We start from the raw sequence: 72,089 nt of genomic DNA on the forward strand, positions 1-72,089 counted from the left end.
TGGCGGGTTTGAGTGGTGTTTTTGCAGTGTGTTGGTGGTTGGCATGATTAAACGGAAGGAAAGAAGAAAAAAAATATAGAGAGTGAGAGAGAGAGAGTGAAGTTGGCATTTAAGTGTCGATCATGGTTTTGTTTTGAAAGTTTGTAACTACAGCAACAACATAATCACAATTGTTGTACTTCAAGCGGTTGTGGTTGAGATAACGATTCGTTAAGTTTTGGTTTCGTGTTTGTATCAAACAAGAAGCAAGTTGTAGTTGATGATGGTTTATTCACGAGTGAAAACAAGAATATGGTTATGTTTTTTGATGGTGATTATGTTGTGTTGGTGTTGTCGTGAATCAGAATAAGCAAGAGATATATACCCATAGTGGGTTATGTAAAGGCAAGTGATGTTATTCTTGTCATAAGGCTCGATTAGTTTGTTTTATAGTTAGATTGGCTCGACAAATTTTATTCTGTCAGAAGAAAATAAAGAAAAGTGAAATCGACATTCAACAGAATTTGTTTGATTCTCATGGTCGTATTTTGATTTGTACGATTTTAGAGACAAAGAACACAATATGATCGTGATTTAAAGCAGATTCCAATTATCTAATTCGTTGTTTTGCTAAAAAGTGACACGCACAGAGATATCAAGCTTATGTATATTTTTCAGTTTGATTTTCTTTTTCCTTTCCTGACTTGCAGCGGGGTTACTTATAGAATGTAAATATATGAATGATGCAGTAACGAGAATTGATAGATGTTGTAATATAGTGATCAACTGGTCGACAATTAGAATTAATCAGGAATAGAAGAAATAAAGAAAGTTAAGGAGTTTGGATGACGATTGTTAACAGAAATTGTTTGTATTAGCTGTATGAAGTTGACTGGAATCTAATTCAGAGACATGAATCAAGATTTAAAATAGTAAGATTGTGATAGGAAACAGAATACATAATTATATGTATTTATATATGTATATAGTGTATTTATATATTTATATGTATTTATCTGTATATTTGTAATCTGTATATACGTGTATAGTATATCTGTATATTTATTTATATTTGTATATTAAGAAAACATAATATTATTAAACATTAACATTAATATTAATATTAATATTAATAATAGCAAAACTAGTAGTAATAATAATAATAATAATAATAATAATAATAATAATAATAATAATAATAATAATAATAATAATAATAATAATAATAATAATAATAGAGATAATAATAATAATGTTAATGATATTAATATCATAATAATACTAATAAGAATAATAACAATTTTTAAATTCGACATATACTAGATCACATACAAGAATGAAATTTTTGATGGTGATGTATAACAAAATTGGATCCTTTAACTGATTTTATTGTATAAATAATATTAATTGATAATTAGTAAATATAATTATATTGATAATAATAATACTCTTAATATTATTTAAAAAATAATAATATTAATACTAATATCAAATGTGTTGATAATAATATTCGTAATGTTATTAATAATAATAATATTAAAAATATTAATGTTAATAATAATAAGTCGTATTATAATAGCAATAATTATAATAATTTAATGATTTTAGTAATATTGATTATACTAATAATATCAATAATGATAATAATAATATTAGTACATTTAATAATATATTACATGTATCAAATTTCATATTATATAAGATAATATTAATATTACTAATATAGATGTTAATATAGAGAGTGATGCCAATATTACTATAACAATTATAATTTAATTTATAATAAAACTTTTTGTATTAGATATTAATATTACATATTAGTAATTATGTAATATATATAATAACTTACATTAAATATTTAATATTCAAACATTACAATATATAGAATTCATATATACATTTATTTCAATAACAACTTGATTATTCTATATATTATTTTACATTTTAATTCAAATTATTAAAGTATATATTTTATTAATTCAAAATGTTATATATAAATATATATATACTACATATTAATTACACACAATTGTTCGTGAATCGTCGGGTATTGCCAAAGGTTAACTAAATCCATGTAAATAGTTCAAAAATTTTGAGACTCAGTTTAATAGACTTTGCTTATCATGTCGAATTCCTATAGAGATTAAGTTTAAATTTGGTCGGAAATTTCCGGGTCGTCACAGTACTTACCCGTTAAAGAAATTTTATCCCGAAATTTGAGTGTGGTCGTCATGGTTAACAATAGAAATGTTTTCATGAAGAATATGAGTTGATAAATAGAGTTTTTATCATTATTGATTAATATAGACAAAACAATTTGATTATGTGAAGATTACGAGTGAAGCTGTCACAAAATTTGAGATAGAGATTTAACTTTTGACGTAGTCACGGTGGATTTCCGGAATTCAAGGAATTAAAGAAAATCTTCGAAATCTATATAAGATTTGATTCTCTGGTAATTAAGGAATTTAGAATCCTCTTTGGTTAAATGCGATAATCTGTTTTGATTGCTCTGTCGGATATTTCACTATAAATTAGTCTCTTCCGTTCCGTTATTTTCACCACTCCTATACCCCATTTCTCAATTTCAAAAGATTGTGAAAATGCTTAATCCAGTTCTGATCCTTGTCCTTATCCTGACTATCGCAACAATCATTCTCCTTTTCTAACTTCCACCGGAGGAATCTGTTTACTTCTACTTCGCCCTTGGGGTTATAGTGTTTTTAATTCTCCCGTGTCTTTATGTTGCGATAAACATTAATATACATGGTTTGTAATTTATGTGTGGTTATTGGGCTTTATATTCTACCTTATATTTCGGAGCTCCATGCTTTTGTTTTCTCTTCCCGACTTTAAGTCAAGCGAATAATGGTCCAGAATTTGTAGGTATGAAGTTTCGAATGAACATGACTAACGTTCTAAGAGAGAAATTGAAATGGCACGATCTTGATTGGTTAAATTACCAGAATTCAGGAGAAAAGATAGAACTATTAGGAAGATATGTTCTCGATATGTTTATATACTAGGTAGAGTGTAAGAGTCGTGTAACATGGCACATGATGACGTTATGATCTGTGAATCATCACGTTCCATTAGAAACTTAGCATGACTTACTGTAATATAATCACATTGATCAAATGTCATTATATTATACTAACTCATGCTTCAGTTCCCAACATTACTTCAAAAACATTCATAAATTTAAATTCGAATTTTTTTCAGAATTTAGAAAACTAAAGCAGTTTCCTTTCTGATGTAACACTGATATCGCGAAGATATAAATAATTTCAGATAAGAATAGTTTTGAAAATATCTTCAGAAATATCGAGGATATTTATAATGAAAGATAAGATAATATCTTAGAATTTCTATTATCAATGGATGATGATGAAGACTTGTTCGTAAAATGTAGAGTCATGATCAAGGTATTAATAACTTCAATAGATAAATATAGAGATTTGTTGGAGAGATTTAAGCCAAAGAGCAACGAGGTTGCTGGTACGTCTACTGGTAATATGGTGGAATATAAAAGGTTCCCCGGTAACAATAAAAGAACACGGATAAATATCAAGGTTATAATAAGGTTGTTTCGAATGAAAGTCGAAGTTGACTTGATGGAGCTGTGACAAAATTGGTTAATTTGGAGAGGGATTGTAAAGGAATTTTTAGTAATAACAACTCTAAAGGATCTGGCGCAGTTTTGAATTCAAAGTATGGCTTTGAAAGATGTAGGAATCTAAAAGTGATGTCTTCTGTTAAATCTTGACTTGGATTTTGATTTGTCAAAATCAGAATATGTAGTCTAATTTGGATGCGAATGGTTGTTTTGATTTCTATGAAAGAATGTATATTTTTGTGAAAGTAATGAGTATAGTTGATGATTTGTTGAATCGGGATCAAAGAATGTAACATATTAATTGTGAATTTATATATTTCTCGGGTATTACCTACCGTTAAAAATTTTTTTCACAATTAATATTTTATACGAAAGAATTTTATTACAGTCTTTATGAAAATATATATGTATATTTTTTCTTCAGACGTAACATAGATTTAGTGAGTTAATATACTATTAAACTCATTTGGTTCACGGTTGGAACTAGAAATGAATAATCTCTAAAACTTTAGAAATTGCATAATTACCATTGAATGTTTCTCCAATGAAGTTATGAATCAATACTTCATCGTTTGTTGTTGTTGGTATTCCTCAATATCTACAAGGCATATGCTCGTGGAACAGTTTATGATGTTGAAGAACGGAATGTGGATGTTGTTGGTGGTGGTAATGGTTCTGTTGGCGTTGCTGATGGTGGTACTGTTGATGTCAGGGATGCTGCTGATGCTTGTAACCTTTGTACCATATTCTCCAAAGCCACTACCCGAGCACGAAGCTCGTTGACTTCTTCTATCACACCGGGGCGATTGTTGGTTCGGATGAGCGAATGAATAAGATCTAAAATTCGAGATAGTATATAATCATGACGGGATACTCTGAAAATGAGAGAGAAAATGGTATTACGAACAGGTTCTCCGGTAAGTGCTTCAGGTTCATCACCAAAAGGGCAATGTGGTGGATGGAAGGGATCGCCTTCTTCTTGTATCCAATGATTAAGTAGACTGCGAACCCATCCCCAATTCATCCAGAATTGATGATGGCTGATTGGTTGATTTATTCCGGTGACGCTGCTTTCAGAGTTTAGATGAACATCCATGTCAGAATCTGAGGGACTTGAACTGGCGGAGAGTTCCATTTCGTACGATTGAGTAAAGGATTTTTCGATATGAAATAATTTTCTGGGCATCGGATGGTATTCTAATTACTTAGAATATCTATATATATAGAACAAAAGATTTCATGGATTACGGGGGAATTCACGGAATATGTCAGGCAAAGTTTACAGTAACAGATACGCTAAGATATGAATTAGCAGATACGCTAAGATATGAATTTTGTCTATACACTATTCATGCAATTAATGCAGTAACATGTGTCTAGACTAAGAATGATAAGCAGTTAATTTCCTAAGGATGATAAGCAGGTAATTTTTGACACGAAATGATAAGCAAAACTTTTGACATGCAGACACGGTCGAAGTCCAGACTCACTAATGCATCTAAACAACTATCAGTTAGACACACTAATGCAAGACCTGGTTCGCTAAGACCACCGCTCTGATACCACATGTAAAGACCCGTCCTAATCCATAAGGACGAATACAATAACATATGATTACATCGCGAGGTATTTGACCTCTATATGATACATTTTACAAACATTGCATTCATTTTTAAAAGGAAAACTTTCTTTACATCGAAAATTGATGGCATGCATACCATTTCATAATACATCCAACTATAATTGACCTAATAATAATCTTGATGAACTCAATGACTTGAATGCAACGTCTTTAGAAATATACCATGAATAACTCTAAGTAATATCCTTAAAATGAGCTAATGCACAGAGGAAGATTTCCTTAATACCTGAGAATAAACATGCTTTAAAGTATCAACCAAAAGGTTGATGAGTTCATTATTTTATCATAAATAATCATTTTCGATAGTATAATAGACCACAAGATGCTCATATTTAGAAAACAATCTGTGCAGGTCTACTGCTGCTGTAAAATCATTCATATGAAGAACACCGGAACCTTTCAAACAACTCACCAACGGTAGCTAATGCGTAGTGCAATGACAAAATCATCTCACCGTGGTAGTTAATACAATATAATTTTACAACGGTAGCTAGTGAATAGTGCAATGCAAAATCATCTCACCGACGGTAGTCAAAACGGTAGCTAGTGCGTAGTGCAATGAAAAATCATCTCATCCGTTACTAACTACAAAATCGAACACAATATAATACAACGGTAGCTAAGGCGTAGTGCAATGCGAAATCATCTCACCGAGGGTAGCTAAAACGGTAGCTAGTGCGTAGTGCAATGCAAAATCATCTCATCCGTTACTAACTACAAAATCGAACCATATCGGTAGCTAACGCGTAGTGCAATGATGAAATCATCTCACCGATCGTCGATAATACAATCTTTATAGAAATAGAACCTCTGAATCCATATAATTCTATCATAGAATGTAGTTTTGAATATTTGTGTCTATTTCGTCAAACGTTTATAGAAGCAATTCATGTATTCTCAGTTCAAAAATATGTATCTCAAAAGCATTTAGTAAAACAGTTATAAAACAGCGCATGTATTCTCAATCCCAAAAATGTAAAGAGTAAAAGGGAGCAAATGAACTCACAATACGATATTTTGTAGTAAAAATATGCATACGACGGAACTGAACAATGCAGGGTTGGCCTTGGATTCACGAACCTATATCATTTGTATATATATTAAGACATATACTTGTAGTAGAACAAATATATATAAATTTATTAGTTATATCGTTTTTAATGTATGTATATGTTTCATATATTCAATTTTATATAGTTTAAATAAATAAAAATATAAATTTTGTTATGTTATAAGTATTAATATATTTTTATTTATATATATCATTTGTTTATAAAAATAGTAATTCTAATTATACTAAATTGATATAAGAAATGATATAATAATGATAATAATATTTATAATATGCTTATGTTAATAATAATAGTTCTAATATTTATAAAATACTAATAATACTAATAATTATGAAAATAATAATAAATTGTATTGTTTTCATAATAATAATCATAATACTAATCATAATAATGATAATAATACTAATACTAATAATAATAATAATAATAATAATAATAATAATAATAATAATAATAATAATAATAATAATAATAATAATAATAATAATAATAATAATAATAATAATAATAATAATAATAATAATAATAATAATAATAATGAAGATAGACTACCTCTCATAGAGTTTAAAAAAAATACAGCCTATGCCCGGGCTCGAACCCACGACCTCTCGATTAAACCCAAACATATATAATCCGATATATTTCTGTTTTCCCTTTTTATATTCTTCTTCACAACAAAACCCACGTATTCATCATCAACTTCATTAACTTCTTATTATTATATCGTGATCATAATCATTATCAAATACCATAATATCAACATCGGCTAGTTATCATCATGATTCATTATCATCACCAAATCTCATCATGATTCATTAATCATCATTCAAGTAGCTGTGACCAGAACAAAAGGAAGGGAATAAAGCGGCTGTCCAATTTTATTTCGGTCCAGTTTCACAAATAATATATAGCCCATTTATCCGTTGGCCCAACAGCAACCTAAACGATACAAGGCCCAACAATTAATTTACCTAGCCCAAATTATAGATTATGCATATAATCGGCTGGTTTCAAGAAGTTAATTTAATCCCGAATGCAATAACAGGGATAGGGTTTTGGCACGTAAGATTGACTGAATTTGGTCCACCACTACCAACTATCCAACAAAGAGTGCGGTAATTATCAATCACCATATAAATTTATACGCGTTTCTTTTCTTTTTATTATAAACAAAAATCAAGTGGGATGTGAGTGTCGGCCATGAAGTGCTGTTTGTTCCCCTTGTATGTGATAAAGTGCCATATAATTTCAATATTATATATCACTTCTGCGTTTATCATCATGAGTGATATACCCACTATCCTAAAGCAATCATCATCATGTTAACATGTATTATCTCCTCTTATTCTCCTACAATCCATTGTTCACATCTTCTTTACATAAAACCGTATAGAGACAGAATAGTTCATCTGCAATAGCAGCTATTTAGCTTTGAAAGAAAAAGAAATAAATGAATAACTAGTGGCGGGTTTGAGTGGTGGTTTTGCAGTGTGTTGGTGGTTGGCATGATTAAACAGAAGGAAAGGAGAAAAAAAATATAGAGAGGGAAAGAGAGAGTGAAGATGGCATTTAAGTGTCGATCATGGGTTTGTTTCGAAAGGTTGTAACTACAGCAACAACATAATCACAATTATGGTACTTCAAGCGGTTGTGGTTGAGATGACGATTCGTTAAGTTTTGATTTCATGTTTGTATCAAACAAGAAGCAAGTTGCAGTTGATGATGGTTTATTCACGAGTGAAAACAAGAATATGGTTATGTTTTTCGATGGTGATTATGTTGTGTTGGTGTTGTCGTGAATCAGAATAAGCAAGAGATATATACCCGTAGTGGGTTATGTAAAGGCAAGTGATGTTATTCTCGTCATAAGGCTCGATTAGTTTGTTTTATAGTTAGATTGGCTTGACAAATTTTATTCTATCAGAAGAAAATAAAGAAAAGTGAGATCGACATTCAACAGAATTTGTTTGATTCTCATGGTCGTATTTTGATTTGTACGATTTTAGAGACAAAGAACACAGTATGATCGTGATTTAAAGCAGATTCCAATTATCTAATTCGTTATTTTGCTAAAAAAGTGACACGTACAGAGATATCAAGCTTATGTATATTTTTCAGTTTGATTTTCTTTTTCCTTTCCTGACTTGCAACAGGGTTACTTATAGAATGTAAATATATGAATGATGCAGTAATGAGAATTGATAGATGTTGTAATATAGTGATCAACTGGTCGACAATTAGAATCAATCAGGAATAGAAGAAATAAAGAAAGTTAAGGAGTTTGGATGATGATTGTTAACAGAAATTGTTTGTATTAGCTGTATGAAGTTGACTGGAATCTAATTCAGAGACAAGAATCAAGATTTAAAATAGTAAGATTGTGATAGGAAACAGAATACATAATTATATGTATTTATATATGTATATAGTGTATTTATATATTTATATGTATTTATCTGTATATTTGTAATATGTATATACCTGTATAGTATATTTGTATATTTATTTATATCTGTATATTAAGAAAACATAATATTATTAAACATTAACATTAATATTAATGTTAATATTAATAATAGCAAAACTAGTAATAATAATAATAATAGAGATAATAATAATAATGTTAATGATATTAATATCATAATAATACTAATAAGAATAATAACAATTTTTAAATTCGACATGTACTAGATCACATACAAGAATGAAATTTTTGATAGTGATGTATAACAAAATTGGATCCTTTAACTGATTTTATTGTATAAATAATGTTAATTAATAATTAGTAAATATAATTATATTGATAATAATAATAATACTCTTAATATTATTTAAAAATAATAATAATACTAATACTAATATCAAATGTGTTGATAATAATATTCGTAATGTTATTAATAATAATAATATTAATAATATTAATGTTAATAATAATAAGTCGTATTATAATAACAATAATTATAATAATTTAATGATTTTAGTAATATTGATTATACTAATAATATCAATAATGATAACAATAATATTAGTACATTTAATAATATATTACATGTATCAAATTTCATATTATATGTGATAATATTAATATTACTAATATAGATGTTAATATAGAGAGTGATACCAATATTACTATAACAATTATAATTTAATTTATAATAAAACTTTTTGTATTAGATATTAATATTACATATTAGTAATTATGTAATATATATAATAACTTACATTAAATATTTAATATTCAAACATTACAATATATAGAATTCATATATACATTTATTTCAATAACAACTTGATTATTCTATATATTATTTTACATTTTAATTCAAATTATTAAAGTATATATTTTATTAATTCAAAATGTTATATATAAATATATATACTACATATTAATTACACACAATTGTTCGTGAATCGTCGAGTATTGCCAAAGGTTAGCTAAATCCATGTAAATAGTTCAAAATTTTTGAGACTCGGTTTAATAGACTTTGCTTATCACGTCGAATTCCAATAGAGATTAAGTTTAAATTTGGTCGGAAATTTTCGGGTCGTCACATAACGACAACTAGAAACGAACCACACTTAGCGTACTAGCAAGCCAAAGCATAATGTAATTTAATTTTAATAATAATATTATATAAATATTATGTTTTAAAAGTACTTTCAATTTATTAGAATTTATATAGATTAAAAACGCGAGAAATTAACGTTTATCGATCTGATTTGCGTTTTCGGATCACGAAAGTTAACGGTACCTAAACGGACTGCACACTTAATGAGCTAATGATCAAAATTATCCCATGGAACACCGATATGGGTCTATTGTTTGAAATTTATAAGGGAGAGACCTCCCTTGCTTTAATTTGGACCTTATTGTTAATTAAACCTTTCTTTGGGCCCAAGTTTTAGCCCTTAAACACCTAATCTATTAAAAACACGTTCATAATCAATCCCATACCCTAAACCACAACTTGTAGCTGCTCTCCCTCTCCTTTTTCATGTCAACATACAACACACACATAACAGCATCAAAAGCTTGCTTGATCGTTCAATTGGATGTGAATCCGTGCTCGTCTCGTTCTCCTCTACGCGATACTACCAGCAATTGATTGATCTAGGGTATAAATCTTAGAACCCTAATTTGATTATTCATGTTTACATCGGTATTTATGCAATTACATAGTGTAATCATGTCTAGTGCTCAATTGAATGCGATTAGAGTTGTCGTTAGTCGTTAATTTGCTCGATTGTTGTCGTTGCTATGAATCATGAATTTTTATGTTATGAATCTGATCAAATTAGTTTATGAACTGATCTTGTATTATATTTAGATGAATAGATCTCTAAAAATTAATAGGTTTGGACTTTGATTTCGCATGATTTCGTTATCGTATGCTCAAGATATGCTAGATTGAAGTTTTGATTAGGTTTTGCTTGTATTACGAATTTTTTGAGTTGTGTGCTTTGTGATTTAGCTATTGTAATAGTAACCATTTCAATCCTTGTCGAAAATCATGCATTTTGGACTTAAGATTTGCGTCAAAAGCTTTTGTAATACTCTCGGTGCGTCAAAACGAAGATTTGCGTTTTATAGTGAGCTGAAACTATTTTCGAATGCAAACAAAATGACCTAGAGTGAACTAGAAATTAATTGATACTTTGACCTTCTGGAATATGATATTTTATATGTTCCTAAGTATATCTCATTTGCATGCTAACTTCTGAAATGTGATTTTCCATGAATTATATGCTTGATCAAATGATATGTCTGATTGTTGACTAAAACTGAATGGTCTGTAGAGCTAGGATAATCTGTACAAATTGGCTAAATAAATGTCTTTGATTATTTTACCACGGAGTGTTTTGAGTGATCTCCAATTAGCCGTTCGTCAAAAGCTATTTTCAATATTAAATGAGAAATGTTTTAAAAACTGTTACGCATGCTGAAACTGATTTGGTAAACTGTAACTAGACCCTTTCTGAAACCTGACTTGTAGACATCGTATGAGGCCCAGGTTAGACTTTTTGGAATTGATTTTGAGTATAGTTGTGATCTGGAGTTTTCCATGTTTTCATGATTTATGTGCTAAGAGTTGTACTCGTTGTTTTCTATGATGCGTGTATTCTAAGGACATGCGATAAACTGCGAATGTGCAAATTGTTGAACTATGAGCTATAACATGTTACTTGACTTAGGTTTGACATGTTGACCATGATTGCATGACCTAATGAGATGTTTGAATTTAGTTGACCACTTTGACCGAGTTGACTTTTGGTTTGACTTTTGTTGACTTGTTTGGACTAGTTGACTTTTACTTGCATGTTGAGTCAGTCTGAGCACTAGGACTATGCGTACACTATGGATTGACATAGTGTGACCTATGTATTTACTTAAGATGACCTATTTGACTAGGTTGCATTGTTCGGTCGTGATTGTTCGACTATCGTACGGTTTTACTAAGACATTTTTCCGTGCTTTTGCTAAGGTGAGTCTACAGTCCCATTTTCATTAACATTTTTGGGATGAGATACATGCTGCTTTCAAAATTGTTTCTTAAACTATTTTTCAAATTTTTTACATATTAGGCACGAGTAACTAAACAATATACATATGAGTTCAGATCAAAAATCTCTTAGCTTGATTATATTAATTACTTTTTAGTAAGCTCGACTTATAGAAACGGTACCGTTAGGTTTGACAAACCTCGCCTCAACGTACGGGGTGCTTATTCTGTTGTAATTTGTACACCTGATCAGTGTATGCTTAGAAAGGCTAAAAGGAAGACGCGTAGCACTTTAGCTATCCGCAGGGTTAAAGCTTTATAATCAAGTGCTCATGATAATGTATACTTTTTACGATGCTTTTATTTCAGAAATCTCATGGCCTAACTTCAGATGAATGATACTTAAACTTGATGTTTACAAACTAGGAACTAGACATGGTAATGTTTACAAGCAGTTGAAACGAAAGGAGCTTTTTGATGTCCTACTCAGTTGAAACTTGACATCTTACAAACAGTTTAATATTTAGCATTTGCTATGCAAACTTTTGACACTAAACCTTAGTGGTTTAAACTGATAAACGTTTACTGATTTCTGAATACTGATTTTCGGATACCGATTACTGATAAATGATTTTGAGAACTGATTTTCGATAAATGATTTATGGAAACTGTTTTATGAAACATACGATGAACTATTACTTAAACCTGTAGATTCACTCAACTTTATGTTGACCCGTTTTGCATATTTTATCTCAGGTATTAGTTGCTTCTGCTGTAGAATATTGCTGTTACGTAAAAGTCAAGCCGAGCACTGGGACCAGAGTTAACATTCCGTTAATGGATTTTGACGGGGTGTATAACAACCCGGAAATTTCTGGCAAAAATTTAAACAAAATCTCTACATGATTACATTTAACTTCAAACAAACTCCGACGATTCACGAACAATTATTTATAAATAATTACACATTTATTTAATATATTAATATTATTATTATTAATATCCTTTTTAAACAATATATCAATAATTAATATCATTATTATCAGTATTGTTATTGTTATTATGATTAAAAACAATATTATATTATTATTATTATTACTATTCATCATTTATTATTATTATGATTACTATGATTATTAATATCATTAACATAATTTATATTATTATTACTATTATTAAGAGTACTATCATTACTAATATTATTATTAGTATTATTATTGTTGTTACATTAATACAAATTATTTATAATAATATTTATCATTATTAATATTATTATTATTATTAATGATATTAAAAGTATTATTATTAATATTATCAATATATTTTTACTCTTATCATTATACTTAATAATATTAAGAATTATTATTATCAATATTATTATAATCATTAATATTATTAGTATTAGTATTTTTATTAAAAAATATTAATAGTATTATTATTATTAATATATTTATTATTAATATTAATAAAAAAAATGCAGATAACAAAATTAGGTTTAGGAATCTGCTTTTATTTTTTTTTATTTTCCTTTCCAGATCACGATCTATTTTCTTTTTATTTTTTTTTTCTTCTTGATCTGCTTTTGATTTTTTTTAATCACGATCCAGAATTTTTATTTATTTATTCCCTGTCGCCATTTTTTTTATCAAATCATGTTATATTTTTTATTTCTCCTACTGGTTTTGCTTTTGATCTCTAGTGATCGAGCTGTTAAATTTTTATGTATAAAACCAGTTGATTCCATTGACAATACATATACAAAAAAATGAATCCATACAGAAATTCATATATATATATATATATATATATATATATATATATATATATATATATATATATATATATATATATATATATATATATTCTTTCGATACCTCTGTTATATCACTTTTAATCAAAAGCTCGATTTCGATTTTAATTTCAAAATCTATAAACGTAGTCTTGTTAGGAATATCATACTCAAACTGGCTGCAAAGATTGAGCTCTCAATTCCTCAAAACAACTTCTAATTTTTGAGTCAAAGTTGGTTTTTCAAAAGTCAAACTGTTTTGTTCATCACGAAATTCGAATTTAATTTGATGTTTCAGATTAAATTGATGCTTTAGAGAGTTTATAGGATCAATTTAGAACCTTTTTCATGTATTAATCGATGCCTAAAACGTTCTCTAAATCAAAATTGGAGTTTGAGTTATTTTTTTTCGTGTTCAACAGCTACTGCTGTTGTGTAAATAATTTTTTTTCTGGTCTGTTGATCACAAGCAAACAATACAGGTCGATTTCATTTCAAATTCAAATCCAGAACAAACCATAATATGCTGTTAGAGTTTTTGGTAATTGGTCGATTAAATATGTGAAGAAAAAGAAGGTTTTAAATTATGGTTTAAATAAATATACAATGGACAATCTAACAGAAAAACGAAGCAACTTGGATGGTTTGGGTGTTAGCGGGTGAGCGAGAGGTCACGGGTTCAAGTCCCGTCTTGGGCAATCTTTTTGGAAAAAAAGCTTTCTAAGGTAGTTATTTATTTATTCATTTATTATCATTATTATTATTATTGTTATTATTATATTATTATTATTGATTATTAGTTATTGTTAATATTACAAAGTATTATAATTATTATTATTGAAAAAGTATTAGTTATCATATATCATAATTACAAGTAATGTTATTATTATTACTAAATATTATTATCATTACTAGTATTATTATCAAAATTGACATAAGTATAATTATTGGTATTATTATTAAAACTATCATTATTATTATCATTTTAAATATTATTATCATTATCATTATTATGATTAGAATTATTATTATTATTATTATTATTTTAAAAACAATACAAACTATTATGATTATCATTGTTATTAGTATTAGTATTATTCTTAATAAAACTATTATTATCATTTTTAACATAAGCATAATTATTTTTATTAGTATTGTTATTATTAAAATTATTATCATTATTATCATTTTTTACAAAAATTAACATTTTTGCTATCATCAAAACTATAATATTATTATTATTATTATTATTATTATTATTATTATTATTAAAACTTTATTATGATTATTATCATTATTATTATTATTATTATTACAAAATAATACAACTCTTTATTCCTTATCATTATTAAAATCATTTTATCAAACAAATACTTATATATATATATATATATATATATATATATATATATATATATATATATATATATATATATATATATATATATATATATATATATATATATATATATAAGTAATATATATAGAAATATATAACAAGTGAAATAATATATATAAACGTATTCAATTACAAGTATATGTGTTAATATATATACTTAATATAGGTTCGTGAATTCGAGGACAACTCCGCACTTGTTCAGTGCCATCATACACATATTTACTACAAACTATTGTATCGTATCGTGAGTTTTCATAGCTCCCTTTTTATCTAAATTTTTGGGCTGAGAATACATGCGCAACTTTTATAACTATTTTACGTTTAGACACAAGTACTCAAACTTTTATGCTATATACGTGCTTTGGCATGCTAAATCCCCACCGTAATATCATTAATTACTGATGTATAAGATGCAAACTTAGTTATTGTGAGTAGCGCTACTGAGAGTGACGTCTCTAGTCAGTTGACCGTTGGTCTTTGACTACATAATAATGATTCAACGACACGAATAAGAAGTGTCACGGGGTAACTTTTTGTTTAGTCGCAATATTACAAACTCAGCATTACTTTTAGATTGGTATTTCTATATCAATCAACACTTTATATGGATATTTCTATATCAACTTTATTAAATCTTGTGGTCTAACACTATTATTGAAATCATATTTATGATAAACCTATGAACTCACCAACCTTTTGGTTCACACTTTTTAGCATGTTTATTCTCAGGTCCTACATAATGCTTCCGCTGTGTATTTGCTAATTGAAAGCAAAATTTCAACGAGTCATTCATGGATAATTTGAAGGACTTGCATTTGCTAATTTGATGATGATTGATTGCCATATTTGGAGTCTTCATTACATATTATGTCAATTAAAGACATTTAATGCGTTGTTCATTAAATACAATGTAATCTATTTATCTTCCGCTGCAAAACTCAATAAAACGTCTCATATAGAGTCGTTCTCGTTTATACAACTGTGATTTGATATAATTAGTCACAAATACCCCAGGCCCTATTTGGAGGTGTGATAGGGTGTTATATGTTCAAATCTGAGTCAAACGGCTATAGAACAGATACATATTTTGGACTGGGGTACGCACGGTTGAACCACGGTCGACCGTGCCTGTGACCGTGTGACAACGGCTAGTTTTTGAATCTCACTATAAATAGCAAGCATTGAAGAGCATTTGAAGCTGACCCTCTTGCATATTTCAAAGGCTTATTTCCAGAGATCACAAGGGCTTTAATTACTACTCAAATATAATCGAGCAAGAGAAGATTCTATGATCTTATAGAAATAGAATTTGGTTGTTATAAACTTACTAATCAAAATTGTTTATCTTTTGAGTTTACTTAGTGTGATGTATGTCCTAGTATTGTCTGAGGATCATCATTGAAAATTGTATGAGTCTTGTAACTTCAATTAGTAGAAGCATAGGCTAGTTTAGTGATCCACTTCCTTAAAGGGATTTAGGAAGTTGATTAATCTTATTTGAAGATTAATACTTGTCCAAGTTGAAGACAAGTTGAGCTAGGTTGGAGTTGGTCTTTCAAAGGGATGGAAAGATTAGGTTTGTTGTCTACCAAAGAAGTTGAAGACTTGTAAATTGGATCTCCACCGGTTTGGAGAAAAGTGCTTAGTGAAGCAAGAAATCCCAATTAGTGTAATCGGGGAGTGGATTAAGGTGGATTACTTAACATCCACCCGAACCACTATAAATCCTTGTGTCTATGTTCTTTACATTACTTTCCTTATCATTTTGAACATATACACCACACACATCAAGTTTGAGTTGAATTAATTTATCATAGTTAATCAAATTTGGTGATCAATCGAAAAAGTGTTAAAAACGTATTAAGTAACTATTCACCCTCCCTCTAGTTACTTACATACTTCTATTTATAGTTGTCCTATTATCCATGTAATTGATCTATTGTCCACTAGTACATAGGATGTCTGTACTTGTGGAGACAACTGTATCAGAGAGCGTGCTCTCTTCTTTCCGCTTTGGTAGCTATTTGCAGGAACACCCCAATTTGGTTTGGCACCACTATTTGAATAAACAAATAGAATGTTGGGTTCCTTAGGCGTTGACAAAGTATTATACATGTCTGTACATGCATTAAACTTCAGTATTTCCACGTGGTCTTGTAAGGTCACTTGTCAGCCGCCGACACGTGTCCTTTTCTGTTCAACTTTATCTTCGACTTTTGTTGAATAGTACAATTGATATAGACCACTCCGGAAACTACTATGCTTGTAATGGAGCATAGTTATCTAAGTGTTGTATGCTGCTACCAGCTATGCTGGTTCTTCTAATGGTTTACTTGATCTTCATGATTTGCTGGACACACATTTTGTGCTGGTTGAAGAATACTATCTACTTTGTGCTGGTAGACCAGGCAGCATACAATAACACTCGACACAGCAACAAATGTTGTCTATACATAATTAAACCTATGTTGGCTGCACATAACATTTTAGTGTACATAATTGCTGTTTTGTCATAATTAAATCCTTAATTATTTTGGGGACTCAACAGTAGTTTTTTGGGTTTTAGAGCCATGTATTTATAGGTTAGCAATTAGGTTTTGAATAGGATTCTATCCCCATATAATTGTAATCTATTCCATAACTAACTTGCGTTATTTAAGAAAACCGAATATAGGTTGATCTTATCGTTTAACCTAGCGTGTATGGTAAACAGTTTAACCAAGTCAATAACGACCGCATCCAATGGTACATGCACATAGAGAGCGCGACTATATCATTGGCTTTATTCATAGCATACGTAGATGGTGGCATCTAGTACCCAGGTTAGGACTTATATGCGTATACCACATAGACATGCGGTGTGATGCGGGTGTTTCAATGGCGGTGTTAAAAGGAGTTATAATAAGCTGGTTAGATTTTAGTGTGGGTTATGATCGAAAGCAAGGTTAGAAGGTTGGGTTTTGTTTAATATGATAAACTGAGAGATTGTTGAGTTGAAGAAGTTAAAACAAAAACTCAAAGAAACAATGTTCAAGGGTACACTCGCGGTCGCGAGGGTTACCACCCGGATCGCGAGATCCATGGTTCGAGTTGCGAGATATAAAATCAAAACGGTAAAATGTGTGTCAAGACCTTGGGCATAAATTTTTGGGGATTACGAGGGTAAGGTTGCGACACCTTCAATAATTTAGTCGCCAAGTTTAGCCATCTTTCTCTTTCGTATTCATCATTCTTAGTGTTGGGCTCATTCTAAAGAAGGAAGATATTCAATGAAGGAAACCGGGCATCAAATTAATACCATCATATTACCTTCGTTATCTCCTAGCACTGAGTGGTTGAATTTTATTCCGAGAAAAATTAACGTTTTCTTATGGCGACTCTTTTTATATAGACTCCCCAATCATTTGATCATATCTTCTAGAGGCCTTGGGATTAACTCAATAGCATGTCCGACTTGTGATGGTTTGGTCAAGTCTAATGATCATATCTATCCATAGTTAATATTAAAATTCTATAATGATAATGTCATTATTATACTAATTTCTTTGTTAAGAAAAAATTAAAAAGAAAAAAAAAATCTAAGCAAGCATGGTGGGTGATGTCACTAATCTAAATAATTTGAATTAAAATTAAATCTTATTAATTAATTTTTATTATTATTAAATTTTTTAAATAATTATTTTAATTATTAAAATTAAATAATTTTGAATTATTTTAATTAATTATTTTGAATTGAGTACGTAAAGTTATAAAAGCTAGGCATAAGGAAATCAATTCTAAATTTATATTTTAATTTACACTTTTAAAATAAAATGACAACCAATATTATCTCTTATGATTGAATGTGAATTGTTTAATATGCATTTTAGGTGTTTGATGAAATGTTCAGCTGACGAGTTTCTTAGTCGGACTTTGTGGTTCCACAAGTCATTAAACTAAATAACTTTAGCATTTACGTTCATTTAATAACTAAACCATATCATTAAACTGTTTTGTTTAAACAAACCCATAATTCCACGAATCATTTCACTATTTCTCTTTTTTTGCAAGATTATACTCTTATTGTCGGCTTTTAAACTTTTTAACTCCTTAAGGCCCGATACACCCAAGTCAAATGGGTCTAGAGTATCCAAATTTTCAGGGCTGTTTCGATCGGGTTCGCGTTGGCTCCGGATTCATCAGTATCCATCCCCGTTTCCTTCGTATCACCGCCGAACCATCATCTTCTCAATCGAGCAATTTTCATGGAGTTAAAATAAACTCAAAATTCATTCACAATCTAACCTCAACAATGGCAGATTCTACTACCACACAGCCGCCGCCGCTGTACGCTTTATCCTTCACTGAAAACAAATCCGGCCGCTACTCCCACCCGGACGAGAATCCTTTTGACGGAAAATGCTCTTGTTTAACGGTAGCTCTTTGCCCCTGTCTCGTATGTTTCATTCTAATTCTAATTATAATTATAGTGTCAATAATACTTGCAATCAAATTCCACTTATTTTGCCACACTCCTATTGGATCTCACATAAAAAAATGTTAGTACTTTCAAACCCTCGGATCAAAATTATGGGTTTTTGTGTAGCTGAAGATAAAAATGTTAATAGTGAAGATAATGATAACGCCAAGGAAGTAGAAAGGGTTTGTAAAGTAGTTGAGGAGTTATTCGTGTTGGATCGAAATATGGGAGTGGTTTTAGATGAGTGTCGAGTTAGGTTGACTCATGATCTTGTTGTGGATGTGTTAGAAAGGTTTAAACACGCTAGACGACTCGCTTGAGGTTTGAAGTTAAGCTTGAGGTTTCTGATGTATTTTTGAGCTATGCTGAGACGATGAAGAAAACGGGTAAAGGTTTTAGGTTTGTTAGAAGCTGAGTTTTTTGCGTTGCAACTATTGTGCATTTTTGTTATTGTATTTGTATCTGATAGAAGTTTAACCATCAAGGATTTTGTTTAGTTGATGTGCACTTTAGTTACTTTCTATGTGACATCCCAGTCCAGTAGTGCTCTCGCTTGAGCACGCTTAACTGCAGAGTTCTCATGAGATCTGCTGCGTTTGTGGTCCCAAAACGCGTCATGCTAGGAAAGGTCTCCACACCCTTATAAGGCATGCTTCGTTTCCCTCTTCAACCGATGTGGGACGAATATTACATTCTATGTGCATTTCATATTGTTAGTATTCAATTGTCACATATAAAGTTCTTGCAGTGTGCACTTATTGAATGGTTATTGAGTAGAATGTCCTGATTTATGAAGGTTTTGGCAGAAAAAAATATGAAGGGTTTGGGAGAAAAAAATACACCGGGGGAAAAATCAAAAAAATTTTGCAATAAAAATTGCAAATCCACTGGAGGCGGGCCCCACCTTGCCCCTTCATAAGTTCGCCCCTGTCTATATATAAAACAATTGGGCCCCTGAAAACCCTGAGTCCCAAACTGTTGAGCACCTTGTTCCCTCTCTGGGCCTCCCCTGAATCAATTTGTATACGCGTCAACTCCCATACATATATTTAATTACACATTAATATACTTACATTTTCAATGTAAATCTATAATTATGCGCGGGCATACCCAAATGTCGTGGTATCCATGAGTGTGGAACATGGGCAATAGCGAAAACTAATCTGTTGATGGGTAGGCGAGCCCCGACTTAGGAAAAACTATAATGGGAGGGTTGCATATGTAAGAGGTCCGTGCCTTCCCCCTTTGAGTGTCATTTCTAAATATGATCCGTGATTAGGCCATAAAGCCCAAAAAAATGTGAACAAGACTACAAAGATAGTAATCTGGATTATGAATGTCAAATGGATGAATGTCAAATGGATGAACCTTGGCATTTTATTAACATAACACATCATTTTGAAAATAATTTTCTATAAAGCGTTTTGTCATTAACATTACATAATAATAGATGGTTGTAATTTGCCATAATCATCATACTAAAGCGACATTTTTACTTTTTTTTTTTTTTTTTTTTTTTTTTCTTTTAAACTCAACACGGTTAGTTAACACGGTATGATCACTAGTAATGGGTAAGAATACATCTAACTTGATACAAATCTGGAATCAAGCTATAATTTTGGCCTTTTTAGCTTCTCGGACTTGATTATCATAATCTCCTTCATCCCCTTCGATCCCATCTATAATTTCATCTTCTTCCACCTTCTTACGTTTTAAAAAGTTCACGAGCCCATCTAATACAACTTCCACATCATCAGACTTCATGAGTTCCTCTGCCACCTCAGCCGGCGTGACCTTCTTACATTTGATCAATTCTTCGATTTCCCTAAATCGCCAATGGTGGTCATGAATGTTTAGGTAGTTAGCCGCTAGTATATTGAATCCATCAATGGTCAAATATGACATGTGAATGTGTACGTCCATTCGTCCTGGTCGAAGCAATGCTGGATCAAGTCTTTCTTTATGGTTTGTCGTAAATATTATAATGCGTTCATCCCCACAACATGACCATAACCCGTCTATGAAGTTCAAAAGCCCCGATAAAGAGAACTACAAAGAACAATTAAGTGAATCAAATACATCATGATAATGATTATTTATGAAGTCATACGCAATTTTTTAATATTTAATACTCTATCCGTCTCATGTTAATTGTTCGATATTTTGATAAAGTGTCTTAAATTAATTGTTCAAGTCTATTAATCTATTTTGTACATTTAGTTTTTGTGTGTAAGACATAAATATAGAAAAAATAGGAGGCAAGACTATAAGGTAAATAGAAAATGCAATATAATGATAATAATTTTAAAAGTTTATTGTGCATATGTATATACAAAGGTACACATCATAACTCATAATCATAATTAATGATACGCATAATGATCCGTCTCAAAATAGGCAAGCATCTCGGCAAAAACCATACCCGGCACTATGCGTCCTGGTTTACCAATTCCTTCTCTCATCATCCGTCTGGCGTCTTCCCGGACATTCTACCATGACGGACAAATGGCAAAGCTAAGAACCTGGATGACATACACGCAACCGGTATCGCACAACCGGTCAAGATAATCATAGTCAGGCACCGCAAAACCAGTCATCATAATCATGACCGTGAAGAAACACTTGGCAAGTGTTTAGGCGAGACCCACCCGGCTAAACTGAGAGCACCGTGATGCCTTAACCGGAATTAGCTCACCGACACCACCGTTTCGGTCTTCCAAACCGACATGAAGGCACTCCCGGGACAAGCACGTTGTCCCGGAACAGAACGCATTGTCACGAAGTAGGCATCTTGTCCCGGAATGACCACTTGGTCACGGAACGAGCATGCAAGCAAGCCGCATGCCACGTCAGCCCGCAAATCTAGGGAAGTTCGTTAGGATCCGTTATTCCCCACGAAAGGGACAGGTGCCACATAACCCCTCGGGATTGACAAAGTTTGTTACAACCATGAAAGGGACATGTGCCACGTCATCATTCCCTCCATAACATCTATAAATACACAAGTGAAATCCTTCATTTGGAGAACACTGGATGCATAAACGTTACTCTGCCAAAATCAATGGCGACAACGTCACTCCAGTCGTTAATTTAATTCCGATCGGTGCTCCGATCACCATCCGAGTTAATCCACGCTAAGATATTAACTTATTCGATTCCGACCGAATAAGGTTAATTCAATTGGTTGTTTTACGCCCTTGGAATCCAGATTCCAAATCGGAGTTTGCACAATTATTGGAGTTAAAACAATCAACCTACTCTTTTTTCCAAATTAAGCACTCAAACCCGAAATCTAATTACACTTAACGATTTTGGTTTGATCAAATGGCGCCACCTAAAGGTACGAACAACACACTGAAACCAAGTAGTGAAACGGCAAGCAAGAAAGGTACGAACGACGATGTTCAGCCACCTTTGAACAAGGGAAGCACACCACTGGTGGAACCACCTCAACCTCAAAAGCAGTCAATCGCTCACATTCATTCCGACGACGCGTCGGGAGACGAGATGAATGTCTCGGATGACGATGAGGATACACACGAGGGGTCACCGTTCGGTGGAGATAGGATGAAACTCGGCACGATTGGTCTCAAAACTGGTGGATCAAGTGGCATCGGAACGTCCCAAAACGACACCGACATGATCACCAAAATGATCTCCATCGACGTTGAAAAGCAAGTAATCGAAAAGCTGAAGTCCATGCTGAACGATAACAGTCTAGCAGAGAGGCAACAATCCCAAACTTTAGACGTTCTGAAAACTGGTCCGATGTTAAGCATTGGTACGGGAAGTGGGGGTGTTAACAAGGATGCCGTAAACGCATGGTTGACCGAGCTTCTCGTGCAAGCTGCGCCGCCGGCATACAAACATTCCCTGTCACAACCCGCCGTCCAGGGAACAGCACTTGAAAATCTCTTCGCATTGATCACCGGTAACAAAGCAAAGCGACGGGTTGAGACGTCGGCTACTAGTCAGAAGTTGTGCCAACGAAATGCCAGCTGCACACTTCCCGCCAACATCGTCATACCGGTCACTTTGGGGGTGTATAACGGCACTACATACCCGGATGATTTCCTGCAAATCTTCGAGGGCGCCATGAAAACTCAGCACTGGAATGACGAGGTAGCATGCCATCTCTTTCCGACGGTGCTACAGTCGGCTACCAGGGAGTGGTTTGCAAAGTTACCACCTAATGGAATCACTTGCTTCGCGGACTTGCGAGAAAAGTTCCTCATGCAATATCAGAACCTTCGCCGACACACGTATACGCACTTGTATGTTCACGAAATCTCAATGTATCGGGGAGAGAAAATCGAAAGCTTCATCACAAGGTACATGCTGGAATGTCAGAAAATACCAGGACTCCCGGAAACATAACAGATTTCCGGATTTATCACATGCCTGGACAAAGACACACACCCGTCACTTGTCTCGGAACTCCGTTGGAACATCCCAGGTACATTTGCAGATGTTGTAACGGTAGCTAGGCAATACCAACACTCGGGAAGGGAGAGACAGGCCGGGTATCATCGAGAAGAGAGGAAAAGAGAAGAAGCGACAGCAGGCACCGCCACGACAGTAGTAGGCGCAGCGAAAGCCACAACAAATATCACAACAGTCACGACAAAAGTCATGACAGCCATCGGCATGACAAAGGCAGCTGGAAGCCGTACGATAAAGGGTCCCTAATCGACAGCCTCTCCAAAACTCCAAGGGAGATACTGTTAACAGAGCCCGTGAAGGCAAAGTTTACTCCGCTGGCACCGCTGGAAAAACGTGACGGTCAAAAGTCAGATAAGTATTGCGAGTTCAACGAAGGCAATGGCCATGACACCGATGAGTGTAAGGCGCTGATACGTGAAATCATCGCAAAGATTAAAGCAGGTGAACTCAACCACTTGCTGTCGGGAAGGAAATTTAAAAAGGCTGACCCCATCAAAACATTCAGTTGGCAGAAGGAAGACGGGAAGAAGCGAGAGAAAGTGAAAGATAAAGTTGTTATCAACATGATCAATGTTCAGAAGGACGAGTTTGCCCCACAGAATTCCTGGAAAGACGCTACAATCACTTTTCCGGGAATACCAACATGGTACTCGTGGAATGAACTGGTAGTCATTATCGGACTGATAGATGGATTCCCGGTGAACGAGATGTACACCGATACGGGAAGCGAAGTCGAAGTGTTATACGCTCATTGCCTTTCCCGGCTCCCAAAGTGTGTCGGGAGGAAGATGAGACAATCCAATGCCATCATCTCCGGATTCTCTGGTCACGCTGAAGAAACAATTTGAAGGCTCAAGGCAACGGTCACGGTGGGCACTCGACCCTACTTTCGCAGTGAAGTAATCGACTTCTATGTCGTCAAATCCGTGATCGCAACGAACGTAATACTAGGAAGGCAGTTTTTCAAAAAGTTCGGCGCCATAGCGTCTACTGCTCACGGTATACTCAAGCTTCCAACCAGGCAAGGCGTAGTAACAGTTCAATCCACCCGACACCCTTTTCCCGGTAACGAAGCCACTCAAGACAGGCAAGATGACGAGTCATGGAGGACACCCTATGTCATGGAGGAAGAGCGTGTTTCTGTTCTTAAAAGACTGACCTTTTTCTCCCCGACGGCACATCCCGGTAACAGAAGTTCAGACATGCTTCATAAGGCAGATAAGGCAATTGCCGGCCAACGTCGCCGGTCAGAGTGGGAGAAATCTTTTAGTAGCATGCGCGGAACGGCTAAACCCCATAGTCCGACACTCAAATGTTCGAGGACCGAAAGTCGTGAAAGTTCCAACCGAGATAAGATAGCGGTTGAGAAAAATGAAAGTGGCTAAATGAAGTAACTGAGGTTTCGATAGATGCTGTGATTGAATTTGATCACCTCAATTCACGGTTATCTTGATTTTTCTTTTTTCTTGTAATAAAAGAACTGATGTATGTTTTTTCCTTTTCAAGGAATTAATAAAAAGCTTTTTACCATTTGCAATAACTTTATCATTATGTTATTCACAACAATGTCTACACAACTATAAACGGCCAGCAGCGAAACGGATTCCGACATCCACGTAAGTCCCATGCACGTTTTGTACCCCCTTAAGAGGTGACTGCCTAGCCCTCGTCGGTACAAGTTTATACTAATAAATGGCTAATGAGTAGATGGCATAAACACGTGTGACTGCACGGTGTACACGCCAAAACTAACACAAATGTATTTCTAGGCATACATATGAAGACATGAACTAGTTCAACTCAAGAAAAATTTACACAAAACGCATGAAATTAACATTTCATAAACAACTGTACGTGATTCATTACAAGTTTAACCCAAAAAATGCACAACTGTGCAGTACAAATTTTCAGAAATTAAAATCTAAAAGCTGCTGAACGGTCGTATCATCACCGGCGCAAAGGTCCTCAAAGCTACCAAAACGAATCTCCCTTAAAGCCTTTGCAGTAGCCTGAACCGACTCCAGAGTAGATGGATTCACCTTCTCAGCAATTTCGGGATGAAAGGAGGTAACCCCACTAGCATGATACTTCTGTATCAACCTAACGGCATGGGTGAAGTTGGCCGACGCAACACTGTCCAAGTAGCCCTGAAAGGGCACCTTCACAGTGGGAGAGTTAATAGCTTTCTTCAAAATAGCAGGAAGATTGCCTCGCAGACGTTTACACTCCTCTCGGGCAGCAACAACCTCCCTCTCCTTTTGGCCGAGTTCCTCCTTGGCGGTCCTTAGCTGATTTTCCAAACTTGTAACAGCCTCCCGGGCAAGAGGAGCCTGAGACAACTTTAAACGGGCTGCTTTCAACTGGCACTCCAGGTCTGCCGCCTGCTTCTCCCGGTCAAACCCATCCAGGATAAGCGTATTCATCGCCATGAGCGCCCGGGCACGAATGGCCAAAGAGTCCTCTCGAGAAAGAGCGGATGCCGATTGGCGAAGGGAGGGAGAAACCCCCTTTTCCAAAAAACTTGTGCAACTGGGATAGTCAATATCCAGCTGAGAAAAAGAACGAACAAGATCGTCACCAACAGACACCCGAAAATGCATGTCATCAATGCTCTTCAGGTCAAACTGTTCAGCATCACCTATGTTTAGAGGCTCTGTCTCAGTCACGGATGGCTCGGCAACGGCTACAACACAAAAAACATCAACGATAAGCACAAGACATGTCAAAATGTTTGCAACACAAATAGAGGAGATTTTCTTTTTTACCAAAACAGGACAATCACCTTTGGCTTTCTTCCGAAGCTGAGGAAGCTCGTGAATCCTCCTCTTCACTGATGCATGCCCTTCCGGCACATCGGGACCCTGAAAAGCCAAATCGGTCCCATCGCCATCATTCTGCTCCAAGTCTTGAGGCACAACATCCGGCTGCTCCCCCGGATTGACCGGGATGCTCTCCACACGAATTTCTGAAAGATCACCAAAGCCCAGCGCGGTAGCAAACTCCATCGTTGTTGTGTAAAACACCAAACGTAAACAAGATTAGCATAAGATCAATTAACCTAACGACATAACAGTTGGCTGGGATCAGTCTTCACCTGCTCCATTAAAACGAAGAACAGGCTTGGTACTCGGGTCCGACCATTGATGGCTAACTTCCCCCAACACAAGCATAGCCTCCGGGTATGGCCGCTGTGGAAACCTAAACCCCCGAATAGCTTCTATACACGCCCTCTCAGCAGCATTTAAAATCGGGACTTTATTGGCCCTCTTCTTAAGATCGGTTGCCCATTCGCAGAGCCTAACAAATCGTGGTGGCAGTCTTCTTCTATCAACAAAAAAGAAAGACTCCCGCCACTCCTTCAACGACGTGTCCATATCTCCAATAAAATTAATTTCCGCTCTCCGTTTGATGGTAAACCATCCAACCTCGGACTTCGAGACGGAAAAACAAAATCGGAACATACGGACAGTAGGAAGAATGTGGTAGTGATTAAGGTACATCTCCCATATCACCAATTTTTGGTACGCATGGAGATGCACCTGCGCAGGCGCTATACCATAGTGCTCAAAAAACTGATACATAAATTCGGAATATGGCAGTCGAAAGTTGCCCACACTAATGGCATGGCCGTAAAAGGTAACCATGCCTGGAGGAGGCTTATGGGCTCTATGGGTGGCGTCAGGCACTCTCAACGAATAACGGGACAAAAACGGGTACCTTTGTACTATCTCGTCAAGATACTTATCGCACACTTGACTCATAATTCCATTAACATTTACAGAAGGTCTACCAGAAGTTTCAGGAACACCTACGCTAGTAGAAGTGGAAGACTGATCCGCCATATGAACGAAAACGAAAAATAATAAGTAAAGAAGAAAGAAGTAGAAAAGGTACCTTTTTTTCATAAGAAAACTGTTGGTTTTTTTTTTGAAGAAGAAGCGTTTAGGGCACAAAAGCTGTAAAGAGTAAAAATATTGGAAAATGGAAGCTATTTATAGGTTTTAAGAAAACTGATCCAACGGATCAGATCAAAAGATGGATCGACAAAAGTAATGATTAAAAGAGCAAAAGGAAATCTCTCGAACGCCGTTACAAAAATTGAAAAACGGAAAGAACACGAAAAGGGAGGTGCATGTGCAGAAACTGTCTTTTCACGCTGAAGAGCATTAAATGCACATCCAATCAGGAAGCGTGGCCTTGTCTCGGAAGTTTGACGACGGTAACCGTTCCGGTTACCCTCATTAAACTGGGGGGACTTAATGATACGCATAATGAACCGTTTCAAAATAGGCAAGCATCTCGGCAAAAACCATACTCGGCACTACACGTCCCGATTTGCTAATTCCTTCTCTCATCATCCGTCTGGCATCTTCCTGGACATTCTACCATGACGGACAAATGGCAAAGCTAAGAACCTGGATGACATACACGCAACCGGTATCACACAACCGGTCGAGATAATCATAGCCAGGTACCGCAAAACCAGTCATCATAATCATGACTGTGAAGAAACACTTAGCAAGTGTTTAGGCGAGACCCACCCGGCTAGACTGAGAGCACCGTGATGCCTTAACCGGAATTAACTCACCGACACCACCGTCTCGGTCTTCCAAACCGACATGAAGGCACTCCCGGGACAAGCACGTTGTCCCGGAACAGAACGCATCGTCACGAAGTAGGCATCTTGTCCCGGAATGACCACTTGGTCACGGAACGAGCATGCAAGCAAGCCGCATGCCACGTCAGCCCGCAAATCTAGGGAAGTTCGTTAGGATCTGTTATTCCCCACGAAAGGGACAGGTGCCACATCACTCCTCAGGATTGACAAAGTTTGTTACAACCATGAAAGGGACATGTGCCACGTCATCATTCCCTCCATAACATCTATAAATACACAAGTGAAATCCTTCATTTGGAGAACACTGGATGCATAAACGTTACTTTGCCAAAATCAATGGCGACAACGTCACTCCAGTCGTTAATTTAATTCCGATCGGTGCTCCGATCACCATCCGAGTTAATCCACGCTAAGATATTAACTTATTCGATTCCGACCGAATAAGGTTAATTCAATTGGTTGTTTTACGCCCTTGGAAACCAGATTTCAAATCGGGGTTTGCACAATTATTGGAGTTAAAACAATCAACCTACTCTTTTTTTCCAAATTAAGCACTCAAACCCGAAATGTAATTACACTTAACGATTTTGGTTTGATCAATAATCATTATAGCAATAAAATGATACTCATAACTCATCAACCCAATATTCGTTTTGTTATGAATACCCCTCTTGTTGGCATGTTTACTTTTTTGGGGGATTATTCATCTCTGAACGCCAGCCAAGTTTATCTATACGCCAGCAAGTTTTATCTATTTTGGTAAACCATCGTTATAAATGATTTTGTAGGTGTATCATGTTACCATCAATACTTATCAGAAAGTTTATCTATTTTTGTAAACCACCTTAAAAATGATTTTGCAGGTGTTTCAATACTTATCAGAAAGTTTATCTAATTTTGTAAACCACCCTTAAAAATGATTTTGTAGATGTTTCATTTTACCATGAAAACTAATCAGATAAATATAAAACACAAATAACATGATTGTTAACTAACATATGAATTAAATTTAAGCCAGGATAATAGATTTTTACCATGTGTTCTGGTTTGTAAATATACAAAAGGGAAATTGTCAAAAATACACTTTTTTTTTTAACTTTTAAATAAAAATACACTTTTTGCAAAAAAATTGTCAAAATATTACATTAGGTCGATCCAAGTTTTAGTCTACTACCTCATAACATGGGTCGGCCACTTCATTTTCAAGGTGGTCACCATTTATTATCAAAGCCTTGGTCGACCATAATATAATCTTAGTCTACTACATAGTCGACCATCCTTACATTGTCGTCGACCAAGGTTTTGTTCGACCACCAAAAATTTGTGTACACTACCTTTTCGTCACGCATGAGGTGGTCGAACAAAATGTAAGGATGGTCGACCACCTTGAAAATGAGGTGGTCGACCCATGTTATTAGGTTGTCAACCATGGTCGACCTAATGTGTTATTTTGATATTTTTTTACATAAAATATATTTTTGTTAAAAAGTTGAAAAAATGTATTTTTGTCAATTTCCCTATACAAAATGACGAGACACACACCAAAGATAATTTACTGATTGAAGGTCCTACAATACAAACAATTTTACAATAAGATTGATTCTACGGTGCTTAGACGATTGGCGGAAATGAAGTGGGATGCACTTGGTCTTTTCCAAATCAATTTTCGATCATTATTTTATGAAATTTCTAGGAAGGTTCGTAGTAGGGAAAAAAATATTATATTTGACCTTCCAAATGAATTGTTGTCCTTGCAAAATTGACTATCAGACGACCAAAAAAAAAAAGAAAAAGATAATCAAGCAAAACAAAAAACATTATTATCAATCAAAACAAACCTGGGGATCACGAACAGGTCTAACATCCGGAAATCTAGACGGAACAATTCCTTTCCGATCAGGCAACTGAATGCTACAATCAATATCTTCAATCACAAGTATCGACCGATTCGATGTTTTCAACATCAATTTCTTTAAACTCGAATCACCTCCAACGTTCGTCAACTGTAAATCATAAATATCAAACTTCAAGTAATTCGCTATTGCAGCTATCAAGCTGGATTTTCCTGTCCCAGGTGGACCGTACAACAAATACCCTCTCTTCCACGCCTTCCCAACTTTTTTATAAAAATCTCGTCTCTTCAAAAACAATTCCAAGTCATCAATAATCGCCTTTTTCATCTTCGGATCCATCGCTAGTGTCTCAAACGTCGACGGATGATCCAAATTCACCGATTCCTTAAACCCGCCTGGCCCTCCTGTATAGGATTGTAAGTTATATAGCTTTACTACCTTCTTTTCGTTCTCGAGGTCTTGTGATTTTTTAATTATCAATGGCAAGTAAGAACTTATAATAATGTCTTTGTACTTTTTATCGAATTTCAGCTCAATGTACTTTTTCTCTGGCGAATAGCCGCCACTCGAAACGCTCTTGTGACCATAATTACCGTATTCATCGCCACTGTTTCCTCCCTGCTTTTGTTGCGACTGTTGACGGACGTACCTCCATGTAACTGAAAATCCTTCAAATGAATCTAGTATCTCCTCTGATTCTGCAAACTTGATGTTTATGTGTTTTTCTTTAACCGATTTCGTGATCCTATGATCATTGACCCACATATTAAAACTTTATATAGATTCCAAATGGGATATTGTAAAATTTTTAGGCCTCGTTTTCCGATCCGGTGGTAAATATTGTTGTGTTATTAAATAATGTTTACTACTTCAGTCTCAAAAATCAAACTTACCATGAGTAGCAGGGTGCTGATATTTATATTACATTCAAAAAAAAAAACATTATTAAGGAAAAAAAGTTTTATTTTTTTTAATTTTATTTTTAAGAAGGAGAAGCTTAATGAAAGCGAGTTCAAATAGTTCCCATTTTATAACTTTTTTTTTTTTTTTTTTTACGAGGAACCCCTACTACGAACGGGCACATTGGCCCCCCGCAGCGGTTAAACCCCGGGTAAACGGCAAGCCAACCCTCCACCGCTACCAGGTAAAGCATCCTCAGGCTATTGGTCTCTTAAGTTCGCCCCAAGCGTTTGAAGTGCCTTGAAGGGAATCGAACCCGTGACCTCACCTTCATTGAAAGTGTTGGTGGCCATCCAAGCTATGCCCGGATGGTTTCCTATTTTATAACTTGTGGTTAGTGGTCTATAAAGATATACTTTAATTTTTTCACTTTTAATTTGTAAACGTGTAACCTAGATCAGTTATTGTGTAAAATCACAATACATACACTTTTTATGTTTATATAAAAAGTGAATATAGCGCGAGTTACCTAAGACGATCGGAATCAGGGTTGATTCTGCTACAAAGAAATGACTCAGCAGCATCAAACATGTGGTTAGTTGTCATGCCATCTTTTTCTTCAAACACAAGTGTTAGTTTTGATGATTTAGGTTTCCAATAGACTCGAACAGCGTCAATAACATAACGTTGGAGTTCTATTGGGAAGAGCTGGTTAAACATTGTACGGAAGAGCATGATTGATGTTGACATCGATGCGTATGCCGATAGTAACGATGACGGAGTTGGCATCTGGGGTAGACTTCGAGACGACATATTTGTGTATCTGTTTCCGCATAAACAGAGGAATAACAAGTGTATATATGTTTTCAAAAGGGTAGTTATAATGATCTTACACACTATTATAAATATAACATCAACATCTCATTGGTTAGTCCATAGGGTGATATTAATGAATATTTAAACAATATGCTGAAGGATTTCCTTTGTGAGCAAGTAAAGCTTGTTGGCTAGTGATACGGGTTACTATCAGCTAGTTTTATTATAAGTTATACGAAACTTAGAATAAGAAAAGATGAACAAAGACAAAAATTGAGTGCAAAGTACAAAATACGCAAAAAGACAACAAGAGTAGTAAAGTTTTTTATACATTAAAATTTTATTAAGTTTAAAATTCAAACATTCCTTTGATGCTTCCACATGGCAAGCGATAGTTTGAGTTTCGGGTTATTTCTTATGGAAAAATCGCAATGACCACGCTTTCGGTAATGATCCTATTAGTCCATCAAAAATCCTTTCTGATATTCAATCAAAAATCTTTGAATGAATCAATTGTCGCGGAAAGTAAGTAAGTTTCGGGTGGTTATCTTGATTAACCGATCCATTAGCTTCCATCCTTAATGCAAAAGCCAAAGAAGAAATTGGTTAACTCGTAGGTTTTTTGCTCATATCCTCATTGATCCTATGACCAAGAAACTAAGTGGGTAGGATCGACCTACTTTGTTGTCGAAGCATCGACACTGTAGTTCGTCTCTCCACCCAGCTTGTACCCTCAACTCCTCAAGTTGTTTTCTAATTGTGGGATCCTTGTGTGTATGAGTATTTTCCTACAAAGATTCATTACTCTCGAGAATGTTAGTGTTAGTATAGTATAGCATAGTCTATAGTTTCGAGTTGTAATTGTTTAGATAGTTTCTGTTTGTGAGCCTTTAAAGCTATCCGTATGTATTAATTTTCTTTATTCTATTAAAAGTTTGGCTTTCAAAATATTATAATAATAATAATAATAATAATAATAATAATAATAATAATAATAATAATAATAATAATAATAATAATAAGTTTATTGTATAAAAGGCTCTATGTATTAATTTCCTTTATTCTAATAAAAGTTTGGCTTTCAAAATAATAATAATAATAATAATAATAATAATAATAATAATAATAATAATAATAATAATAATAATAATAATAATAATAATAATAATAATAATAATAATAATAATAATAATAATTGTTATAATTTAGTAGTAAGAAAGAAGAGATTAAATTCTTATTCAAGAATGGTATACATATCCTTACAATTGAGTGAGTATTTATAATACTAAAACTTAACTGTACATTACTCGTTTTCATCTTCAATTATAGAGTAGGTGAAATAGTAATCAATAATTCATAATTTTACTATGCAAATAACTATTCCTCTGCATGCGTATGTAAACAGAATTATCATCCATATTTGACTTTTACTCCATATATCATAACACTCCCCCTTGGATGATAATTTTGTTTCGTTACAGATCAACTAGTACTGCCTCGTTAAAAACCTTGCTAAAGAAAAACCCAGTGGGATAAAAACTTTAGCCAAGGGAAAAAGAGTACAGCATAGAGTTGACTCCCCCTCAAGTGGACATCGCTGAGTCGTCACATCTTTTGAACTTGCCTCATGCCAATATTGTGAACGTGTGTTCTAAAAACAGCGGTTGACAGTGCTTTGGTATAAAGATCAGCAGAGTTGTTGATTGAACGTATCTCATTTTAATCTGGTTATGTTTTACGAGATCTTGTTCATCTGAAACTGTATCATCTAAATCTTTTATGTACAAGTTTAGCCCCTGTGATTTGTCTACAGTCTCCTTCATGGTTTGCTAAAACCCTTGTTTCAATTCTTATTCCCTTTCAGTCTTTTCTGAGCCTTACCAACATATCATTCTTTTCTATCAAACTTAAAACTTGTTTTTAAAACACGCGAGCAGAACCTCATCTTAGTAGGCTTTGGCGCCTCGTCAGCATTTATATTTTGTTCTGTCACTTTTGATACTCTTCTTTCATTTGTATTATGCAAGCTGCATTATCTTCATATATAGTTGTTGGTGAAGATAGTTGTTGGTCTTTTATAGCATTCTAGTCCACAAGAATCAATAATGATTTGTGTCATTGATCTCAACCAAACACATTTTCGAGTAGTTTCATAGAATGCAATCACTTCGTCATGATTTGATGATGTTCCAACAAGTGTTTGTTTTAAGAACGACATGATTTTGTGGTACCTCCATTTAGGAATACATACCGAGTTTGAGATTTATCTTTATGAGGATTTGATGAATGACCTGCATATACATAATCAACCAAATCTTGTTTTGAAGCGTTAGAATAAAATAATTTTAAATCAGCAGTTCCTCAAGGGTATCAAAATATCTGCTTGATCCCATTTCAATATCTTTTTGTAGGGGTTGAGCTGAACCTTGTCAACAAATTAACTGCAAAAGAAATGTCAGGTCTTGTACAATTTGTAAAATATATAAGAGCTCCAATTGCACTAAAATATGGAACTTCTGAACCAAGAAGATCTTCATGATCTTCTAGTGGATGAAATAGATCAGTATCAATATTGAGATCTAACAACTATAGGGGTACTTAATGGTTTTTGTCTTGTCCATATTAAAATGTTTTAAAAATCTTTTCGGTATAAGTTGTTTGATGTATAAGTAAGTCATTAGTCATATGCTCAATATGTAAATCAACGTAATACTTGATTTTTTTTATTTCAAAATCTTCCTTTAGAAATTGAATGGCTTCATAGATTTCTTTATTTAAAAATAATTGATATAAACAGCTACGATCACATATCCGAATATTGTTTTATAAAACACACGTGCAAATAAGTTTATATGTATACCTTTTTTTTTATCAAGTAGTCATTTAATGGGTTATACCACATACGTCCCGATTGTATAAACCCATTTATAAATCTTTGTGATTTAATGGAATACATTCCCTTGGGTTTTGCATTAGATGCTTATGATACCTTAAACCCTTCAGGTATATTCATATATATCACTATCAAGTGATCCATACAGATAAGTAGTAACAACATCCATGAGATGCATTTAAGTAACTACCAGGTTGATTAAGTATCTAATAAGTAATTGTATCCATTACAGGAGGATAAGTTTTCCTCATAATTCATTTCTGGTCTTTGTGGGAAATCTTGAGTTACAAGTCTAGTTTTGCCTTGTAACTTCATTTGCACATTTTTTTTTCGGATAAAAATTCATTTGTATCTCATACGTTTCACATCTTTAAAAGTGATAACGATTAATTCGAAAACTTTTCTTTTATTGAGCGATTCTAATTCATCTCGTATTGCTCATTTCCATTGAGCTCAATCATGTCTATTTTGATATTCAATGACAGATTTTGGTTCTAGATTATCATCTTTATTCATGATATCATTGTAATATTATATGAAAATATCTCATCAAGATTTTTCATTTCATTTTGGTTCCATAATATTGTATAATTTATCGCAATTTATGTATTTACATTTATCAATATCCTCTGCAGAAGGAATATTGATTTATGGTTCTTCTTGAACACTTTCTTTTACCTCATTATCAGCTGATTTTCCTTTTCAATGATTTTTTTGTATCTTTGGAAGAAATTGATCTTCCACATTTCAGACGTGGAAAAGACTCATGAGTGACATTATTGCTAGCTTTCGGAATTTCAATTCGAGCTGGAGCATTTCCTGCTATTATATATGATTTAGTCACTCTTTTTGTATCTTTAAATGCATAAAGTAATCGATTTGCAAGTTCTTGCATATGCATTATTTTTGAACTTTCTTTTCGCATTCTTTTGTGCGAGGATCAACATACCTTAATTGATGTTCACACCATGAAACATCATTTTATTTATATTTCATTTCTTCCCTTAATCTAGGGAACAATATTTCATTAAAATGACAATCAGCAAAATATGCTGTAATAACATCACCCGTCATGGGTTCAATATATCTTATGATTGAAGATGTTTTATATCCAACATACATTCCCATCCTCCTTTGAGGACCCATTTTAATGCATTGTGGTGGTACAACTAGAACATACACTGTACAACCAAATGTTCTAAGGTGGAAAATATTTGGCTCTCAGTCAAAATCAAATTATAGGGGAGAATATTTATGACTTGCACTTGGTATAATGCGAATTAATGTCGCAGCAGGACCCCATATAAATATTGGGATTTCTGTACTCATTTTCAATGGTCTAGGTATTAGCTGCAAGCATTCAATTATTGATTCAGCTAAACCAATTTTTGTATGCACATGAGCAATAAGATGTTCAACAACAATCCCTATAGATATATAATAATCATTAAATGCTTGAGATGTTAACTCACCAGCATTATCAATTCTCACCCTTTTAATGGTGTAATCAGAATAATGTGTTCTCAATTTAATAATTTGTGCAAGAAACTTTGCAAATGCCATATTACGGCTTGATAACACACAAACATGAGACCATCCGCTAGATGCGTCTATTAGAACCATGAAATATCAAAATGGTCCATATGATGGATGAATTGGTCCATATATATAACCTTGAATTCTTTCAAGAAACATTGGTGATTCTTTCTCAATATTCTTTTCATTAATCACCATATGTGCTTTTCATTAATCACCATATGTGCTTTTTCATTAATATGCGCTTTTAATCATATGCGCTGCACTTTTCATCATATGCGCTTTTTGGTGCTACATAGATATTTCTCATTTTCTGTTATCATTGACTGATAATTATATCCATTTTGATATATATATATCAGAGAAACTTAACAAATTTCTTTTTGATTTGAGAGAAAACAAGACATTATTTATCAGAAAATTCGTACCATTTGGTAACATGAATTTTGCCTTTCTCGTTCATTTAATCAAGTTTGCAATACCTGATATAGTATTTATAATTCCTTCAGTTGATTTAATCAATGAAATATTTCTTAGATTTGATCATAGTGTGTATGTTACCACTATCAGCAATACATAGGTCTTTACTCTTTACCATTTAATTAACGTTGTATTTCAACAAGATTCATACTAAAACTTCAAATAAGATATGAAATGTCCCGTTCTTATTGATTAAAAACGTTCCATATTAATTGATTTCGTTGTGGGGTTTTGACCTCTATATGAGACGTTTTTCAAAGACTGCATTCATTTTAAAACAAACCATAACCTTTATTTCATCAATAAAGGTTTAAAAAGCTTTACGTAGATTATCAAATAATGATAATCTAAAATATCCTGTTTACACACGACCATTACATAATGGTTTACAATACAAATATGTTACAACAAAATAAGTTTCTTGAATGCAGTTTTTACACAATATCATACAAGCATGGACTCCAAATCTCGTCCTTATTTAAGTATGCAACAGCGGAAGCTCTTAATAATCACCTGAGAATAAACATGCTTAAAACGTCAACAAAAATGTTGGTGAGTTATAGGTTTAACCTATATATATCAAATCATAATAATAGACCACAAGATTTCATATTTCAATACACATCCCATACATAGAGATAAAAATCATTCATATGGTGAACACCTGGTAACCGACATTAACAAGATGCATATATAAGAATATCCCCATCATTCCGGGACACCCTTCGGATATGATATAAATTTCGAAGTACTAAAGCATCTGGTACTTTGGATGGGGTTTGTTAGGCCCAATAGATCTATCTTTAGGATTCGCGTCAACTAGGGTGTCTGTTCCCTAATTCTTAGATTACCAGACTTAATAAAAAGGGGCATATTCGATTTCGATAATTCAACCATAGAATGTAGTTTCAGGTACTTGTGTCTATTTTGTAAATCATTTATAAAACCTGCATGTATTCTCATCCCAAAAATATTAGATTTTAAAAGTGGGACTATAACTCACTTTCACAGATTTTTACTTCGTCGGGAAGTAAGATTTGGCCACTGGTTGATTCACGAACCTATAACAATATATACATATATATCAAAGTATGTTCAAAATATATTTACAACACTTTTAATATATTTTGATGTTTTAAGTTTATTAAGTCAGCTATCCTCGTTAATAACCTACAACTAGTTGTCCACAGTTAGATGTACAGAAATAAATCGATAAATATTATCTTGAATCAATCCACGACCCAGTGTATACGTATCTCAGTATTGATCACAACTCAAACTATATATATTTTGGAATCAACCTCAACCATGTATAGCTAACTCCAACATTCACATATAGAGTGTCTATGGTTGTTCCGAAATATATATAGATGTGTCGACATGATAGGTAGAAACATTGTATACGTGTCTATGGTATCTCAAGATTACATAATATACAATACAAGTTGATTAAGTTACTGTTGGAATAGATTTGTTACAAATTTTCACGTAGCTAAAATGAGAAAAATTATCCAATCTTGTTTTACCCATAACTTCTTCATTTTAAATCCGTTTTGAGTGAATCAAATTGCTATGGTTTCATATTGAACTCTATTTTTTGAATCTAAACAGAAAAAGTATAGGTTTATAGTCGGAAGAATAAGTTACAAGTCGTTTTTGTAAAGGTAGTCATTTCAGTCGAAAGAACGACGTCTAGATGACCATTTTAGAAAACATACTTCCACTTTGAGTTTAACCATGATTTTTGGATATAGTTTCATGTTCATAATAAAAATCATTTTCCCAGAATAACAACTTTTAAATCAAAGTTTATCATAGTTTTTAATTAACTAACCCAAAACAGCCCGCGGTATTACTACGACGGCGTAAATCCGGTTTTACGGTGTTTTTCGTGTTTCCAGGTTTTAAATCATTAAGTTAGCATATCATATAGATATAGAACATGTGTTTAGTTGATTTTAAAAGTCAAGTTAGAAGGATTAACTTTTGTTTGCGAACAAGTTTAGAATTAACTAAACTATGTTCTAGTGATTACAAGTTTAAACCTTCGAATAAGATAGCTTTATATGTATGAATCGAATGATGTTATGAACATCATTACTACCTTAAGTTCCTTGGATAAACCTACTGGAAAAGATAAAAATGGATCTAGCTTCAACGGATCCTTGGATGGCTCGAAGTTCTTGAAGCAGAATCATGACACGAAAACAAGTTCAAGTAAGATCATCACTTGAAATAAGATTGTTATAGTTATAGAAATTGAACCAAAGTTTGAATATGATTATTACCTTGTATTAGAATGATAACCTACTGAAAGAAATAAAGATTTCTTGAGGTTGGATGATCACCTTACAAGATTGGAAGTGAGCTAGCAAACTTGAAAGTATTCTTGATTTTATGTAACTAGAACTTGTAGAATATATGAAGAACACTTAGAACTTGAAGATAGAACTTGAGATAGATCAATTAGATGAATAAAATTGAAGAATGAAAGTGTTTGTAGGTGTTTTTAGTCGTTGGTGTATGGATTAGATATAAAGGATATGTAATTTTGTTTTCATGTAAATAAGTCATGAATGATTACTCATATTTTTGTAATTTTATGAGATATTTCATGCTAGTTGCCAAATGATGGTTCCCACATGTGTTAGGTGACTAACATAGGCTACTAAGAGCTGATCATTGGAGTATATATACCAATAGTACATACATCTAAAAGTTGTGTATTGTACGAGTACGAATACGGGTGCATACGAGTAGAATTGTTGATGAAACTGAACGAGGATGTAATTGTAAGCATTTTTGTTAAGTAGAAGTATTTTGATAAGTGTATTGAAGTCTTTCAAAAGTGTATAAATACATATTAAAACACTACATGTATATACATTTTAACTGAGTCGTTAAGTCATCGTTAGTCGTTACATGTAAGTGTTGTTTTGAAACCTTTAGGTTAACGATCTTGTTAAATGTTGTTAACCCAATGTTTATAATATCAAATGAGATTTTAAATTATTATATTATCATGATATTATCATGTATGAATATCTCTTAATATGATATATATACATTAAATGTCTTTACAACGATAATCGTTACATATATGTCTCGTTTAAAAATCATTAAGTTAGTAGTCTTGTTTTTACATATGTAGTTCATTGTTAATATACTTAATGATATGTTTACTTATCATAGTATCATGTTAATATATATATATATATATATATATATATATATATATATATATATATATATATATATATATATATGTATATATATATATATATATATATATATATATATATATATATATCCATATATATGTCATCATATAGTTTTTACAAGTTTTAACGTTCGTGAATCACCGGTCAACTTGGGTGGTCAATTGTCTATGTGAAACATATTTCAATTAATCAAGTCTTAACAAGTTTGATTGCTTAACATGTTGGAAACATTTAATCATGTAAATATCAATCTCAATTAATATATATAAACATGGAAAAGTTCGGGTCACTACAGTACCTACCCGTTAAATAAATTTCGTCCCGAAATTTTAAGCTGTTGAAGGTGTTGACGAATCTTCTGGAAATAGATGCGGGTATTTCTTCTTCATCTGATCTTCACGCTCCTAGGTGAACTCGGGTCCTCTACGAGCATTCCATCGAACCTTAACAATTGGAATCTTGTTTTGCTTAAGTCTTTTAACCTCACGATCCATTATTTCGACGGGTTCTTCGATGAATTGAAGTTTTTCGTTGATTTGGATTTCATCTAACAGAATAGTGAGATCTTCTTTAGCAAAACATTTCTTCAAATTCGAGACATGGAAAGTGTTATGTACAGCCGCGAGTTGTTGAGGTAACTCAAGTCGGTAAGCTACTGGTCCGACATGATCAATAATCTTGAATGGTCCAATATACCTTGGATTTAATTTCCCTCGTTTACCAAATCGAACAACGCCTTTCCAAGGTGCAACTTTAAGCATGACCATCTCTTCAATTTCAAATTCTATATCTTTTCTTTTAATGTCAGTGTAGCTCTTTTGTCGACTTTGGGCGGTTTTCAACCGTTGTTGAATTTGGATGATCTTCTCGGTAGTTTCTTGTATAATCTCCGGACCCGTAATCTGTCTATCCCCCACTTCACTCCAACAAATCGGAGACCTGCACTTTCTACCATAAAGTGCTTCAAACGACGCCATCTCAATGCTTGAATGGTAGCTGTTGTTGTAGGAAAATTCTGCTAACGGTAGATGTCGATCCCAACTGTTTCCGAAATTAATAACACATGCTCGTAGCATGTCTTCAAGCGTTTGTATCGTCCTTTCGCTCTGCCCATCAGTTTGTGGATGATAGGCAGTACTCATGTCTAGACGAGTTCCTAATGCTTGCTGTAATGTCTGCCAGAATCTTGAAATAAATCTGCCATCCCTATCAGAGATAATAGAGATTGGTATTCCATGTCTGGAGACGACTTCCTTCAAATACAGTCGTGCTAACTTCTCCATCTTGTCATCTTCTCTTATTGGCAGGAAATGTGCTGATTTGGTGAGACGATCAACTATTACCCAAATAGTATCAAAATCACTTGCAGTCCTTGGCAATTTAGTGATGAAATCCATGGTAATGTTTTCCCATTTCCATTCCGGAATTTCGGGTTGTTGAAGTAGACCTGATGGTTTCTGATGCTCAGCTTTGACCTTAGAACACGTCAAACATTCTCCTACGTATTTAGCAACATCGGCTTTCATACCCGGCCACCAAAGATGTTTCTTGAGATCCTTGTACATCTTCCCCGTTCCAGGATGTATTGAGTATCTGATTTTATGAGCTTCTCTAAGTACCATTTCTCTCATATCTCCAAATTTTGGTACCCAAATCCTTTCAGCCCTATACCGGGTTCCGTCTTCCCGAATATTAAGATGCTTCTCCGATCCTTTGGGTATTTCATCCTTTAAATTTCCCTCTTTTAAAACTCCTTGTTGCGCCTCCTTTATTTGAGTAGTAAGGTTATTATGAATCATTATATTCATAGATTTTACTCGAATGGGTTCTCTGTCCTTCCTGCTCAAGGCATCGGCTACCACATTTGCCTTCCCCGGGTGGTAACGAATCTCAAAGTCGTAATTATTCAATAATTCAATCCACCTACGCTGCCTCATATTCAGTTGTTTCTGATTAAATATGTGTTGAAGACTTTTGTGGTCGGTATATATAATACTTTCGACCCCATATAAGTAGTGCCTCCAAGTCTTTAATGCAAAAACAACCGCGCCTAATTCCAAATCATGCGTCCTATAATTTTGTTCGTGAATCTTCAATTGTCTAGACACATAAGCAATCACCTTCGTTCGTTGCATTAATACACAACTGAGACCTTGCTTTGATGCGTCACAATAAATCACAAAATCATCATTCCCTTCAGTCAATGACAATATAGGTGCCGTAGTTAGCTTTTTCTTCAATAACTGAAACGCTTTTTCTTGTTCATCATTCCATTCAAATTTCTTCCCTTTATGCGTTAATGCAGTCAAGGGTTTTGCTATTCTGGAAAAGTCTTGGATGAACCTTCTGTAGTAACCAGCTAGTCCTAAAAACTGGCGTATGTGTTTCGGAGTTTTTGGGGTTTTCCACTTTTCAATAGTTTCTATCTTTACCGGATCCACCTTAATACCTTCTTTGTTCACTATGTGACCGAGGAATTGAACTTCTTCCAACCAAAATGCACACTTTGAAAACTTAGCGTACAATTCTTCCTTCCTCAATACTTCTAACACCTTTCTCAAATGTTCACCGTGTTCTTGGTCATTCTTTGAGTAAATAAGTATGTCATCAATGAAAACAATGACAAACTTGTCAAGGTATGGTCCACACACTCGGTTCATAAGGTCCATGAACATAGCTGGTGCATTAGTTAAACCAAACGGCATGACCATAAACTCGTAATGACCGTAACGTGTTCTGAAAGCAGTCTTTGGAATATCATCTTCTTTCACCCGCATTTGATGATACCCGGAACGTAAGTCAATCTTTGAATAAACAGACGAGCCTTGTAGTTGATCAAATAAGTCGTCGATTCTCGGTAGTGGGTAGCGGTTCTTAATGGTAAGTTTGTTCAACTCTCGGTAGTCGATACACAACCTGAATGTACCATCTTTCTTCTTGACAAACAAAACAGGAGCTCCCCACGGTGATGTGCTTGGTTGAATGAAACCACGCTCTAAAAGTTCTTGTAATTGGCTTTGCAGTTCTTTCATCTCGCTGGGTGCGAGTCTGTAAGGAGCACGAGCTATTGGTGCAGCTCCTGGTACAAGATCTATTTGAAATTCAACGGATCGATGTGGGGGTAATCCCGGTAATTCTTTTGGAAATACATCGGGAAATTCTTTTGCGACTAGAACATCATTGATGCTCTTTTCTTCAGTTTGTACTTTCTCGACGTGTGCTAGAACAGCATAGCAACCTTTCTTATTAGTTTTTGTGCCTTCAAATTACTAATAAGATGTAGCTTCGTGTTGCCCTTTTCTCCGTACACCATTAAGGGTTTTTCTTTTTCTCTTATAATGCGAATTGCATTTTTGTAACAAACGATCTCTGCTTTCACTTCTTTCAACCAGTCCATACCGATTATCACATCAAAACTCCCTAACTCTACTGGTATCAAGTCAATCTTAAATGTTTCGCTAACCAGTTTAATTTCTCGATTCCGACATATATTATCTGCTGAAATTAATTTACCATTTGCTAATTCGAGTAAAAATTTACTATCCAAAGGCGTCAATGGGCAACTTAATTTAGCACAAAAATCTCTACTCATATAGCTTCTATCCGCACCCGAATCAAATAAAACGTAAGCAGATTTATTGTCAATAAGAAACGTACCCGTAACAAGCTCCGGGTCTTCCTGTGCCTCTGCCGCATTAATATTGAAAACTCTTCCTCGACCTTGTCCATTCGTGTTCTCCTGGTTCGGGCAATTTCTAATAATGTGGCCCGGTTTTCCACATTTATAACAAACTACATTGGCATAACTTGCTCCGACACTACTTGCTCCGCCATTACTCGTTCCGACACCATTTGTTCCTTTCGTTCTATTAACCCCTGGTCCGTAGACCTCACACTTCGCCGCGCTATGACCATTTCTTTTACACTTGTTGCAAAATTTGGTGCAGAACCCCGAGTGATACTTTTCACACCTTTGGCATAGCTGCTTCTGATTGTTGTTGTTGTTGCGGTTATTATTGTTATTGGAATGATTGTTGTAGTTGCTGTTGTTGTTGTTGTTGTTGTTGTTATTGGGCCGTTTGTTGTAGTTGCGATTGATGTTGCGATTGTTGGGATAATTGTTGCGATTATTGTTGTAATTGCTGTTGTTGTTGTATTGGTGATTCTTATCACCGTTTTCCTCCCACTTTCTTTTGACTTGCTTCACATTGGCCTCTTCAGCAGTCTGTTCTTTAATTCTTTCTTCAATCTGGTTCACTAGTTTGTGAGCCATTCTACATGCCTGTTGTATGGAGGCGGGCTCGTGTGAACTTATATCTTCTTGGATTCTTTCCGGTAATCCTTTCACAAACGCGTCGATCTTCTCTTCCTCATCTTCGAATGCTCCCGGACACAATAGGCACAATTCTGTGAATCGTCTTTCGTACGTGGTAATATCAAATCCTTGGGTTCGTAACCCTCTAAGTTCTGTCTTGAGCTTATTGACCTCGGTTCTGGGACGGTACTTCTCGTTCATCAAGTGCTTGAATGCTGACCACGGTAGTGCGTACGCATCGTCTTGTCCCACTTGCTCTAGATAGGTATTCCACCATGTTAACGCATAACCTGTGAAGGTATGCGTAGCATACTTCACTTTGTCCTCTTCAGTACACTTACTTATGGCAAACACCGATTCGACCTTCTCGGTCCACCGTTGTCACACCCCCAAATAGGGCCTGAGGTATTTGTGACTAATTATATCAAATTACAGTTGTATAAACGAGAACGACTCTATATGAGACGTTTTGAAATAAACCTTTATTAATAAAACAGCGGAAGCATTAAGAATGTTTACATCAAATCTAAACTGAAATAGTAATAGTTTTAAAATGCAAAGTAGATGTAATGAAATGAAGACTCCATGCAGCATTCAATTCATCAAGTAGCAGTCATAACAATCATCTTATTCGTCACCTGAGACAAAACATGCTTAAAGTGTCAACCAAAAAGGTTGAGTGAAGTTCATAGGTTTATATAAATATGCATTAGACCACAAGATTTAGTTTAAGTTTGATTGATACCAAATATATCAATCTAAAAGTGTTGCTGCAGTTTGTAATATCGCTACTAAACAAGTTTACCCTATGACACCTTGTACTGTCAGTGTCGTGGAATCATTATTATGTAACCAAAGACCAACGGTCGAATGGTTAGAGACGTTACTCTCAATAGGCCTACTCACAATAATTAAGTTTGCATTTAAACGTAGCAATTAACGATATTACGGTAGGGATTTAGCATGAATCAAAGCATGACAGCATAGTTAACAATTTAGTACTTGTGTCTAAGCGTAAAACAGTTATAAAGCAAGCATGTGTCTCACCCCAAAAGTTATAAAACAGTTATGAAACAGTAAAAAGTGGGGCTATGAAGTTCACCTTAGTAAGTAGAGAGAGTTATTCCTCGGAATAAAGAGTTGAACGAGTGAGCAGGAAAGTCAACCTATTGACATTTAAGAGTAGTTAAGTGTTTTGCCCATGTTTAAGTTTAAGTATGTGTTTAAGTATAGTTCGTTTTACTAAGTTTCTATTCCTAGTAAGTTACTATTTTTATAAAGTTTCCATTTTTAGAAAGTTTCTTATTTTACTAAGTTTCTATGACTAGAGAGTTTCTACTTTTATCAGTGTTTTCCATTTTAGGATACTTGCCGTATTAGATAAGCTTCCAATCACCCCTTTCCCTTCGAATGGCTAATTTAGATCTAGGGGCTTGAGCCATAGGACCCTTTAAATCGGAAGTCCAAACCCTCTGCCTAGAATCTCATAGAAACCATTCGTCAAGAATGTTCGAAGATCTATACATCTCTAATACATATCCCAAAATGTTTTTATGTTACAATATAAGTAGTAGGTTATAGGTGCTAGTAATAGTAATAGTATATACATGTTATTTATTTTATTTTTAATTGCATATAATTTATAATATTATTTACATGTTTTGGTAAAAATAATAACTGAAGTAAAAAGTAAAAAAAAAAGAGTAAAAAGTAAAAAGTAAAAAAAATAAAAAGTAAGAAAAGAATACTTACTAGTAGTAATTCTTCAAAGAGAGAAATGAGAGATTAAGGTGCAAGTTTGAAATGAGAAATGTATGTGGTATTTATAGTTAAAAATGGTAGGTGAAAAAGAAAAAAAATAATAAAATAAAAATTTCAAGAATGCCATATTTGACAAAAATGAAAAAAATGTGGAAAATGTTTTTTGATAAGATTGTTTTTGAAAAAAAAAAATAAAAAAAATATTAGTCAAATTTCATGGGCTCATTATTTAATTTATAAAAAAATCTTTTTTTTATAAGCTATATATATATATATATATATATATATATATATATATATATATATATATATATATATATATATATAATGATTAAAATAACTTATCATTTAATTAATAATTATGTTACATATAGTTTTAAATATAATACGCATTAATATTAATATTAACTAAAGTTATTTTATATAATTAGTGTAAACTTTAGTTAACAAAAAGTGTCGACTAAAAATAAATATTTGATCAACGTCGAATTTAATTATATATTACGTATGGATAACAACCCTATAGGCAAATTAGTCAATTCAAGTATGAAAATATGAGGGTTGTTATAGTACCTACCCGTTAAAAGAAATTTCGTCCCGAAATTTAGTTGTTGCCATCAATCGGCGTTGTTCGTACATAGACGAGGATATTTACGTTTTATTTGGTTTTCACGTTCCCAGGTATGCTCGGGGCCTTGCGTGAATTCCAACGGATAGAATATTGTTCTGTTTCAAGAATTAAAATCATACAAACCATAATTTCTACAAGTTCTTCTACGAAGTGCATTTTATTATTAATGCGGAGATCATTCAAAATGATGATGTTTTACAAGTCATTTCAGTAAATTGGATACATGAAATGTGTTCTGAATAATATTGAGCTCATTTAAACCTTGAGCTTTTATGCCACCACGCTAGGGTAGACAAAATAGAGAGGAGTTCATGAAAATCATAGTCGTGAAATTTGATAGAGATTGTCATTCTTTACAACAAGAATGATGAATGTGAGTTGAAAATAGAGTTTTATCAACATTGGTAATATGGATAAAACGATTCGATTATAGGAAGAGTATAAACGAAGCTATCACAAAAGAGTGAAAAGAGGAAATTAAATTTTCGCCTTAACTTTTGACGTAGTCACGATTGATTTCCGGAATTTAAGGAATTTAAAGGAAATTTTCGTAATCTATAAGATTTGATTCTCCGGTAATTAAGGAATTTGTGATTTTCTTTGATTAAATGCGGTGAATTACCTCGATTGCTGTGTCTAGAATTTCGCTATAAATTAGCTTCTTTCGTTTCATTATCTTCACTACTTCTATACCTTCTTCCTCAAATCATACTTCCAAAAGATTCGTCAATATGCTTCATCCAGTTCTAATTTTAGATATAGTCCTGACTTTTATATCTATCGTTCTTCTTTTTTATCTGTCACCGGAAGAGTCTATTCACTTCTACTATTACCTTGGGTTTATAGTGTTTTTAATTCTCCCGTGTCTTTACGTTGCGATACGTATTGATATACACGGTTTGTAATTTCCGTGTTGTTATCGGGCTTTATATTTTCCCTTATATGTCGGAGCTCTATGCTCTTGTTTTTCCTTCCCGACTTCAAGTCAAGCGAGTAATGGTCTAGAATTCGTAGGTATGGAGTTTCAAATGATCATAATATACAAAGCAGAAGGAAAGGTAATAGCACGATTTGATTTGTCAAATTACTAGAATTACTAAGGATAGAACTATCAAGAATATATGTTCTTGATATGTTCAGAGGTTAAGTAGAATGTAAAAGTCATGTAACATGGCAAATGATGATTATAAAGTCTATGAATCATCAGCTTCCATTAAAAATTTAGCATGACTTACTGTAATATAATCACGTTGGCCTGACATCATCATATTATACTAACTCATGCTTCAATTCCCAACACTACCTCAAATCATTCAAAATTTAAACTTGTATGTTATAGAAATATAGAAACTAAAACAGTTTCCTTTATTATGTAACACAGAAAGTGCGAAGTGATAAATAATTTCGGATAAGAGTAGTTATGAATGTATCTTCAGAAATATGGAGGATATTTATAACGAAAGATACGATGATATCTTAGAATTTTCTAAGATCAAATGATAACGAGAAAAATTCTTCTGTAAGGATTTAGAATGCGTAAGGAGATCTTTTGTGATTTTCATCAGAAATCGAATCATCTAGATTCTTTGATTACAGGTTTAATCCTTGTGATTTGTCCACGGTCTCCTTCATGGTTTGCTCAATCCGTTTTTCAGCACCAAATTTTCTATCGAGCGTTCCCAATACCCCATTCTTTATCATCAAACTCCTGGCCATTTAGGCCATCTACAATTTTGCTGTTTCCTCTGCATTTAATGCAGCCATATTTGAATCGTCGGTTATCAATCTGAGATGGTTTCAAGAAATTTTGTTTTTAGATGATTGAACGCTGATTGTGATCGTCAAGATTCAAAGGATGTTTTCAAAAATTTTGAATTTGAAGTGTTTAAGCGTAAGATGCATCCATCAATGGATCTAACAGTTGACGAAGAAATGTTTGTGATTTTCAAAAGTAAGGAATGGTAAGTTCGGTGGTTTGATGTGATAATTCATCATAGAATACGAATGAATATAATTCATGAATGTAGTGATCTTTAAGAAGATAACACTTGCTAAAGTTTTACTTAAATTCCGATATGTCAAAATCAGAATATGTATTTGAATTTGTATGAAAATGGTTGTTCTTTAGTGAACGGATACATATGTGGATGTAAGTAGTATAGTTAATGACTGTTGAATCAGAATTGAAGAATGTACGGTGTAACATATTAATGTGAGATATAAATATTTCTCGGGTATTACCTACCCGTTAAAATATTTTCACCGTCAACAGTTTGTACAACAGAATATTTAATTACAATCTTTATGAAAATATACGTACATATATATTTTCTTTCAGATGTAATCATGGATTTAATGAGTTAATATAATATTAAACTCATTTGATTTACGGTTGAAATGAGAATTAATAATCTCCAAAACCTTAGAGATTTAATAATTGTCGCGAAATATTTCGCTAATGAAGTTATGAATCAATACTTCATCGTTCATTGTTATTGATATATCTCGGTATATGATGTTGGTGCTCGTGGATTTCTTGTGAAATTCACAAGGCACGAATAATGTTTTCTAGAAAGTTTTGAGTACATCGAAAATGGAAGTGTAAAATCAAACATGTATTTGAATAATACACTTGATTTATTATGAAAATGGAGTTTAGTGTGCTGAAGCAGTGATTAACGATTGTTAAGTCATTAACGAAGGATGTACATCATAGCATATTAGTGATATGAATTATCCGAGTAGTATTTACTAGTTAAGATTCACACGTAATAGCTTAGTACGAAAATATTTATTATTGTTCCAAACCATATATATATAAAGTATACATATATAATTCTTCAGAAAGAATGATTCAATACATCTTAACTCATTATTACTAATATTCCTTGGTATCTATGGGGCGTATGATGTTAATGTTTGAGGTACTGAGTGTGATGTTGAGGCGTGGAATGCAGATGTTGTTGTTGGTGAAGCTGATGCTGTTGGCGGTGATGCTGATGGTACTGGTGGTGCTGGTTATGCTGCTGGTGCTCGTAGGTTTTGCACCATATTTTCCAAAGCCACTACTCGAGCGCGAAGCTCGTTGACTTCTTCTATTATTCCGGGATGATTGGCGGTTCGGACAAGGGGATGAATAAGATCTGAAATTCTAGATATTATATATTCGTGACGGGATATCCTGGAAATGAGGGTGAAAATAGTGTTCCGAACGGGTTCGCCGGTAAGTGCTTCAGGTTCTTCGCCAATAGGGCAATGTGGTGGGTGAAAAGGATCACCTTCTTCACTTCTCCATTGATTAAGTAGACTACAAACCCACCCCCAATTCATCCAGAAAAGGTGATGACTAATTGGTTGGTTCATTCCGGTTACGCTGCCATTAGAGCTTGAGGAGTTCAAGGAATCAAGTGAGAAATCCATATTATCTGATCGGAATAAGGGTTTTTGTTATAAGATGAGTGTTGAATATTGAATGATATATTTGTCTTCTTGATATACGTATATATAGCAAAAAGATTTCCGTAATTTACGGAGGAAATTTAGAAAAAGTGTTAGGCAAGGTCTATTGGGATAGATATGATAAGATATGATTTGGCTATACTCCAATAATGGCAGTATGACGTGTCGAGATTATAAAATGATAAGTATGTAATCTAATAATCTTTCGATTAAAGACTTTCAATTCGTATACTGTGGTAACTCAATGACATTTTTCGGTTCGCAAACCGATGCATAAAGGTATAAGGCATATAGGTACGTGATATAACAGGGAGTTATGTTTGAGTATGAATAGTAATTATTATAGGAGTTTCAAAATTCATGGATAATATTTCATGTAATACATATGTAATACACAAAACCATGATAAATGACAAAGGAATGTCGAGAATGGTGTCGCATTTAAATGTGGTGGCGGAATTGGATAGTACTTCGGAAAATGAGCAGAGTTCTTAGATTGGCTCGGCATTCTAAGATAAGTAAAGTTTCTAAAGTATAGTGTAGCATTTAACAGTTAAAGGCAACAATTAAAGGCACTATAGCCAAAGGAAGTTGTAGTCCTACATTGCTAAGGTACCTAATTGTATATGGCACACTTAAAATGCAATCCTGGTTCTCTACAACGGCCTGCTCTGATACCAATCTGTCACACCCCCAAATAGGGCCTGAGGTATTTGTGACTAATTATATCAAATTACAGTTGTATAAACGAGAACGACTCTATATGAGACGTTTTGAAATAAACCTTTATTAATAAAACAGCGGAAGCATTAAGAATGTTTACATCAAATCTAAACTGAAATAGTAATAGTTTTAAAATGCAAAGTAGATGTAATGAAATGAAGACTCCATGCAGCATTCAATTCATCAAGTAGCAGTCATAACAATCATCTTATTCGTCACCTGAGACAAAACATGCTTAAAGTGTCAACCAAAAAGGTTGAGTGAAGTTCATAGGTTTATATAAATATGCATTAGACCACAAGATTTAGTTTAAGTTTGATTGATACCAAATATATCAATCTAAAAGTGTTGCTGCAGTTTGTAATATCGCTACTAAAGAAGTTTACCCTATGACACCTTGTACTGTCAGTGTCGTGGAATCATTATTATGTAACCAAAGACCAACGGTCGAATGGTTAGAGACGTTACTCTCAATAGGCCTACTCACAATAATTAAGTTTGCATTTAAACGTAGCAATTAACGATATTACGGTAGGGATTTAGCATGAATCAAAGCATGACAGCATAGTTAACAATTTAGTACTTGTGTCTAAGCGTAAAACAGTTATAAAGCAAGCATGTGTCTCACCCCAAAAGTGTAACGACCCGACCAAAGCCGTTATTGACGGCGCCGTTAACTTAGGTCCCGTTGCGTGATCGTAGTCCCTATATGAGACTCGTTTGACCAAAATTATGTCGCGTTCATTTGAAAGGTACAAAGTTTAGTTTAACAAACGGATCGACAATAAGTTTAAGTTTACAAAGTTATAAAGTATGAATGAAATAACTTGCGACATAATTAGTTTGAAACCACAGTTGCTATAAATAGCGTAAGTATGTAAACAAAAGTTTGAATCCAAAGGTGCTATCACTAGCGTATGCATGTATGTATGCTTGACTCCAAGCATGAAATCAGAGTGTATGCATGTATGCTTGACCCCAAGCAAGTATGAATGTACGCGGAAGCATGTATCAAATAGCCAAGTATGAACCTGAGAAACATATAGAAAACTGTCAACGAAAAACGTTGGTGAAATCATAGATGTATTTGTAAACGTTGTTTTTGAACCACAAGATTTAGTATTCCCATAGTTGATTATCAAAATCGTTTGCATTCCAAAAGTATTGTTCGCGAGCACCCAATTATCAAGACTTAACGTTTCCTTCCATAGAACCCCATCACAATAGTGTTAGAACATACACTGTTTCTCAAAAATATATTTCATCCGCATAACGGTAGCGAACCGTCCGAATGAGGGTTTGTCAAACCCGTATGGCCACACAATATAAGTTCTCGCTTACACCCTGCAAGTGTAACTAATGATAATCGAATTGAGGATTTTTGTTCTAACTCGCTGTGGAATGTTTGTTTTCCTTGTACTTGTGTTCAAAGTATAAAAGCAAGTAGTACAAAATGTACAAAGTATATGTTTCTCAGCCCACAATTTAAAAGTATAAAAAGTTGTTGAAAAGGTGGGACTATGATCTCACCTCGAGTGCACGAGTATAAAAGTACTTCAACAAGTAAACGTGTGTATGAAAGTTGCTTAGCCTTGACCTAAACAAGTAAGTTATATCAATTAACCGGTTACGACACAAGGTCGGGTGAAATGTGTTCAATTAGTCCTATGGCTCGTTACGACTCGATTAAGTATAGCATGTGAATCACGTTGTCAAGTTTCATACAAGAAACAAGTATAAAAGCATGTTAGAATGATTGTATAAAAGTTTGGTTAAGTTTGACTAAAAGTCAAACTTGGTCAAAGTCAACGAAAAAGTCAACACGTTCGGGTTCGGTCCCGAACTATTTTTCTGAGGTTTTTATTCATATATAAGCATATTAGAACAAGTTTCATGTGAATCGGAGGTCGGTAGCTAGTCAAACATTTCGCGTGAAATGTGACAAAGTGAGCAGAATCTGGCCAGGCGATTCTGCGCGCCGCGCGGGGATGTGGCGCGCCGCGCCACTACCTGGCCAGAGAATTCTGGTCAGTTTTTCCAAGTGTGCACGAACCAAAACCTTTTCCAACCCAATTCTTGACCCGCAAACACTTATAATGCCTATCATATATCGTCGAAAAGGTATTTTGACGAGGAATACAACTAACCACATATCATCAATCAAAAACATCATTTACAACAACCGAAAACTCGTCAATTGATCAAGAAAGGTTTATTTTCAAAGTTTCAAGTTCGTAAAACGTATTTTATGATTCGGGAATCCAATTTACACATACGATATGCCGTTTTGAAGGTAATGAAGCATACATTACAACTAAACACTTACTAATAACATTTCATGGCATTCGAAACATCAAAAGCTCGTTTTAAGTCTATCAAACCCTAACCAAAATCCGCAAAAATCAATATTCATGTTTTTGAAGTTTCCTTAATCAACCTACGCATCAAAACGAAGCTAGTGATACTAGTAACACAATTAAAACATGAACTTTAACAATCTAACAACATTTGATCATCCAAAATCAAAGATTAAACAAGCAATTTTTCAAGTTCATGATACTTCCACCAAAACATCAAGATCGAGCAAACAAAACATATATTCATGCTAGACACAAGCCATAGACACTAACTAACACCATTTCAAGTCAAAAACACGAATTTAGAGAAATCTAGAGTTTTAGAAATGTTACCCAAAATCAATGAAGTTAGTATCAAATCGTAGAGGATGATGAGAGGATCAAGAATATGTAGTCGGATTTGTTGTGAGCTTCCAAGATTGAATTTAGATGATGAATGAATGGAATAGGTTTGTGTGTGTGTTCTTGAAATGGAGAGAAAAGGGATGAGGGAGATGATGGAATGGATGAAATGGGTTGACTAGTTGACCTAGTCAACTAGTTTGCCCATTTGGCAACTCCGGTCCCTCGAGTTTCAAAGCGGGTGCGGGATTTAACCGATCGAATATTTTTAAAACGCAAGTTAACGAGAGATGTTATAATTAAATGACGGAATTATTATGAACGTTAGTCAACGGAAACTACGAATTTAAATAACGAAAGGTATTATTTAAAAAAAAAGACGGTGTTAAAAATAAATTTAACGGAAAAACGCGGGATGTTACATTATCCACACCTCAAAAGAAATTTCGTCCCGAAATTTAGTTGGAAGTAGTAGTTGTTGAATCTTACTCGAGATCTTGCGTTGTAAATTCTACGAATAAGTGAAGGTACGTCCTTGAGTATTTCCACGAATTTTTGACGGTCGGGATCATATGTTGTTTTAAGGTTTGGCTTCACGATTTATGGTTTCAACCGGTCCTCCTAGGAAGTGAGGGTTATCGTCGATAGTGAGTTCATCAAAGGAGATAACAAGTTCTCGTTTCGCAAAACACGTCTTTGAGTTGATACATCGAATGTAGGATAAACGGAGACTCAAAATGGGTCGGAAAATCTAAACGGCTAGCAACGGGTCCAAAACTCCCCAAGATTTCAAAAGGATTAAAATATCACGAATTTTGTTTTCTATGTTTCCCGAAACGGACTACACCTCCTCAAGGTGCGACTTTTAATATTACGCGGTTCCCCATGGAATTAGAAAGGTTTACGTTTAACATCGGCGTAACTCTTGGTGATTACGAGTCGCGTTGGGTCTTGCTTGAATATGTATAAATTTTCCCGGTTGCTCATGAATAAATCCTCTCGGCCCCGGTGAATTGATCATCGTTTACTTGGTTTGACAAAAGGAGAATGACGTTTCCGGTCATATAAGGTTTCGAAGGCGTGGCGTCAATACTCGAATGAAAATTTTGTAGTAAGAGAGTTTGATTAAAGGCAAAGACGTTTCTCAAGAAAATTTGAAGTTGGTAATACAAATTCGTATTATGGTTTCCAAGGTTTAAATCGCATGTTTGTTCGGTCCGTCGGGTTGTGGATGGTACGCGGTACTCATGTCTAAACGCAGTCCCGAGGCTTTTTGTAAGGTACTCCAAAATCTAGAAGTGAAACGAGGATCTCGGTCCGAAACGGGGTACATTTTCCTAAGGCATATTGAACAAGTTTGCTAGGAATTGAAAACGTTAGCTAGGACAAGTTCTTCAAGAAAATTCGCGTCGCGGAAGATTTATCGGTTTCCAAAAACGTTCGTCGGGGCAAGTTCTCCTCGGTTTCTGAAAGAAAAACGTTCGTCGGAACTATTCACCCTCGAGGTGAATACTAGTATAACGTGGAGAGTCCCTCCCTCCATTGAGAGTTTAGAATAAAGATTTCCTGAACCGGAAGTACGAGTGTGGTGAGAGAGAAGTTTCCGCCTCAGTGCGAGCATAACGAGTAAATTGTAGTTAGTCAATAAGACTGCGCGAGGACGAGCTAGTATACCCGTGTGACATACGGTTGAAGTCGAATGGAATCGGTAATTCATTCGGAAGCATAAATATAATTTTACAATAATTGAAGGTGTGTCCCCGGTATGGTTGTTATAAATATTCTCGGAGTTTTCGGATGTCCAAACATGAAAAGATGAAGTCATGTACATGGCACATGGTGGTGTTTAGGTTGATCGAGTCTAACCACCATCACGTGTCACTAGAACTTTGGTATGTCTTACCGTAATATAACCACGTTGATCGAGTGTCGTTATATTACGCTAACTCATACCTCCATTCCCACATCACTCTATAGATTCAAGTTCGTGTCATCGCGAAAATCTAAAATGAACAAAATGTAACGACGTCTCAAACGTGACTCGTATTAAATCGAAATAATTTCTACAACTCTAAAGAAGTGTTTCCCCGCGGGAAGTGTATAAATGATTGTTAACGTCAAATCGGTTCGATTCAAACAATAATGTATTTAGGTATGAAAAGAGTAACGAGTCATGATAACGAGTAGCACGCAACCGTAGTGATAAATGTTGATGACGATACTCACCTAGAGTAGTGATGGTAGTAACACCAAAAAGTAGATAGTAAGAAACACCAGTGGGAAACCGATAGTAAGTTGAAACGGTGGCAAATAACAATCCGGGAGACAGAGTTCCCGAACAAGTGTGACTAATGAAGTCGTCGTCATCCATACGTGTATGAATCATGAATTTACGTGTGTTACCAAAAAGTGGCGGAATGCGAGTTCGTATGATGAAGGTTGGGTACCATTAAAAAGTTTGCCTAAGAATGATTCAAGTATAATGCACAAGTAGTCAAGTAAGTGCTATCTATAGCAAATGTATGTCAGAATGCAAATGCTAACTATCCGGTTGTAGTCTAGACTCACTAATGCGTCCTAACGACTCTGTTAGACACACTAATGCACGTCCTAGTTCCCTACAACCAACGCTCTGATACCACTTGTAACGACCCGACCAAAGCCGTTATTGACGGCGCCGTTAACTTAGGTCCCGTTGCGTGGTCGTAGTCCCTATATGAGACTCGTTTGACCAAAATTATGTCGCGTTCATTTGAAAGGTACAAAGTTTAGTTTAACAAACGGATCGACAATAAGTTTAAGTTTACAAAGTTATAAAGTATGAATGAAATAACTTGCGACATAATTAGTTTGAAACCACAGTTGCTATAAATAGCGTAAGTATGTAAACAAAAGTTTGAATCCAAAGGTGCTATCACTAGCGTATGCATGTATGTATGCTTGACTCCAAGCATGAAATCAGAGTGTATGCATGTATGCTTGACCCCAAGCAAGTATGAATGTATGCGGAAGCATGTATCAAATAGCCAAGTATGAACCTGAGAAACATATAGAAAACTGTCAACGAAAAACGTTGGTGAAATCATAGATGTATTTGTAAACGTTGTTTTTGAACCACAAGATTTAGTATTCCCATAGTTGATTATCAAAATCGTTTGCATTCCAAAAGTATTGTTCGCGAGCACCCAATTATCAAGACTTAACGTTTCCTTCCATAGAACCCCATCACAATAGTGTTAGAACATACACTGTTTCTCAAAAATATATTTCATCCGCATAACGGTAGCGAACCGTCCGAATGAGGGTTTGTCAAACCCGTATGGCCACACAATATAAGTTCTCGCTTACACCCTGCAAGTGTAACTAATGATAATCGAATTGAGGATTTTTGTTCTAACTCGCTGTGGAATGTTTGTTTTCCTTGTACTTGTGTTCAAAGTATAAAAGCAAGTAGTACAAAATGTACAAAGTATATGTTTCTCAGCCCACAATTTAAAAGTATAAAAAGTTGTTGAAAAGGTGGGACTATGATCTCACCTCGAGTGCACGAGTATAAAATTACTTCAACAAGTAAACGTGTGTATGAAAGTTGCTTAGCCTTGACCTAAACAAGTAAGTTATATCAATTAACCGGTTACGACACAAGGTCGGGTGAAATGTGTTCAATTAGTCCTATGGCTCGTTACGACTCGATTAAGTATAGCATGTGAATCACGTTATCAAGTTTCATACAAGAAACAAGTATAAAAGCATGTTAGAATGATTGTATAAAAGTTTGGTTAAGTTTGACTAAAAGTCAAACTTGGTCAAAGTCAACGAAAAAGTCAACACGTTCGGGTTCGGTCCCGAACTATTTTTCTGAGGTTTTTATTCATATATAAGCATATTAGAACAAGTTTCATGTGAATCGGAGGTCGGTAGCTAGTCAAACATTTCGCGTGAAATGTGACAAAGTGAGCAGAATCTGGCCAGGCGATTCTGCGCGCCGCGCGGGGATGTGGCGCGCCGCGCCACTACCTGGCCAGAGAATTCTGGTCAGTTTTTCCAAGTGTGCACGAACCAAAACCTTTTCCAACCCAATTCTTGACCCGCAAACACTTATAATGCCTATCATATATCGTCGAAAAGGTATTTTGACGAGGAATACAACTAACCACATATCATCAATCAAAAACATCATTTACAACAACCGAAAACTCGTCAATTGATCAAGAAAGGTTTATTTTCAAAGTTTCAAGTTCGTAAAACGTATTTTATGATTCGGGAATCCAATTTACACATACGATATGCCGTTTTGAAGGTAATGAAGCATACATTACAACTAAACACTTACTAATAACATTTCATGGCATTCGAAACATCAAAAGCTCGTTTTAAGTCTATCAAACCCTAACCAAAATCCGCAAAAATCAATATTCATGTTTTTGAAGTTTCCTTAATCAACCTACGCATCAAAACGAAGCTAGTGATACTAGTAACACAATTAAAACATGAACTTTAACAATCTAACAACATTTGATCATCCAAAATCAAAGATTAAACAAGCAATTTTTCAAGTTCATGATACTTCCACCAAAACATCAAGATCGAGCAAACAAAACATATATTCATGCTAGACACGAGCCATAGACACTAACTAACACCATTTCAAGTCAAAAACACGAATTTAGAGAAATCTAGAGTTTTAGAAATGTTACCCAAAATCAATGAAGTTAGTATCAAATCGTAGAGGATGATGAGAGGATCAAGAATATGTAGTCGGATTTGTTGTGAGCTTCCAAGATTGAATTTAGATGATGAATGAATGGAATGGGTTTGTGTGTGTGTTCTTGAGATGGAGAGAAAAGGGATGAGGGAGATGATGGAATGGATGAAATGGGTTGACTAGTTGACCTAGTCAACTAGTTTGCCCATTTGGCAACTCCGGTCCCTCGAGTTTCAAAGCGGGTGCGGGATTTAACCGATCGAATATTTTTAAAACGCAAGTTAACGAGAGATGTTATAATTAAATGACGGAATTATTATGAACGTTAGTCAACGGAAACTACGAATTTAAATAACGAAAGGTATTATTTAAAAAAAAAGACGGTGTTAAAAATAAATTTAACGGAAAAACGCGGGATGTTACAAAAAGTTATAAAACAGTTATGAAACAGTAAAAAGTGGGGCTATGAAGTTCACCTTAGTAAGTAGAGAGAGTTATTCCTCGGAATAAAGAGTTGAACGAGTGAGCAGGAAAGTCAACCTATTGACATTTAAGAGTAGTTAAGTGTTTTGCCCATGTTTAAGTTTAAGTATGTGTTTAAGTATAGTTCGTTTTACTAAGTTTCTATTCCTAGTAAGTTACTATTTTTATAAAGTTTTCATTTTTAGAAAGTTTCTTATTTTACTAAGTTTCTATGACTAGAGAGTTTCTACTTTTATCAGTGTTTTTCATTTTAGGATACTTGCCGTATTAGATAAGCTTCCAATCACCCCTTTCCCTTCGAATGGCTAATTTAGATCTAGGGGCTTGAGCCATAGGACCCTTTAAATCGGAAGTCCAAACCCTCTGCCTAGAATCTCATAGAAACCATTCGTCAAGAATGTTCGAAGATCTATACATCTCTAATACATATCCCAAAATGTTTTTATGTTACAATATAAGTAGTAGGTTATAGGTGCTAGTAATAGTAATAGTATATACATGTTATTTATTTTATTTTTAATTGCATATAATTTATAACATTATTTACATGTTTTGGTAAAAATAATAACTGAAGTAAAAAGTAAAAAAAAAGAGTAAAAAGTAAAAAGTAAAAAAAATAAAAAGTAAGAAAAGAATACTTACTAGTAGTAATTCTTCAAAGAGAGAAATGAGAGATTAAGGTGCAAGTTTGAAATGAGAAATGTATGTGGTATTTATAGTTAAAAATGGTAGGTGAAAAAGAAAAAAAATAATAAAATAAAAATTTCAAGAATGCCATATTTGACAAAAATGAAAAAAATGTGGAAAATGTTTTTTGATAAGATTGTTTTTGAAAAAAAAAATAAAAAAAATATTAGTCAAATTTCATGGGCTCATTATTTAATTTATAAAAAAATCTTTTTTTTATAAGCTATATATATATATATATATATATATATATATATATATATATATATATATATATATATATATATATATATATATATATATATATATATATATATATATATATATATATATATATATATATATAATGATTAAAATAACTTATCATTTAATTAATAATTATGTTACATATAGTTTTAAATATAATACGCATTAATATTAATATTAACTAAAGTTATTTTATATAATTAGTGTAAACTTTAGTTAACAAAAAGTGTCGACTAAAAATAAATATTTGATCAACGTCGAATTTAATTATATATTACGTATGGATAACAACCCTATAGGCAAATTAGTCAATTCAAGTATGAAAATATGAGGGTTGTTATAACCGTTTCAATCCGATCGGTCCTTCGGTTCCATCAAATTCCAAAGGTTTGCAGGCAGTGAATTCTTTGTAGGTGCATCCTACACGATTTTATGTACTGCTAGATCCAAGGTTATTGTTGGTATGTAGCGCAGCCTGTACTGCGTCTATGTTTGAAGCTAGAAAAGTACGGAATTCCTCTTCATTCATATTCACGGTGTGTCGAGTAGTCGGTGCCATTTCCTTCAAAATAGTCAAATGGAACAAGTTAATCATACAGAATATTAAGAGTAGTTAATAGTATTTCGTAGCATAATATGAACTCATTTATAAAAGCTTTTTCTTCATATTAGCGTTTTATAAGTTTAAATTCGGGTAGTACCTACCCGTTAAGTTCATACTTAGTAGCTAATATACAATTCAACTACTACAATTCTATATGAAAAACTGATTATAATAATATTTCGCGTTCAAACTTTTACACAATATTTTACAAACTTACAATACCGCTTATTTTACATATAGCATGAAATATAGCACACAATAAATTTGATACAAGATGGTTGTGAAGATAATTCTAGCTAGTACACAAGTCGTTCAGCAAAGGCAATAAAGACACGTAATTCATACGTCCAGAAACAAGTCATGCATTCTGGTTTTACTAGGATTACTTCCCATCCTTGGTCTTGTGGCACATAACCGTTATGGCCGTTGATAAGACAGCGTGTTGTAACGTCGTTAAAGGGACGAGGGTTACGTAATGACCAACAGTCTCGTAATAACCTAAAAACCTCATTTCTTACCCCAATTACCGACTCCGTCACTTGTGGGAACGTTTTGTTTAATAGTTGTAGCCCGATGTTCTTTTTCTCACTTTGGTGAGAAGCGAACATTACTAACCCGTAAGCATAGCATGCTTCTTTATGTTGCATGTTAGCCGCTTTTTCTAAATCATGAAGTCCTATATTCGGATACATTGAGTCAAAATAATTTCTTAACCCGTTGCGTAAAATAGCATTTGGGTTCCCCGCAATATATGCGTCAAAGTAAACACATCGTAACTTATGGGTTTCCCAATGTGATATCCCCCATCTTTCAAACGAAAGTCTCTTATAAACCAAGACATTCTTGGAACGTTCTTCGAATGTCTTACAAACTGATTTCGCCGTAAATAGTTGTGCCGAAGAATTCTGACCTACTCTAGACAAGATTTCATCAATCATGTCTCCGGATAGGTCTCTTAAAATATTGGGTTGTCTATCCAGTTTGTGTTTTTATACTGTAAAATAGACAAGAGTTAGATTCATAAAAAAAATACTTATTAATACAAGCAATTTTTACATATATCATAAAGCATAAGCACACTATATTACATATATTACACCACACGAATACAACTATCTTATTCCGACTCGCTCGTTTCTTCTTCTTCGGTTTTGGTCCGTTTTGCCAAGTTTCTAGGGATATATGACGTTCCCCTAATACGAGCTGTCGTTTTCCACAACGGTTTAGAAAAACCTGGTGGTTTAGAGGTTCTCGGGTCATTGTTACAACTTAAGGGCTTCAGGGGTTGACAATACATATAAAGTTCATCGGGGTTGGAATTAGATTTCTCTATTTTTATGCCCTTTCCCTTATTATTTTCTTTTGCCTTTTTAAATTCAGTTGGGGTAATTTCTATAACATCATCGGAATTCTCGTCGGAATCCGATTCATCGGAGAATTGGTAATCCTCCCAATATTTTGCTTCCTTGGCGGAAACACCATTGACCATAATTAACCTTGGTCGGTTGGTTGAGGATTTTCTTTTACTTAACCGTTTTATTATTTCCCCCACCGGTTCTATTTCCTCCTCCGGTTCCTCCTCTTCCGGTTCTGATTCTTTTTCCGGTTCTGATTCTTCTTCCGGTTCTTCTTCGGGAACTTGTGAATCAGTCCAATATATATTCGACTCTTCGTTATTATTAGGTGAGTCAATGGGATTTGTGCTAGAGGTAGACATCTATCACACAATATCAAACATGTTAAGAGATTAATATATCACATAATATATACATGTTAATAATATATAGTTTCCAACAAAAATGTTAAGCAATCATTTTTAAAGAAAACACGGTCGAAGTCCATACTCACTAATGCATCCTAACAAACTCGATAAGACACACTAATGCAAATTTTCTGGTTCTCTAAGACCAACGCTTGGATACCAACTGAAATGTCCCGTTCTTATTGATTAAAAACGTTCCATATTAATTGATTTCGTTGCGAGGTTTTGACCTCTATATGAGATGTTTTTCAAAGACTGCATTCATTTTAAAACAAACCATAACCTTTATTTCATCAATAAAGGTTTAAAAAGCTTTACGTAGATTATCAAATAATGATAATCTAAAATATCCTGTTTACACACGACCATTACATAATGGTTTACAATACAAATATGTTACAACAAAATAAGTTTCTTGAATGCAGTTTTTACACAATATCATACAAGCATGGACTCCAAATCTCGTCCTTATTTAAGTATGCAACAGCGGAAGCTCTTAATAATCACCTGAGAATAAACATGCTTAAAACGTCAACAAAAATGTTGGTGAGTTAGAGGTTTAACCTATATATATCAAATCATAATAATAGACCACAAGATTTCATATTTCAATACACATCCCATACATAGAGATAAAAATCATTCATATGGTGAACACCTGGTAACCGACATTAACAAGATGCATATATAAGAATATCCCCATCATTCCGGGACACCCTTCGGATATGATATAAATTTCGAAGTACTAAATCATCCGGTACTTTGGATGGGGTTTGTTAGGCCCAATAGATCTATCTTTAGGATTCGCGTCAATTAGGGTGTCTGTTCCCTAATTCTTAGATTACCAGACTTAATAAAAAGGGGCATATTCGATTTCGATAATTCAACCATAGAATGTAGTTTCACGTACTTGTGTCTATTTTGTAAATCATTTATAAAACCTGCATGTATTCTCATCCCAAAAATATTAGATTTTAAAAGTGGGACTATAACTCACTTTCACAGATTTTTACTTCGTCGGGAAGTAAGATTTGGCCACTGGTTGATTCACGAACCTATAACAATATATACATATATATCAAAGTATGTTCAAAATATATTTACAACACTTTTAATATATTTTGATGTTTTAAGTTTATTAAGTCAGCTGTCCTCGTTAGTAACCTACAACTAGTTGTCCACAGTTAGATGTACAGAAATAAATCGATAAATATTATCTTGAATCAATCCACGACCCAGTGTACGTATCTCAGTATTGATCACAACTCAAACTATATATATTTTGGAATCAACCTCAACCCTGTATAGCTAACTCCAACATTCACATATAGAGTGTCTATGGTTGTTCCGAAATATATATAGATGTGTCGACATGATAGGTCGAAACATTGTATACATGTCTATGATATCTCAAGATTACATAATATACAATACAAGTTGATTAAGTTATGGTTGGAATAGATTTGTTAACAATTTTCACGTAGCTAAAATGAGAAAAATTATCCAATCTTGTTTTACCCATAACTTCTTCATTTTAAATCCGTTTTGAGTGAATCAAATTGCTATGGTTTCATATTGAACTCTATTTTTTGAATCTAAACAGCAAAAGTATAGGTTTATAGTCGGAAGAATAAGTTACAAGTCGTTTTTGTAAAGGTAGTCATTTCAGTCGAAAGAACGACGTCTAGATGACCATTTTAGAAAACATACTTCCACTTTGAGTTTAACCATGATTTTTGGATATAGTTTCATGTTCATAATAAAAATCATTTTCCCAGAATAACAACTTTTAAATCAAAGTTTATCATAGTTTTTAATTAACTAACCCAAAACAGCCCGTGGTGTTACTACGACGGCGTAAATCCGGTTTTACGGTGTTTTTCGTGTTTCCAGGTTTTAAATCATTAAGTTAGCATATCATATAGATATAGAACATGTGTTTAGTTAATTTTAAAAGTCAAGTTAGAAGGATTAACTTTTGTTTGCGAACAAGTTAGAATTAACTAAACTATGTTCTAGTGATTACAAGTTTAAACCTTCGAATAAGATAGCTTTATATGTATGAATCGAATGATGTTATGAACATCATTACTACCTTAAGTTCCTTGGATAAACCTACTGAAAAAGATAAAAGTGGATCTAGCTTCAACGGATCCTTGGATGGCTCGAAGTTCTTGAAGCAGAATCATGACACGAAAACAAGTTCAAGTAAGATCATCACTTGAAATAAGATTGTTATAGTTATAGAAATTGAACCAAAGTTTGAATATGATTATTACCTTGTATTAGAATGATAACCTACTGTAAGAAACAAAGATTTCTTGAGGTTGGATGATCACCTTACAAGATTGGAAGTGAGCTAGCAAACTTGAAAGTATTCTTGATTTTATGTAACTAGAACTTGTAGAATATATGAAGAACACTTAGAACTTGAAGATAGAACTTGAGAGAGATCAATTAGATGAAGAAAATTGAAGAATGAAAGTGTTTGTAGGTGTTTTTGGCCGTTGGTGTATGGATTAGATATAAAGGATATGTAATTTTGTTTTCATGTAAATAAGTCATGAATGATTACTCATATTTTTGTAATTTTATGAGATATTTCATGCTAGTTGCCAAATGATGGTTCCTACATGTGTTAGGTGACTCACATGGGCTGCTAAGAGCTGATCATTGGAGTGTATATACCAATAGTACATACATCTAAAAGCTGTGTATTGTACGAGTACGAATACGGGTGCATACGAGTAGAATTGTTGATGAAACTGAACGAGGATGTAATTATAAGCATTTTTGTTAAGTAGAAGTATTTTGATAAGTGTATTGAAGTCTTTCAAAAGTGTATAAATACATATTAAAATACTACATGTATATACATTTTAACTGAGTCGTTAAGTCATCGTTAGTCGTTACATGTAAGTGTTGTTTTGAAACCTTTAGGTTAACGATCTTGTTAAATGTTGTTAACCCAATGTTTATAATATCAAATGAGATTTTAAATTATTATATTATCATGATATTATCATGTATGAATATCTCTTAATATGATATATATACATTAAATGTCTTTACAATGATAATCGTTACATATATGTCTCGTTTAAAAATCATTAAGTTAGTAGTCTTGTTTTTACATATGTAGTTCATTGTTAATATACTTAATGATATGTTTACTTATCATAGTATCATGTTAAATATATATATATATATATATATATATATATATATATATATATATATATATATATATATATATATATATATATATATATATATATATATATATATATGTCATCATATAGTTTTTACAAGTTTTAACGTTCGTGAATCACCGGTCAACTTGGGTGGTCAATTGTCTATATGAAACATATTTCAATTAATCAAGTCTTAACAAGTTTGATTGCTTAACATGTTGGAAACATTTAATCATGTAAATATCAATCTCAATTAATATATACAAACATGGAAAAGTTCGGGTCACTACAAGATAAGCAAATAATGAGTAATATTTCATCAAGATAATTAAAATATATTACATGTAAACCAGTTACAATATGAAGTACATAAAAGATAACACTTAATAAACATATATATATGTTATGGTTTAAAATTATTTATTTTAGGAGTGAAACATAAAAAGCTAGACATCTTAGAGAAATCATGTCATTTGAGTCCGAAGGTAACTCAGGGGTTACTCAATTCAGGTTTTTCAAAGTTTCATTCTAGTTTCCTTTTCCTTTGTGAATTATTTGTAGTACTAAAAAAATTGTTGAGATAGCTAGAGAGAGACCAATGCTAATCTCCATTTATTATTAAATTATTTTACCATTTATCACATGGAGTATTTATTTGTTTAATCTAAATTAAGGAAATAATATTAATTATACCACTTTAAAATCATGTGAAGGTTACGTGTTCTTTCCTATGGTCCCATCTTTTCATTTCTACTTTGTTTGCTTAAATAATTGAAAAGAATAGCCACAAACTATGAGAAAATATTTGGCTGTGCATAATCGACGATATATGTGTAGTTTATTAAATCAAGGTGGTGGGGTCTAAATTTAATCAATCATATGGAGTTAAAATTATATATATACTCCTTTCCCTATATTATATGCAAAACAAATATATAAACAATTATTACGTTCCCATCATTCATGTAGTAGGTACTTCCCAGGTTAAATAATTCAGTAGAATGACCCACAGTCCACTATCCTCATCAAGTGGGATTATTTAGTTTATAAGTGTTGGCCATAAAGAAACAAAACGTGCACTGTGGTAGCAACAATATCAAAAGAGTTCCGTTGATTTGAGCAGGAAACAAAACAGGAGCTGGTGATGGTTTGATATGGTTGCAAGAGTTTGAACATGGTGATGATGGTGAGCTTTCATTCGAACAAAAACAAAAATATTTGCAGGTTTAGATGGTCTTTGGGTTTTGTGATTTTTGATGAAGAAGATCTTGGTGTTGGTTTGAGCTGAACCGAAACAGAAACAAGAAGTAGTAGAACCCGTAAAGTACTCGACGGTTGTGGTTCTAGGTTGGTGTTTTGTCTTTGGGTCGATTGAAACAGGAAAGCAGCCATAAACCGTAGGTTATGGTGATGTTTGTAGGTGTAACAGTGGATAAAGACCGTGATGGTTATAGTGGTTAAGAAGGTTTCGAATATAGAACAGGAAGCATGCAGTCGACCAAAAAGATACAAGTGGGTTTTGATTTTTTGTGTTACAATCAAACGCGAAGAGGGTTGCAACAGTTTACTTTGGTTACGGTAATAGAAACAATCCATCAAAGAATAGTAACGTAGCAGCAACAAGCAAGTAATGAAGATGGTGGTGATGATGACAGTGGTGAAGTGGTGTTTGTTCTCGATGGAGATGGTGGTTCGTTGGAATGTAAACGAAAACAACCAAAATTTTAAAGAAGGTGATGGTAGTTTAATGGTGTCGTGGGGGTGAAGTACCAGGCCGATGGAGACTATTTTGGGATCGTAGAGAGCAAGAGATGGTGTTTGAACAAGAAGAATCAATAAAAGGAATTCGGTGGTTATGAGTGATAACAATTCAAGTACTAGCTAACTACAAAGGTAATCCTTAACTTAATATAAGTAAATTAGTCGAGTATTGAGTACCACAAATGTGTTTTAATTATCAAAAAATCATCTTACAATTTGTAGTCGTTATTATTATTATTTATTTTTTTTATTTCCTTTTATCATGTGTTAATTTAGTAGACATATAAATCATGTATAGAGTACCTGATGACTCAGTGGTGGAAGAACCCAAGCTAATAAATTCTTGATCAGAAGACACATATGAGGTTTCAAGATCTTCCAGCGGTTTCAGCGCTGGAGGACGGTGGCCGACGAGAATCTTGAGAGGTGGAAATGGTGGTTGGGCAACTGGAAGAATCACCTTAATTATACGGAGCTCTTCGTGTTGATAACGTGTTATAATTTAGTAGTAAGAAAGAAGAGATTAAATTCTTATTCAAGAATGGTATATACATATCCTTACAATTGAGTGAGTATTTATAATACTAAAACTTAACTGTACATTACTCGTTTTCATCTTCAATTATAGAGTAGGTGAAATAGTAATCAATAATTCATAATTTTACTATGCAAATAACTATTCCTCTTCATGCGTATGTAAACAGAATTATCATCCATATTTGACTTTTACTCCATATATCATAACAATAATAAGTTTATTGTATAAAAGGCGTAGTAGACAGAAGGATGCATGTGAATGTTTTATCACTAGAATTATTTATAATTATAATATATTCACAATTGTCTTTATCCGTAAATTATATTTAACCTCCAATTAATCATTTGACACACGCTCCCTAAAAATATGTATGTGTTTTTATATATAATTAGCGACGGTACAGCCGCACGTTGCGGCAGCCGTTTTCAGGTTGTTTGTCGGGCTTGTTTTGGTTGTTCGATTGTTAATATTTTATGATAGTGGTTATAGTTTGTTATTACAGACTGACTACAGAGTAGCACTGTTTAATTACATTACCAAAAGGGTGATGATATATACACAGCCAATTTTTACAAATACACAACCAAACATGCTTTACAGTGTTGTACAGTACAACACTGTAAAACATGTTTGGTTGTGTATTTGTAAAAATTGGTTGTGTATATATCACTGCCCTTACCAAAATGGCTACGTTATTTACATATGATTACTTGCTAGTCCTATTGTAGACATTGTTTTTGTTGCTGTTTATTCGCTTTTTATGGTTGCATTTTCTTCGTCTTCGGGGAAGAGGGTTCTTTTGGTGCTTGTGGGTGCTTCGGTTTCCATTTCTTGTTTTTTGTTGAGAGTTGGTGGTTCGGGTGTAAGGATGCTTCCGCTGGATGCCTGGATGTGCCCTGTGCTGCAACTGTGATAAGTTGTTACCATATAGTTACAATAAAATAATGAAGTTACGGGAGTTAGTCTAACCTGATGTATCTTTATTTTCTGGTGTTTGTAGGTGGCTTGATCAGATGATGCTTCCTCTGTTTGGGGTTTTGATGGGAAGCGACAGAAGAAGATGAATTCCGGTGGTCCCGTGCGCCCTTTCCCCATAGTTTATCATTGCCTGGTAGCAGTTCCTTGTTGAAAGTCGTTCATAAGGGGTAATAATAATTCAGAGATGGACCTGCATTTTCTTTTGTGGCATTAGTCCATTTTTGGGGACCAAATAAAAACAAAAAACACACTATACAAACAACAAACGAAGACTCCATAGGGACAAAAAAACAACGTATGAGCAGAAATCAGAAAGTTAATTTAAACAACTAAAACAAACGGAGACACCATTGCAACGTACGAAATAGATGGTAAACAACATCAGAGATTCAACAACAAAAGCGTAATAAAATGATTGGATGCAAAAATACGAATTAAAAAGGAGTTATACATGACAATCAAAACGGAGGAGCAGAATCAGAGGAAGCCGACGTAGTATGCAGAGCCAACAACGACGATATCGTACATAAATCTTCTGTCAATTTGAACATGCAGTTGGAGGAGAAACACACGGAGCAGACCATCCAAGCTAGTCTCTCAAGTGTAATGTATTCCGTAAATATATCTATAAGATCAAGCAAGAGAATAAGAATTGTAATGGCTGCAACCTGTAGGTTGCCCCGCCAATATACGAAATCATTTTTCTTATTGTTGCAAAACATGTGTATCGGCAGGGACATGTTAGCCCTGTGTTGACTTTGTCAACCCATCCAGCGGTCCCCGGTAGCCCACTGGAGCCTGGCGAAACACCATCACCAATTACCCCACAGCATGCCAGGCCCGAGATTCGAACCTGCATTGTTATTGTTGCAATCTTCGCATGCGTGGGACGAAGGGATCATTTTTTCTTATTGCACGACTCAACTCCCACATATCCATGGCATCATAGCCTCTTTTTTGTTAAACCTTCCAAAACAGAGAAATCCGCAACGAAGTGGCTACCAAGTCCGAAAACGACAGCCAAACTCCTGGGAGTCGCTACCACATCCGAACACAGCAACGAAACTTCAAGAGACCAACCGAAGTCAGTCAGTAGAACTAAACGAAATGCAAACATTTTAATCGGAAGTACCAAATGGTAAACAAACCAACAACAGCTAGTAGTCTAGTACGTAGTATATAGGTAAATGAAGCTTACTGTATTAGGCAAGCCATGACCACCGCCACCAACCACCATGGCAAGGAAATCCCACCATTCAAAGTGATGATTTCAAAATTACCTACCAAAATGACACTAATATTCAGTATAAATTTTTTTAGAACTTCTACCAGAATGGTACCAGTACCACCAATGTCTATCATGGCTATTTAATTCCAATTTCAAACTGATATTCAAACTACTAACTCTGAAATCTGTGTAATATGTTCTAATATATTTATGCTTCAGAACCATGTTATCTAAATTTTTAGTTTATATCTAACAAATAAAATGTTTCACCACATTTTAGCTTGATTAAAATACTTGATTAATAATCAATATGTTATACCAAATAAATATAGCACCACTGACTTTAAAGCCTACATAATTTTGTTATAGATATATACTGTAAGTAAATTAAACAAAAGGGTTCAGTAAAATTCGTCCAAAATTAGTAATGATAAAAGACAAAGGATTTATTGACAATGTAACTGATTTTGTTATCTAAACACATATATCTAATAATTGTTAGCAATGAAAGTGATACAGAGCAATATCATGGACTGATTGAGACAATGGAGATAGCGGCAGCTGCAGAGGCAGCGTCAGGTATATCGACAACACCACCGATGACCGGCACAAAAAATCTAGGGGCATCAGCGAAACCAATAGAAGTAATACGACGACAGTAACTGCGGTTTCAAACAATTCGAGAATTTGGCTTCCAAATCCCAAGTGGTTGCGATGGAATTTAAAACCCTAGTGTTAAAACACAATGGCTACCAGGACCAAAAGCCACGAAATCCAAAATCCCAAGGTTGGATGATAATCGCAGAGACAAAAAGGGAAAAAACCAGCACCATAGGGTTTAATCGAATCCGCCACCCAAACGATAAAGCAGCGAATCGTATGGTTGGATGGCGTTTAGATGTGATTAGACGACAAAACCTGCGAGGTTAACAGTATATGAAGGATTAATTCTTATTACATATCTAGATTTTTGAGACTCATTATTACAAATACGCGATAACTCAATTAAAAATATTGGAAAAGAAAAGCTATTTATAGGTTTCAAGAAAATTGATCCAACTGTTTAGGTCATAAGATGGATTGGCAAAAGCAATGATTAAAATTGCAAAAAGAAGTCCCTCGAGCGTCGTTCTAAAAAGTTGAAAAATGGAAAAAACACAAAAAGGAGACGTATTTGCGGAAACTGTCTTTTCACGCTGACAAACATTAAATGCACATCCAATCGGAAGCATGGCTTCGTTTTGAAAAGTTTGACGACGATAACCGTTCCGGCTACCACCATCAAACTGGGGGACTTAATGATACGCATAATGATCCGTCTCAAAACAAATAAGCATCCCGGCTAGGATCTTACCCGGCACCGTCCGTCCCGGAAGAAGGGCCCTTTCCCAACAATCATCCGACATCATCTCAGCAACTTTACCACGACGGGCGAACGGCTAGTCGGGAACGTCATACAAAAACCCAGCCCGGATGGCATACACATAACATGCATCATGTAGTCAGTCATGATGATTGTAACCGTGAAGAAACACTTTGAATAAATAGAAAGCAAAACCTTCCCGGCTAGACTGAGAGCACCGTGATACCTTAGCCGGAACCAACATGCCACTGGTACCGTCACCACTTCCCGGATCGGTATTCCAAACCGAGATAAAGACACCTTCCCGGGTCAACGTCCTGGAAGAAAGTGCATTGTCCCGGAACAGACACTTCATCCCGGAACAAGCATGCAAGCAAGTTGCATGTCACGTCAGCCCACGAATCTAGGAATGTTTGTTAGGATCTGCTCGATTATTCTCATGAAAGGGACAGGTGCCACATCACCCCTCGGGATTGGCAAAGTTTGTTACAACCATGAAAGGGACATGTGTCACGTCATCATTCCCTCATAACATCTATAAATACGTGAACAAGATCATTTATTCCATAACACTGGATGCATTAATGTTACTCTGCCCAAATCGACTACGGTAGCATTACTCCAGTCGTTAACTCTATTCTGATCAATGCTCCGATCATCGTCGGAATTAATCCCCACTCTTAGATATTAACTTAGTCGATTTCAATCGAATAAGGTTAATCTGATTGATTGTT

At 34.1% G+C, this 72,089-nt stretch overlaps 1 protein-coding gene across 1 annotated transcript; it reads right to left on the reverse strand.

Annotated features, from left to right (window-relative positions):
• Positions 1-21,012: 21,012 nt before the first annotated feature.
• On the reverse strand, positions 21,013-32,181 carry LOC139846883 (AAA-ATPase At3g50940-like). The gene is made up of 3 exons (XM_071836429.1): positions 31,802-32,181; positions 30,358-31,117; positions 21,013-21,507 (listed from the first exon to the last, which is right to left on the reverse strand). Exons 1-3 carry the CDS (start codon positions 32,083-32,085, stop codon positions 21,064-21,066), a joined length of 1,488 nt encoding a protein of 495 aa, XP_071692530.1. The 5' UTR covers positions 32,086-32,181; the 3' UTR covers positions 21,013-21,063.
• Between the last annotated feature and the right edge of the window lie 39,908 nt (positions 32,182-72,089).

The sequence above is a fragment of the Rutidosis leptorrhynchoides genome, chromosome 5 (assembly GCF_046630445.1).
Source record: "Rutidosis leptorrhynchoides isolate AG116_Rl617_1_P2 chromosome 5, CSIRO_AGI_Rlap_v1, whole genome shotgun sequence".
In the NCBI taxonomy this organism is placed as follows: Eukaryota; Viridiplantae; Streptophyta; class Magnoliopsida; order Asterales; family Asteraceae; genus Rutidosis; species Rutidosis leptorrhynchoides.

Bases quoted from the DNA above. Each gene is read 5' to 3' on its own strand.
- LOC139846883 (XM_071836429.1), bottom strand. From the start codon at position 32,085: ATGTCGTCTCGAAGTCTACCCCAGATGCCAACTCCGTCATCGTTACTA. The intron at 31,118-31,801 runs GTAACTCGCGCT...CAATGATCATAG, and splicing joins CCTGATTCCGATCGTCTTAG to GATCACGAAATCGGTTAAAG. The intron at 21,508-30,357 runs GTTTGTTTTGAT...TGTTCTTTGTAG, and splicing joins GACCTGTTCGTGATCCCCAG to TTCTCTTTATCGGGGCTTTT.